The following is a 60,948-nucleotide window of genomic DNA, read 5'->3' as shown; positions in this document are numbered from 1 at the left end:
TCACCCTGAAACCAAAGCCTGGCCTGGCCTGTTCCACGTCATTCTGAGAAGGTCACCCTGAAAGCATTTCTCCCTTGAGTAGCCAGGGGCTCTGTGTTAGAGAAAACAACAGTCTGCTCTGTGACCTTCTTACCTTCCCGAGCAGCCAGGAACAGAGGCTGGGGAGCCCAGCCCATGGTCACCTCCTAAGACCACCCCCCTGTACAGGGGCAGAAGCAAAGAATCACCTCCAGCCTCTTCCCTCCTCCCCAGGTGGATACGGAGGGCCAGCGGGGGGTATGTGCACAACAGAGGCAGTAGACTGAAGCCAAGGTATGGTCTCATTTAATCATCTCTAATATTAATCTTCTTATAAAATCAACACATACATATATTCCAGAAAGCCTCCTTCCCTGCTTCCCTCCCCACTCCAGCATAGCTAAGTATGAGAGGGTAGAGACTGTACGGTAGTATGTGTTAAGGATTGGCAGAGGAGGAGCCGCTCCAGGTTAGGGATCCCCTGCAGTCACTCCCTCCAGCTCACTCTAGGGAGACCGAGTGGTTGGTCACCACAAGGGGGTAGAGCAGCTGGAAGAGAGGGAGAGAGGATTCCCCAGTCACTCACTCCTCAGCCTGAGGGTTGGGGGAATTCTCTCCTTCCTTGGCATCATTATGACATCAATAGCTTACCCCCTGAGGACAGTCAGGCACAGAAGGTAATCAGCCTTCCCATGGCCCAAATCGAACCTGGCCCAGCAGGAGAGATGGGCAATGGGGAGGCAAGAGGGGAGCATACTGAAGAAAAGGGGAGCTGAGGGCAGCCCTCCCTCCCTGACACCTTTATTTGGTTTTGTCATTAAAAAAATAAAGCAAAGGCCCCCAGGGAGCCAGGCCACATGATGTAGAGTGCTGTGGCACTGTTTTTCTATATAAAAACCGGGATGAGAGCAGCCTTCTCCCCCAGCCCCAGGGCCAGGGGAGATCTTGCACTCACAGCACGTCTGCGCGCTTATCCCGTACACGACTACGCGCTTTCGTCCGGGCTTTGAAGGCAGCTGAATTATAGAGGTGCTGGAAAAAAGAGAGGAAAGTCTGCTTTGGAGCAAGTTGGGGTGGTGCTTTCCATGTGACCCCAAAACAGAGACCAGCTAAGGATGAGGGAGAGCATGGCAGATCTCCCTAGGAAGGAGAAGCCCAGGCTCTAAAGGTCCTCCCAATCCTCCCACCCCAGCAGCCCTCCTGTCACACAGGCCAAACCGTGGGAAGATGGCACAGACGGGGCTCAAGACAGAATGGAAGGGAGCCGAGGGGGGAGATCAGGGCCAGCTACAAACCTTCTCAAAGCGGGAAATCTTGCTGGCCTTCATGGCAGCAGCATCTAGCACCAGCACCGGCCCAAGGTCAAAGATGTCTCGAAGCAGCTCATTGTTCTGGGAGAACCAAAGCGGCAATGTGAGCCAATGAAGTCCTGGGCCTTTGGGAAATGGGGGAGGGAGGATGGGGCAGGGGAGGGGCCCCTAGGACAGTACCTGGAGGTGGTGGAGGACCCCAGAGCCTAAGGTCTCCTTAAATGCTGCGTACGTCCGGCGGCGGACCCAGCTGTCCACATACATACATTCCAGTCCAAACTTGACTGTCTCTTCCTGGCACTCTCCAGTCTAGAGAACACGGACAAGGGGAAGGCTGTTAACCCCCAGGAATCAATTCTTAGCCCTTTCTCTGTGCTGGCAGAGGGGCTGAGGTCATTACTACTGTGCTCTTGGAATAATGTGTGTTAGAACTGTCTGGTTTGTTTCACTCCTCTACTAGGCCATGGGGGCAAAAACTATGTCTCACACTTTTTCTCTTCCCTAGAGATAAGCCCAGCGTGCCCAGGAGATGCTTAATCAATGTCTGTCCAAAGAATGCCCTTCCATGCCAAGAGTGAGGGTGGCTGGGCACACAAGATGGCCTGAGGAGCAACCCCACCGGACCAGAGGACAAGGCCCCGGCAGGGCCCTCAGAGACCATCCTGCTCGGGCTCCAATGGAGCGAGGAGGCACTTCCACATGGTTTTCTGCTTTTCTAGCACCCAGTACATGGTTGGTGCTTGGTGTACATTTGTCATTGTTGGGTTTAATAACTTGACTAGGATCACACGGAATTGTATTCAAGCCCCCACCAGCGGAGGCAAGACAACCCAAGGTAGATACCGTGTTTCCCCAATAATAAGACCTATCCCGAAAATAAGCCGTCCCCATTACTGTGTAAGATTCCTCTAAAATAAGCCCTCTCCCGAAAATAAGCCCTATTGAGATTGCTACTGTAGTGAAGGTGATCCCCTGCGCTACACGCTACATTTCGGTACCCTCTGTATGCACTGTCCCCCCCCCCCCCGATGAAACGCACACCGCGCTCCAAGCTGCATCCAATCAGAGCTGCAGCAGTGAGCGCATCATCCTGTTCTTCCCCAGTGATTTGCTTGCTGGCACCATTGAGAGCAGTGCCGCGGAGGAGAGCTGAGGCAGGACAACATAAAAACCCGGTATGTAAGCAGGAGTGAGGGGGCATAATGGAGGATAAAAAGGGCATGATGGAGGAAAAAAGAAGAACTCAGGGGGCATGATGAAGTGAAAAGAAGGACTGATGGTCATAATTTTATTATTCTGTCTGTTTTGACCCCCAGACATGAGTACAAAAAGGAAGAGCTATACTGTTGAGTATAAGAAAGCAATTGTAGAGGAGTCACATGGCAAGAATCTTGCAGTTTTCTGTAAAGAAAAACTTTTGGATCTTCGAATGGTCAGAAAATGGAGAGCAGATTATAATAACCTCAATCAACAGGTGGATGAGGGAAAAGGGAAAAAGCGCAGGTCTGGATCAGGTCGGCAGCCCTTATATCCTGACTTGGAGATCCTCATTGGTGAATGGATTGCTGACAGGAGAGCAAAGGCCTTGGTTGTGCGCAGGGCTGATATTCAAGCATTTGCCCTTTCAATGGCACCAGGGTTTGAAATGGTCTCAGAAGGATTCAAAGCATCACAACACTGGTTGGACGGTTTCCTTCAATGGTATGAACTGTCCCTAAGAAGATCAACAACACTGTTTAAGCTGGAAGATGCTGAAGTTATTAAACGTGCACTTGCATTCAAGTCCTTTATTGATAGGATCGACATTTCCAAGTACCAAACCTGCAATATGATTGCTATGGATGAAACTGCAGTGTTTATGGGACAAGGATCTCAAACAACAATTCATCACAGGGGTGCAACGTCAACCTACATTCCCACCACTGGCTATGAAAGTGCACGGGTCACCTGTGTTTTGGCAATTCGTTTGGATGGAAAGAAAGCCACACCTCTAATCATCAGTAAGGGCAAGAAAGATAAGATTGAACGTGTATCTGGCATTTACGTTCTTGAAACCGAAAAAGCCTGGTGTACACAAGCCGTTAGAAGAAAGTGGGTTGATTTAATGCTGCCACTTGTTATGCGAGGTAACCAAAGAGGTCTGATAGTCTGGGATTCAGCCAGCACTCACCACGCTAAAGAAATGAAGAACTTCCTTGCAGAGAGAAGAATAGATCAAGTAATGATTCCTGCAGGAATGACTGCCTATCTCCAGACCCTTGATATTGCAATAAACAAGCCATTCAAGAACCATTTGCACATGGAAGTCAATGACTACATTGAAAATAGAATGGAAAGAAATCAGCGTGGAAACTTTGTGAAGCCCTGTCTGCAAGAAGTCGTGACTTGGGTGAAGAAGTCATGGGATAAAATTACTGACAGCTGTGTCGCCAAGGCACTACGAGCAGGTTACCTGAACAAGATTCATTTAAAGAGAGCTATATTGCTGGACATGACAGATTGGGTCCACTTCTTCTGAAGGAAATGGAGGCGCAAGACATCCAGGACGGAATTCAGGGTATGGACACTTATGACGATGTTGTTGAAGATGACATGATCATTATTGAATAAAGGTACATTTTTTTGTTCACATTTACCTGTTTATTAAAATTGCTATCAATGTTCATTAAAATAAGCCCTCCCCTGAAAATAAGCCCTCTGGTGTTTTTCTGTCCAAAAAAATAATAAGACAGTGTCTTATTATCGGGGAAACACGGTAAGCACCACTCCCAGGACTCTGAGTCAGCCATGGTGTCACGTGTGTGTGTGTGTGTGTGTGTGTTTGTGTGTGTGTGAGGGCCCCACCTCAATAAAGTGCAGCACGTCCCGGAAGATGGAGCGCTGTTTCCGCCGATCGGCCTTGGCCCGGTACTTGCTGCTGTCCGTGGCCAGGGCTCGGAGGGTGCTGCACAGGGCATCGGTGTTCTCATACAAGAAGTCCTGCTGAAGGAAGATCGGGACTGGGAGGCTCGGGGTAGCTCAGCTTTCTCTGGTGCCCCCTCTCCATCCCACCTTATAGAAATGGGCCCCGAGACCCTACTAGTGGCCTCACCCCCCCCCCAGACACAGCAGGCCCCAGAATTCCCTCTTGGTCCCAGTTCAGATGGTCCCTCCCACCTGCCACTCTTGGTACCTCTAGGTCTCGGCCCAACTCAAAGAGCAAGGCAATGGTCTCTCCTGCTGCGATGCGAAGGTGCACGCTGTCACTGCAGAGGAGCTGGGGCAGCTGGGGCAGCTGGCTGTGCAGGGGCAGAGGGCACCAGGTGAGCAAACACTAACAGCTGGGGACAGGCAAAAGCTACTTACTAGTTAGAGGAATTCAGGAAGGAGGCCAGGGGATGGGTTCCAGTCAACCTTGTGGCTCCTCACTGCTTTGTCTGGAAATCTCCACCCCCTCAGGACTTCCCCCTTCCCTTCCCGTTAGGCAGCTGAAGAAAATGGGAGCCATAGCCTGTTCTATGTCCCTGCAGGAGGGCAAATCTAGGCAATATGGTCTAATGGAAAGAGCACTGCACGTGAGGTCAAAAACCCTAGCTTTAAATCTAAGATTTTCCACTCAAAAGCTACATCACCTTTGACATTTCAATTCTATTTACAATAGAAATTCAGCTCTTATTGGGCAGGACTACATCAAGGCCTAGCCCCTGAGGTAGGAGAGGATGAAATGAATATGACCAAGGATGGGGAGAAGGACCAGAGGAGTCTGTCCGCTAGCCCTCTCTCATCTCCCCATAGCCCTGCATACCTGTCCAGAACCCTGCTGATGTGGGAGCCAGGGCAGATTGTGAGGAGCAAGGCCCAGGCCTGGAGGGCACAGCAATGCAGGGCTTGAAGGGGTGCCAGGGCTGAGGATGACTCCTCCCTACAGGCCCCACTGAAGATGCTCTCGAGGCAGGCTAGACATGAGATGAGGTCCTGTGGGAAGACAGAAGCCCAGGGCAAGGGGGGTGTCAGAAAGGCTGCCTGCTGACTTCATCTGTTCGAGCCAAAGTCCGGCCTGGGAGGTCAGCTGTCCACACCTGCCAGCAGCACCAATGAGGTAGCTTAAGATGCTCTGGGCCAGGGGTGGGAAACCTGCTTCTGGGACCTTGAAGGGAAAAGGGAGCTGGGACATGGTGAACTCACCTCCACATCAGCGGCAGCAATGTAACAGCACATCCCAAGGGTTGTGGCGCACTGCAGGGGAGAGCAGGTCAGGGGGTCAGACTCTCTCAGGATTCCCTCAATAACCCAGGCCTCAGAAACACAGGGCTGACCCCAAGCCAGAGAGAAGTCACTTCACCTCTGGGCCTCAGTTTCCTCATCTGTAAAATGAGGGGGTTGTACTCATGACCGCTAAGATTCCTTCCAGCTCTAAACCTATGACCCCATGACCCCTATAATCCTATGATGCCGGGCCAGTGCCTAAGTCTGGCCCTGGCCCCCCAAGATCAGCCAACTCCTCCCAGTCTAGGCCAGAGAAGAACCAATGGGATAGACTGTATTCAATTTAATACTCAGAAGTCAAAGTATCACACAATCCTATTTTTCTATCTCACGTATAAAGCAGTGTTCACATCTGCTGACACTGGTCAAGTTCATCGTAATTAAAAAGAGTTTTTAAAATGAGCCAATGGAAAGGGAGGCTCTGGGGCACCCAAGGACGCTGAGCTCCAGACTCCGCCCTTTCTGTCTGCCCAGGAATATAAACCAGCCATGCCCTATTACCCAGGCCACTCTAAGAAAAGGGCCAGTGAGGGAAGAGAAGATGAAGAGGCATCCCCTCGGCCCTGATCCTGAGGTTTGGTGGAGGGTCAAAGGCCGTCTCTATGGAGCACCCATGGAGGATGTTTGTTGACAGCCTACTATGTGGAGAGTTCTATGCTGAGCACAGGGGAGAACCAAGGTGAAGTAGGCCCCAGGCTCTGCCCCCAAAGTTGAGGAGGGGAATAGACAGCAATCAGAATCACAGCATCTCAGCTGGAAAAGGCCTTGCAGGATCCTCACTCTAATCAGAAGCTGTGCAGGGCCAGGGAACCCTCCCTAACACCCCAGACAGCAGGGCACCCCTCCTGTCTTCAGCTGGCCTGCTCAGCCTTTGGATGGAGTTTTTCCTTTCACTGAGCCAAAACCTGGTCATGGGTAACTCCTCCCATGTCTACCCTGGAGAGAACAGACTGAATCCTTTCCATGAAAGAGCCCTTCAGACACGATGACGGTGACCATGGCCCAGCTGAAGCTCATAAATCTCTTACTTTATGCAGAAACACATTTTTCGCCCTTTTCATCATTAACTGCACAGAAGGGCTAGAGTGCTGTCCAACAGCCACCACAACCTATCCTCCCCTCTGCTGTCTGGCCCTCTCCAGGATCACATGGCCCAGTCCTGGGACTCTCAACAGCAAAAGGAGAGAACCGTAATGCACATGACCGGATAAGGACAAGTGAGAAGAGGGCTTGATTCCCCTTCTCCTTTTCCACAGGTGATTCTGAGTGAGCTGTGGGAGCCTGTGTTTCCTCTTCTGCAAAACATGGGGCCTGCCGGGCTGGTGTCTGATGATTATGGTCCCTAAGTTGCACAGGCCTAGAGGAAGGAGGGGAGCCCTGGGGAGGGCGGGGAGAGACGGGGGTGCTCACACTGTGCCGAGCTCCAAGGTTGGCGGAGGTATCAGTAAGGATGTTGATGAGCAGGGGCCGCAGGCTCCGGAAGAGCTCCTCTCCCTCAGGCCCTGAACCCATCTGAAGGCACAGGAGGGTCAGCACAGTTGCAGCAAGAGACTGTTCCTCTCCTTTCCCTGCAAAGGAGTGTGGGAAGGCCCTTGTCAACCACCTAAGTGAGAGCCCACGGACCCCAGGAGACGGCTATCTCCTGAAGCCCCACCTCCCACAGCCCCCATCCCCAGGCCCAGGCTGCCACAGGAGCCCCCAGGCCCAGCCTTACTCAGAGGCAAGGTAGGCTGGGGCAGTGTTAGGGTGGGAAGGGCCAGAAGACTATGTCGAACCTTTCTTGAGGCACTTTTCGAGGGAGTCGGTAAGGGTGAGGCGGCGCTCCAGTAGAAAGTCCAGGAGCACCCGGGAAGAGAATGCCAGGCGAAGGCTCTCCAAAGCACCGAGCCTGGTCTTGGCACTGGAGGAGAATGAAGACTGAAGGGTGAGCCCAGGTGGAACCACCCTCTGGGCTAATCCGGCGCTCTGCTCCCCCTGGGATCACCCAGACTGACACAGGACAGAAACTGAGCTGAGCACCAAGGGCTTGTACAAAGCCTGAGGAGCCTTGCTCTGGCGGTGACCCTCCCAGGGGGATAATGGGGCTGTCACAGGCCCATCAGCTTACTCCCAGAGAGAAGAGGGGCAGGACAGAAGGGCTGGGTCACGGCAGCCACCCCCCCACCCCCCACACAAGCAGGTACCTCTTGTCAGACACATCGTCGATGCGCTCCTTGAGCTTCTCTTCCAGCTCCTCTTGCTGGGCCTGCTCATCGACTACATCATTGCCTGCAGACCCCAGCCCACAAGAGCCAGTCAGTTCCCCTGTGGTCCCAGCCCCTGAGACAAAGGCTGCATGTCTCCCACCAGGTGCTGAGAGGAAGCCCCTGTGCCCCTCCTCCGCTCTCGCCTTACCTAGGCTCTCCTCAGCAATGCTAGCACCCTCACTTGTACTGCTGTAGTGACTTAACGCTTCACTGGCGGCTTCATCGTCGCTGGAGGGAGAGTCGGCTTGGGTGCTGTTCCGAGCTCCTGGGAAGCACCAAAATGGGGGAGGTTAGTCCAGGGCTGCGGGCACTAGGACTGAGAGCTGCAAGAAGACTCGAGATCTTATAGTCCAACCCCCTCACTGTACAGAGGAGCCAACCCACACCCCCAAAGGCACATAAGTCTGCACCCCCGATGGGCTTCAGATTCAAGTTCTGTTGATTTAGGACCCGACAAGAGCAAAGAGCCTATGACAGGAAGGGCTCTTGCTGGGCTCTGAATTTTACTCTCCCTGCCTTCCTCCAAGTAATGGGGCAATGCCAACCAAAATAGCCCCGGTCAGTTCTGGGTTGGGATAGAGGAAGGCCTCTTGAGCAAAACCTGTTTAAAGTCTCAAACACAAGTCCCCAGAGTCCAAGCAGAATTTCTTATCCGGGAATCCAATCCTATTTAAGGCCACTGTGCAATCTTAAAGAAACCATAGGGACACCCAAAGGCTATAGCTTAGGGACATGTGCCTTATGAATAGCATTTCTGCAATATAAGGCCTCTAATGGTTGGGAACTGGTGCCAAGCAGAAGCAATCAAGTCCCTTCCGAAGGAAGGCCATCTGACCTTTGTCTTGGTTTTAATCCCTATGCCTCTCAAATTGGCACAGGGCCTGCCCTAAGGCAGCTTGTGGTGAATTTATAAAACTGGTTACCCCAAGACGTGGCACAAGCTCAAAACAGACATGTGATAAGGAGGAACAGATATCGATTCAATGACAAGAGCTCCAGAGTAGGCTACTGGGGGCACCCAAGACGCTGGGAGGGAGGTCTCTGACACAAGACTGACATCATGTACTATGCCTTGTGGCCTCTCTCAGGGGGCATGTCCTTACGCTCTTAGAAGGCTCCTACTACACTGTTCACTATCACTTCTCCTTCCCCCTGAGCTCTCAGTGCTCAGCCCCTATCCCACCAGAGTATCAGAGAGGTCGATGCTTCCTGCTCCGGGACAGGCTCCAAAAGCTCCTTCATCAGAAGGTAGAGATTTCCTCCTGATCACTGTCTCCAAAGCAGGCCTCCTCTTAAGGCAGAGCGTCAAACCTATTCCACTCAAGACCCCTTCAGTGATTCTTAAACTCCATAGAGCCCCTTAAAGTCTAAGGGACTGTCTTTCACTCGGTACTTAGGAGTGATGGAGAAAAGGGGCTGGTTGTTTACAATGTCCAAAAACAGACACCTGTGCTAAGGGTGACTTCCTGACCTCCATAGCTAGTGGCCTGTATATGGATCTAGGTCTGCTCATACACCCAGCTCTCAGTGGAAACACCCTCCCTCTGGCACCTGAAAAAAAGGAAACTGAGGCCCTGAGCAGAAACAGAAACAGCAGGGTAGCAACGGGACTGCTTCTAAGGGCACCTGCCTCACTAGATTATTATATAGAACATATGAGATGATGTATGTAAAATGCTTTGAAACCTCCATGTGCTATATGAATGTCAGCTGAGGGATGTGATAGAACAAACCATTGCTGGAGGATACAGGAGCCCTCATCGGGGATGAAGAGCTCAGCTAGATTTAGCTGCCCCAAAGCCCTAATCTCTGGGCTCCAGGACCCAAGGCAATGTGATCACATCCACTTCCTTCCCTAGGAGGGGGAGCAAAGCGAAAAAGAAAGACCAAGAGAGGTGGAAGGCCCCAGCAAAGGGCTGGGTAGAAGGCCTGTCCCTCCAACTCAGGCCTGCTTCTCAGCTGCCCTTTACCAGCCTGACCCTAAAGAACTGTAGTTATAGGGGCATATTCAGGCCTAACCTAGTGAGGGTAAGGGCTCCTTCACCCTCCTGCAGCAGCTCCCAAGTCTCAGCCTTATCTGCCCAACTTTCATACACCCATGTTTTGGTTTTCAGGTGTTACCAAGAACTCAGATGCCTCTAAGGGTATCAGATTCTGCCCTGAAGCTGGAGGGGTAGGTATGGGGGGAGGGAATTGACAAAGTGACCAATCACACTGGATTCTCAAAGTCAGCCACCTGACATTCCCTAGAAATGGAGCTGGGTCATACTTGTTGCCATCTTCTGGAATACCACAGCTTCCTTAAGGCCCCAGAGGGACAAATGGCCTAATACCTGCCCTGTACATATTGCATGTCCTACATGTTCAGGGCTGAGCAAACACATTCTCTGATCATCTATGGTCAACAAAAGGAACAAAGCCTTTGAGGCCTCCCCTAGCCCGGGAGAGGAGACAGGACTCCCAAGTCCTGACAGTCTAGCTTGTCCACTTGTACCCTGAGAAGGCCAGAAGGTGGTATCAAGGTTTCAGCCTAGGGGCTCCCTCTTCTGCTGACATATCAACAGCCCTCTACTCCCAGGCGCCCCCAGCCTCTAGGACAATATGGGAGGCATCTTACTGGGCTTGGAGGTCCGCCCACTTAGAGCTTTCTCCTGGTACTCTGTTGGTAAGGATGGAATCCAGTCTCACTGCGCAGGCTATGAAGGCCCACTGGTAGAAGGTGAGAGAACTCCCAGGTTTGTCTGTGTGAGCTGAGAAGAAGCTTGGAAAGGAGGGGGCAAGCCTCACCCCTGAAGGACACCGGCTTCTCCTGGGATCTAGTCCAGGCTCTGAACCCTAAATGAGAATCCCACCTCTCTTTCCTCAAAGAGTTCTGTAGAACTCCTTGTAGAGCATATCTCTGGGGGCTTGGGAGCCAATATAAGGAATGGCCAAGTTGTGCATGCCTTGAGTAGCAAGGGAAAGCTGTGCACTGAGGGAGAGGGCCTCAGGAAACCAGCATCTTTTCCTCCCAGTATTCAGATCCTAAATTTACTTTTTCCTCTTGTCTGAAGGCAGAATAAGATAGTGAGAAGAATCTGGAGTCAGAAAAGCTGGGTTTGAAGCTGGACTGTTACTACCCATGTAACCTTGGACCAGTACCCTCCCAGTCCAGAGCCTCTGTTATCCCAAGTAAGGCTGGATTCTGGAATCCCTCAGGTTCATATGATTCACCATGGTCTGAAACCAGCCTTAGAGAAGCTAAGTGTTGAGGCAGTCACTGGATGCCCAAGGGCTCTAATTATCACATTTCACAGACTTTCCAGTAAATGCTGATAAGGTAGGCAGACACCTTTCTGCCTCTCTAAGATGGCCCTGGCCACAGGATCAACCAGTTCCCCAGGAGTACATGAGCAAAGCCTCTAGCACCTGTTTCAGAAACTCAGCCACAAATGACCCCACTTTCCTTTCCTATCAACCACTGATTTGTTTCCTGGGCCCCACCTCTAAAAGGATTAGGGACTGGCAAAGACCAGGAAGCCAGAACTGTACTCCACATGCAGACCTGGTCCAGCAAGTTTCCCAGCAAGCGGAAAGTGAGTTGAGTAAGAAAGAAAGCTTTGGATTCAGGAGATCGGGGTTCAAATCCCAGCCCTGCCACTTACCACCTGTATAATCATAGTGAAAAGTTGGGGTCAGGAGTCTCGGCATGTGACTTCCTGTCTCCTAAGCCTTTGTTCCCTCATTAGTAAAATGGGGATAATTCCTTCCTCCCCAAGATTGTGGTGGAGAAAGGTCTTTGTAAGCCTTAAGGCTGTTATTATTAAAAGGTCAAGTGCTGAAGGCAAACAGATGAAGGGTGGAAAAACAAAAGAAAGGCGGGGACCTTAGTGGTGGAGAAGACAGATGTCTAAGTTAGAAGCTTGGCCTTAAAGCCCAGTTCTGACAACTCCTAGCAATGTGAGGAAGCTCCCTCCTTAGACACCATGTGTTCCTGTCTCCTTCGTTTACAGAAAGCAGAGACATGGAATGAGAAGGAAACTTGTCCTCAGCCACGTGGGCTCTAAGTGTGCATAGGTAAAGCTAACACTATAACCCAGGTGTCCTGCTCCCAGGCCAGGTTTCTGAAGCTTCCTCTACACCAGGCCCATAAAAAAAGGCTGAAGTTCGGTATCCACGTGGCTCTATTTTCCATGGGCGCGTGCCTAGAAGCCTAGAACAGAGAAGCTACACGATCCCTCTGCAGGGGAGGAGGGGAAGAAAGGAGAGGGAAGGGACCACCTCCTCCCATGAGAAGCCCACTGACCACAGCTCCCCCAAGGCAGATCCAGGGCCATGCGTGGCTTCACAGGAACCCCTTGGGCTGCCTGCCCTACTCAGCACTCATTCGCTGGGCAAAGTCCTATCTAATTCCTACCTATTCACCCTGAGAGCCAGCGCCTCCTCGCCAAGACCCTCATTGATTCCCCAAGCCCTCTCCTGGTCCTACAGTCCTCAAGCCCCCCAAGTCCTCTTACATCTCTATCCTGATCATACCCAGGGAGCTCCAGCCACACAAGTCCCTCATGCTGCCCCTGTCCTGGTCCTACAGTCCTCAAGCCCCCCAAGCCCTCTTATACCATCTCTACCCTGTTCATACCCAGGGTGCTCCAGCCCCCCAGACTCTTACGCTGTCTCTATCCTGATCATACCCAGAGTGCTCCAGCCCCCCAACCCCCCCACGCCGCCCTTGCCCTGATCATACCCACGATCCTCAAGCCCCCCAAGCCCTCTTACACCATCTCTATCCTAATTATACCCAAGGTTCTCCAGCTCCCCCAAGCCCCTCACTCTGCCCCTGTCCTGATCATACTCACGGTCCTCCAGCCCCCCCCCAGCCCCTCATACCACCCTAGCTGATCATACTGCGCCCCTCCTCAGTCCTCCAGACCCCCCAAGTCCCTCAACCTCTGCTCAAGGTCCCAGATTCTCCGGCCCCCTCCTCAGCTTGCCCCCAGCCCCCTCTCAACTTGCCCCCAGCTCCCTTCACTCTCAGACCCGGGTCCCGACGCCCCTTACCAAGCCCCGCCCCCCCGTGCCCAGGCCCCGCCCCCGGACCCTCACACTCACCCCCACCTCGGCGCAGTCCTCCCCTCCGGGGCGCGTGCCCCTTGCGGGCGCGGGGCATGCCGGGCCGGCCGGGCGGCGCGCGGGAGCGCGGGAGCGCGGGGGCGCGGGGTCAGAGCCGGCGGGGACTCGCGTCAGGGTCGGCGCTCCTGGGCGCCAGCGCCAGCACGCGCCGCGAAAAGACAGGCAGAGGCCGGGGGCAGCACGCCACGCGCGCCACCATCTTCGCTCAGCTCCCCTAGCTGGTCCCACCCCTTTTAGCGTCCCGCCCGAATCGCGAGGGCCGCTGGGACATTGAGTCCTCTCTCATCCCTGCCCCGACGGCTCCCGCAGGCCTCCGGGGAGAGCCGAACCACAATCCCCAGGGGGATCCGCGCGACACCCTGCCTTCCCCCGCCCTCCCCAGCCCGCGAAGCAGCGGGGCATCTCGGGAAATGGAGTCCCGCCCTAGGGGAACTTAGAGACGTAAGGCGGTGTGTGCGAACTAAAAGGCCCACAATGCCCCGGTCCCAGCTCTAGGTTAACTCTTCAACTGCCTGGTGATGGGAGACACCACGCGTCTACGCTTTCATGGGCGCTCGCTTCTCTTGTTACTAAGAATAATCCTCAGTAATAGTAACTCTTACTATAGCGTTGTAAGGTTTGTAGAGCAGTTTCTCCACGACGATCCTATGAATTAGACGGTGCAAATATCGTTCATTCTCTTTATCACGCTAGTAAATCATGTTTGGGGTAGAGGGACAAAATCAGCCAGCACACGTGTAGAGCGGAGAGAAGTGATTTTATGGCCCCACCGAACTGTGGAATGAAAGCAGAGGTAAACAAAGACAAACCCTGTGACCCCCTCTCGAATCCGAGGTGGGCTAGCTCCCAGTGCATGGCCCTTGTGCCCACGTCCTTGAATCCAGGGCTGCAAGGTTCAAGGAATGTGACTCACGGCCATACGTTAAGATAACCAGGATGTAGCTGTTCTGTGGAAGTCAGCCAGAGCCAGAGACAAACCGAGAGCAAATATTACATTGGAACCACAAAGTTGAGTTTTTTAGGATTTACAGCTGTAAGGCACATTATAGCTCATTTGGTTCAATCCCCTCATTTTACAGTGTAACAGAAAAAAAAGGTTGGATTTGGAATCAGAGGACCTGTGTTCAAATTCTAACTGCAAAAATAGCTGTGGCTTTGGTCAAGTCCTTTCCCCTCTCTGGGCTTCAAGTCTCCTCATCTATAAAATTAAAGTTTTGATTTCTGAGGTACATACCAGCTCTAACTCCAATTCTCTTAAAAAAAAAAATCTGGAATATAAGGCACTGATAGAGGGGAATTTGTTCAGTTCCTAAATCCGGTGCTTTCGGGCACAGCAGAGGAATAGAGGGATACACTTCTAGGCCCTGTAACAGAAGAGGGAGTTTTAGGAAACAGGCAGGAAAAGGACCCCACAACCAGTCTCTTTGAAGTCAGGGAGAATGAAAGGCCAGTGGGAACCTTAGGGAAGCTCAGAAGACAAGGGCAGAGATATATAGATGGCGCATAGCTTTGTCCCCACAATCGGGAATCCTCAGGGGACAGGGCTCAAGGTTACACCCTTCATTCTGTGCCAGATTCTGGCACCTTGCAGGCAGCTCCTGCCCAGCCTGGGTAGCAGAGGCATCGGAAGTGGGTCCATTTGTCGGGGTCTTCCCTGCGGGTTCCCAGGGCACCTGCTGGTTCCAAGTGCAAGAAGACGTCATCATTGCTGGGCTCCCGTCGGGCACAGCGCCCATTGCCATGGCACAGCTGCTGGCTGCAGGCCTGGGCAGCCCTAGTCACATTGTTTAAGTAGGGGCCCAAGATAGCTGACAGGTAGCTCTGGAGAAGCCTGCACTGCTCCTGAGGATGGAAGATAAAGAGAAATCCTTCATCCTTCAGAGGAAAGGGAAAGAAGGAAACATCATCCCAAAGGGAACCGTATCTGGATGCCTGGGCCCAACTACCCCCCTCCTTCCCCTTGATCCATGGTCAGATATACTCCCTCCTAGAATCCTAGAATGGAAAGAAACAATGAAGCATCAAATATTGGAAGGGATCTTGGCGACCACTTAATTCAACTTTGGTGTTCTACAGAGGTGGAGAAAAGCAGGGAAAGGGAAACAAGCCAGCCAGTGTTACTGTTACAAGTATGAGGCTTAGAGTTCCTAGGTAGTGAGGCACAGAGGAAAGAGAATGTGATTTGGAGTCAAAGGACCTGAGTTCAAATTCCAGTTCCGCCACTCACAAGCTGGGTGACAGTCAGCAAGCCGCCATGTCTAGGCTTTTGTTTCCTCAGCTATAAACTGGAGGAATTATTGCTTCTAGCCCTAAATCCGGAGTTCTGTTGAGGCTGAGTGAAGTGAGCAGACCCAGGAGAACACTGTACACAGTAACAGCATTATGTGATGATCAGTGATGACAGACTTAGCTCTTCTCAGCAATATGATGATTCAAGACAATTCCAAGAGACTCGTGATGGAAAATACTAACCACATCCAGAGAAAGAACTATGGAGTCTGAATGCAGAACTTTTTTTTTCCTCATGGATTTTCCCTTTTGTCCTGATTCTTCTCTCACAACATGACTTAATGCGGAAATATGTTTAACATGATTGTACATGTATAACCTATGTCAGATTGCTTGCCATCTAGGGGAGGGGAGAGGGGAGGGAGGGAGAAAAATTTAGACCTCAAAATCTTATACAAATGAAATGTTGAAAACTACCTTTACATGTTATTGGAAAAAATAAAGTACTATTTACAAAATAAATAAATCTAGGGCTCTAGATCTAACCTCCAAGGCTAGGGCACTAAGAATATAAGTGGGAATTTTGAGTGGACACAGGGGCTGGAAGGAGAAGACTCACCTTACATGTTATTGGAAAAAATAAAGTACTATTTACAAAATAAATAAATCTAGGGCTCTAGATCTAACCTCCAAGGCTAGGGCACTAAGAATATAAGTGGGAATTTTGAGTGGACACAGGGGCTGGAAGGAGAAGACTCACCCCAGAACTGGAAAAAGAGAGGTCACCCCAGAGCACCACGCCTTCTACCCCTAGGGCCACGCTTACTCCAATGGTCTGAACCAGGTCATTCTGGGAAGGGAGAGAGGTTGTTCAGCCACCCTTGTCTCCCCCCATACCAGGGGCTGCAAAAGCTCCCTGAAGATCGGGACTGTGTCTTCCCCTCAGATCAAAGGCTCACCTGAGACAGAAACTGCCCAGAGCCCAGGTGAGTGAGGCGGGTGTAGGCCAGCACAGGCAGAGGATGTGGGTGCCCAAACTGTGCCACCCGAAAAGCCTCTTCCAGCCGGTGTCGTGTGTAGCTCTTTCGATAGATCTGGGGCAGACCAGGCGGGAGGTAGATGCTAGGGAAGAGGGCGCTAGAGGCCTCCCAGAGCCAGCGCAGTCGGTCATTGTAGGCCCTGTCTGCCATTTGGCACTTTCCGGTGTAATTGTGCCTGCCCCACCAGGGGCTTCGACAGAGAGGGAACCGATAGAAGCCCCACAGCCCCCTGGGACGAAGTGCTTGTGCCAGCTGCAGGGTGCCCTCCATCAGCGCCCGAGCTGCCCACTCAAAGGCAGCCCGAGCCTCTAAGCGCTGCTGCCTAGGAGGCAGATCCGGCCACTGCTGCTGGGCCCAGGCCCAAGATGCCTTTCGATAGATTCGGCGGGGTCCCCAGTTCCGGCTCCAGAGGGGGTGCCACTCTTCCCAGTCAAGCACAGCTAAGCCTCTAAAGCCCTTATGCATGAGGCCTGAGATCTGGCTGGTGACCAGGGCAAGGTGCCTGTGCAGGGGAACAGCCTGGGGGATACCTCCATGGTGGAGGACACCCCTGGGCCCCAGATAGGGGTAAAGGCCAAACTGGTTCTTGTAGAAGATGGTAATGTTCTGGCCACGGAAGTGCTGGGCCTGGTTGTGCACGATGCCAAAGGGCTCCAAGAGCAGGGACTGGCCAAAGTGAGTTTGGCATCGGGCTGTGGGCACATTCCACACTGCAGTGAAGGGGCGGCCCAGATGCCATGAGGTCGCCCACCCACCCACCAGGCATAGGGTGGTCCAGGCCACCAGATAGCAGCCCCCATTCATAGTTGGGCCCAGCAAGGAGAGACCTGTAGGGGAGAGAGGAAACTAGAGTGAGGGGCAGGAGTCTTGGTCATAAGGAAAGATTGGGTCCCTGACATCCTTCATTGAGTCACACAGGGCCTCCCCTGCCCGCATCCTCACTGATCTTCCCTTACATCCCTCTCATTGACCCTGTAGGCTCCTTTCAAGTCAGGAAGAGAGAAAAGTTAAACTTAGACTCCTGGGGAGGCGAGGGCCTAGTCTGAGGAAGAGGTGGGAAGGGAGAGTCCAGTGGGACTGAAGCCAGGAGAGATATTGTAAGAGGTTACACACCGCTGACCAAGGGGTGAAATAAACACAAAGGAGAGACCCTAGCCATGTGGTCCCCATGACGGGGCTGCTTTATTTAGTGCTGCTCACACAGAGCCCTGCTGCTTAAGAATTTAACAAATCCAGCCAACACTGTGTGCTATGAGCACCTACTATGTGCAGAGACCTTTGCCCATTGTTCAGATCCAACCCAGGCCCAGTCATTGAACTTAGGCTCTGTGAGGCAACTGACACAGTGTCTGAGTATGACAGAGTGCTGGATTTGGAAGAGAAGCCTGGGATGGAATCCCAGCTTTGCGGTTTTTCAGGTCTAATCTGCCACTCTAACATGAGGTTTCCTCTATTAGAAAATGGGAACAATAATACATATGTACAGCCCCTCCTTCAAGGAGACACTGTGAGAGAGGTGTCACAAAGTGCTACAGAACCCATGAGTATGCCATGATCATCTCCATGGCCTCTCATCCTCCTGTGCCTGTTGGGCATGTTTTTGGCACTCTGAGATTGGAACCCCCCCAACTCCTCCTTGCTCCTCCCAAAAGAAAGCTGGGACAAGACTAGGTGATGGTCCCATCTTCTGCCTTCACCAGCAGCCAGGCTGTCAGCACCCCCAAGGAAATGGGCTTCAGGCACTGCGAAGATTTCGGGGCAGCCTTCTCAATCATCTTTTCTGGCCATTTTTTGCAATCCTTCCCTGCACTCTCTCCTTCTTTCTGTCCTCAGTTGGAAGGCCAGGAGGCCAACTCTGTCAGATCTCCTTTGTCATCCAAAATATAGGACGGCCCCGGATGTCCCTGTATGGTGTCTCCACCAGGCTCTGCTGTGGGGAGCCTGTAGGAGAGAGAGCTGGAGGGCTGAGAAGGGGAGAAAGTAAAGGAGGAGGGGAGGGTGGTGCAGGGGGCAGATTGGGCCCAGGGCGGGAGTCAGAAGTAGAAGGTGTCCTAGCAGTCTTCCTGCAGGGCCTGGGGGCTTTAGGCTCCGGAGGGCTGGCAAGCTGGGAGAAGGCGTGGAAGATAGCTGCAGACCGAGGGCTACTGAAGGCCACACCCTGAACCGGCTTCCCAAGCTTGTAGCCCAGGTGGGCATAAAAATGCTGCTTGTCGTGTGTTGTCAGGTGGAGCTGATGAAAGCCCCGTGCCTTGGCAAAGGCCTCGGTGGCCTCCATGAGGCGTCGGCCAAACCCCTGACCCCGAAGAGCCCGAGCCACGACCACAGTTTCCACCAATAGGCTGTGCTCGTGGGCAGCGACTCTGGAGAGGCGGGAATGGCCCAGGACCGTGGGCAAGGCCCCAGGGGCAAGGGGTGGCCCCAGTAGGGCCAGGCATACGGGAAAGGAGTCTGAAGACTGGCCCAGAGAGTGCAGGCGTGATGCTCGACTCCGAGGCCACTCCTGGTTGATGAGGTCAGCACAGGCATCTAGGAGCTCTGGATGCAGGTGGGCTGGCTCCAGGGTCAGCCCATCGAAGCTGGGGCCTGAAGCCAAGGAAGACAAAGAGGCCATCATCCAGCTTCCAGTCAGGAGTTGCTGCTCGAAGTCTATGACCAACTCTCCATTCTCCTCCTGTGGAGTACCCAGAGCTGACATTTCACAAGAATCCCAGCAGGTCAGGGCTGGATGAGACCTCAATGAGAATGCCCTCTACAGCATACCAGACAAATGGTCACTCAGCTTCCACTAACTAGGAGAGACCAGTGATGACGGGGAGCTCACTACCTACCAGACAGCTCTCACTGTTAGGAAGTTACTAAATTATACCTAAGTCTGCATTTATGCCACTTAGTTCTGTTCTCTGGGGCTCTGAGAGCTTAATCCTTTTTCTGCTGGACAACCCTTCAGATACTTGAATATGGAGGTCATACTACCACTCCCTCCCTGATTCCCCAGTTCTCTGGTCCAGGCAAAACAATACCCCGCCCCCCCCCCCCAAACCTACCAATCCTTTTATGGCCTGGTCTCTATTGGGTCGCTGTCCTGGCTTTTTCTTTTTTTCTTTTTTCCAGTGTGAACTCAGTTCAGGGAGGAAAAATTCCTGTGAAATAAACACCAACCAGCCTCCTATAAACTCCTTAAAGATCCAAATCAAAGTTATTTTTGGATTATCTGTGGGTCTGGAATTATTTATGTTGCTCTGTCGGCTTTGTTAGAAGAGGAAACCCTTCTCCTAGAACAGCTGACAAAAGGTTACTGACAATAAGAACAGGTTCCCCAAGCCCTAAATAGAAATCCTCAAATCCCTCTTCCACCTCCACTTCGGCTCACAGGAAGGACTTGAGATCCAAGAATCTCAGGTCTCTGATGACCTCCACCAAGAGATCACCTGGGCCAGGGAAACTGAGGCTCCCAGAAAGGTGGAGGGTCAATATGAAGGGGAGAGAGATCAGGTAGTTAGGAAGGTCAGAGCCCCCAGGGCTGATGGGGGAGAGAAATAGAGGCCTGGGCCCTCTCCCTCCTGAGGGGCTCCAAATGGCTCATCTCTGGGCTGACTTCTGCTTTTCACCAGGGGATTGCAGAGCTGCACAGATAAGGACTCCCCGCTTCCTCCCCACACAGACTAGGTCCCAACGGCTAGCCTTCACCCCTTCTCCATCAGGGTCTCCCAAACCATGATCTCCCTCACTCTCAAAGTCTGGGAGACAGGTATCTGGACAGCAAAATGTTGTGTCTCTGTTTGGGGAGGGAAAGAGAATCAATCTCTCTGGCTTCTGCCCAGTCTAGAAATCTACATCCCAGGAGGGAGATGGCTGATATGGGAACTCCCATGGGTAAGGTCGGTCCAGACTCCTCATCAAACCACTATGGACCAGTGATGACTCCAGCCTCAGAACCACTGAACATTGGAGATGGAAGGGATTCTAAAAATTGGCCCAACCAACACTCCCATTTTATAGATGGGGAAAGGGAGACCCAGAGGATTCTAGAAAATCAGTCAGGCCAACTTTCCCATTTACAGATGGGGAAACTGAGGCCCAGAGAGGTGAAGGAACTTAACTGGGTTAACACATGAACCACCAGTTCATAGCAATGATAAGACCTCAAACCAGGCCCTCCAGACTCCTAGCTCAGGACTCTTTCCACAATGTACCACTACTGTGCCCTTCTCTGCTCCCCCATCATCCTTTTTAAATACTTATCCTCTTTCCAGAGATGGAGTCAAAGAAGCCAAGGGAGGGAGGGGACCCAGGATGAAGGAAAAGGACCCACCTTTCGTTGCTGCCTTCAGGGAACGGTGCCTGCTCCTCTGCTCAGTCTGAACCCCTTCTTGAAGAAGGAAGCTTCAGCTGTTTCCTGTCCCCACAGGGATGGGGGTAACCCAGGCACACTTAACCCCTGCTGTGCTGGGGGTGGAGGTGGGGGTTTTAAGAAGCTAGTATCCCTAGCCAGCTCCCACCTGATTCTCCCTGTTCTTCCCCCCTCCCTTAAATGTCCCTATCAAGACCAAGACAAGACCGGGGAGGGCGAAAGTGGTGTTGGTTTCCCCATTTTTCTATTCCTGGGGGTTGATGGAATGCTCCCAGGACTTTCTTCCCTGTGACTAGGGCTCAGTACCTCCTCAAATCCTTCTAAGCCTCAGTTTTCCCTTTCATAAAATTTCCCTGAAGGAAAGAAGGCGCATTGACCAGACGGTGCCTGCAAGGAAGCTCCCAGGACCCCTCTAACAAAGAGGGGGTGCCCTTGGGGGTCTAAGGCAAGACTCTGCAGACAGACATCGGGCGGGACGGCAGACAGACGGACACGCGGGGAGGGCGGGTGGAGGGACACAGGGGGAGGACTGCGGGAGAGAGGACACATGGACACAGGACGGGGAGGCCACCCAGCCGGACACATGGACACGGCGGGCAAATGGACACAGCGGTAGGGCCGCGAGGCCAGGTCGGGTGGGAGAGGAGAGGGGGCGGGGCGTGATACTGACATGCTGCCTCCGGGCTCCGGCTTTCCCTCGGCGAAGGTTGCTTCCCGGCCCAGGCTCCACGCTTTCCCCCTTCCTGCAGCCCCGCGCTCACCACCCAGCGGTGAGGAGGTCGCACAGCAGCAGCTGCCGGTCAGCGCACCATGGGGAGTCTGTCCCGGCCCCTCAGGCCCCCAGCCAATTGGGCACCGGGGCGGGGCAATTCACGCGGCAGTGCCCGGTCTGGAGTGTGCGCACGTGTGTGTGCGCGTGCCCTGCATCAGCGTGTGCGCCTGTGCATGTGTGTGCGTGCTCTGCATGAGTGTGCGTGTGACTGTGCATGCCTGTGTTTGGCACTCAGTGCAAAATGTTAGTGAACAGCGTTGTTCACTTTATCTGGTGAGAAAGCCCCCTGACCACCACCCTGTGTTTGTGTGTACCCGACCCTGGGTCTGCACGACAGCGTCAATGACAGTGCTAGCAGGTGCTTACCTGGGGCTGGGTCTAGGAAAACCCAAGGGGCTCAAAAAATATTCATACCCATTTAAAAAAATCCCTCCTTATGAATAAATTTATGTTTATTATAACTCATAGGTTGTGGCTGTGATTGTGGTTTGTCCTTCATTCTGAAAGAGGACCGTGACCTCAGGGAGATAATGACATGACCTGCAATTGACTTTGATTTGAGTGAGGGAGGGCTGTGCAGTCACCAGCCTCACTCTCTCCTCCAGAGCCATCTGGGACTAGTGGCCAGATATCCATCAGGACGATTGGAGATGGCCCAGGATGCAGAGAGAGACCTTGGTCTTTTTAAGCTAAGGTCTTTTCAAGTTCTCACTTTGAATGAGACAACACCCATTCAGTGAATAGGCTTCTTTGGTGGTGGTAGTCCTACATTCACCAAGAAGACCAAAATGACATTGCTATGCTAGTCAAGTTTCGGTGTCTCTGACTGTGGCTGATCAGACTAATTTGAGCTCAGAATGCTCTACCACAGGTTGGGGCACAAATAGTCCATGTGAACATTTGGGGTGAACACTCCTAATTTGTGCTTCCTGAGTTTCCTTTGAGCTGTTTCAATTCTGCTTTGCTGCCAGAGCATAGCACCTTCTCTGATGTGAGTACTCCATGGTGAGCAGTCCTGTGCCACTGTCTCCCATATCACACAATCAATTCCAAAGTTGAGAGACCTTGTGAATGTCCTAATATCACTTCTTTTGGCCACCATGTGAATTGCGTGAGTTCTTCATAAAATAGTCTCTTTAAGAAGTGAGTCAAGGCTGGACAGCTAGGTGGTGCAGTGAGTAAAGTACCAGCTCGGAGTTAGGAGGATCCGAGTTTGGTTCCCGCCCCAGACACTTCACACACACACACACACACACACACACACACACACACACACACACACACACACACACACACACACAAACACCCAGGGAAACTTTGGCCAGGTTACTTAACCCCAATGCCCTCCAAAAAGGCAAAAAAAAAAAAAAGAGTTAAGGGATGAACCCTTTAATTAAAAAAAAAAAAATCAAACTTGGAGGGAAAGACCATCAGGGTTACTGGCCAAAAGAAAGTTACTGTTTACATTTGCTGAGCCAAGAGTGTCCAAAAAAATAACCATTAAAAGTGTTGCTTGGAAAGGGACCTCTCCAAAAGATAGGATCCAATCCAAAAGATCCAGAGTGAATTGGGTTTAAGGCTTGGTCTTTGAGAAAGAAATCTAGCTAGTAAACCCCAAGTTAATAAGTAGCTTTTGACCATCAAAATTTACCCCCTCTGATGCTACCTGTGTGACCTTGAGAAAGTCACAATTCCTGTGAGCCTTGGTTTCCTCATCTATAAAATAAGGGGGTTGAACCAGATGACTTCTAAGGTCTCTTTCAACTTGTATACATATGATCTGTGACATATGCTCATCTATGGATATATGTTTTTAAATTTTTCAACTGAACCTGTGATCTCATTGGTGCCAGTAAGGAAATTCCCTCTACCAGTGTGGATGAACAACTACTCCCAATCAGGCTGAGAGAGTTCCCTGAGGCATTGAGATGTTTAGTGACTTTCCTAGGGTCACAATAATCAACAGATGTCAGAGGGGGATCTTGAAAGAGGGTTTCTTAACTCCAAGGCCAGCTTTCAATGCCACAAGTCTTCATGCCTTTCATTGTAAATTTATACACTAATCAGAATAATACTGCTTGGTCCTGAAGAAGAGATGAAAACAAAAACCAAAACCTCCCTTCCTTCTTTGCAGAAGAGGGGGACTGTGGTAGTATATGCTATTAGAATGGGTGAGGCAGTGTGGTATGGTGGAGAGTCATAAAACCTGGGGTTCAAATTTCACCCTAGATTTTATTACTCTTGTGAATTTGAGCAAATAACTTAATTTCTTTTTTTCTCACACATAAAATAAAATAGTCTGCAAATCTTCAAGTTATAGGAACATCAGCTATTATCAAGATACACATGTATACTGAGCAAGACCCAGGCAAGGAAGGGACCAGTATTGTAAAAATTAAGCTCTGAGCCCTTGCTGGAATTGGAGTCAGGCTGTATATTGACTGACTGCCTGTCTTCTCTGGATTTGCAGTCAGAGACACCCCCCCCCAACACACACACACCTGGAGCTCTGAATTTGCTGACAATTAAAGAAAGCCACGTGGAAGGGAAAGGGAGCTTAGTTTCTAAAGGTCAATATCTTCACTTAACATTTCTTTACTACTATCCTCATCATTATTATTGAAAAAATCATTCTCATCTTGTTCAATGAAGTTCAGACAGAAATGGTCCTTGGACAGGTTGCTAAGCTTCAACTGATCATTTCTTTTTAATATTCACCAAAGCATTGCACAGCTGTATAAAATTATTGGTTTTTGTCATTGAAGGCAAGTATTTGGATACGAGTACAGTGGCCCCTGACGATGGTCAGCTCTCCCTTCTTGCCTCTTATCCCAGTGGGAAAGACTGACCCAGGGACCAACCATCATGAAGTATGAGAAACAAACTTTCCCCTCAATGTGATTTGTAAGAATTGTGTTCCTTGGAATAACACTGTTCTGATTTCTATAGTGGTATATAAAGCACTTTCCTTCTAACAACCCAATAAGGTTCTCTTATCTCCCTTTGACCGAGGAGGACCCCAGGATTCAGACAGATGGATTAAGTTGTCCAAGGTCACACAGCTAATATATTGCAGAGTGATGATCATTGAAGGGTGGGAGGCGGTGACAGGGTAGTTTTAGGGAGGAAGCTGTCTCCCAACAGACCAGGCCTGCAGAGAATAAGAGGATCAGAGACCCCTTCAGCTGTTCCCTTGCTCCTACCCAAGGCTGTGTTTCTTCAGAGGAGTCAGGGGCTGCCCTGGTGCTCACAGTGTTTCCCAGCCCAGCCTGTATAGCAGCGACACCTAAATTCTGTTTTCATCTTGGCCAGTGATTCCTGTGCCAAGTAACCTTGAAGTTTCAAATGCCCACTGTCTGGCTGGTGATGAATAGAGAAGCTGGCTGGGTTGAGGAAAAGGAAGGCTTGGGGGTGCTGTTGGTGGCGGGCACATTTGCCATGGCCTGAGCACAGCACCTCACTGCAGAGGTAGGCGATGCTGGTTACATTCAGGATGAAGGGGCCCAGGGTGGTGTCCACATAGTCCTTAAGGGCCTGGCAGGATTCCTGGGGGAACAAAGCAGGCAGCCTTAGTACCAGACTTACCCAGACACCCCCAGGATCATCTTCCATGCTAGCTTTGCCTGGGCACACCCAGAATATCAGGAAGGATCAGGACAGCCTCATCTGGACATCCCTAGGAACAGGCCAAGTTGGCTCTGCCTGACTTAAGGAAGGCTCAGGGACAGCCTCACCCCTTCAGGGTAATCTTAGGGGTAGGGAAATCTCAGGAAGAGGGAGGCAGAGATGCCTGAGTCTGTGGACCTTCTGCCATCCCCCACCCCTACCCCACTGGTCTCCAGGTGCTAGTTGTGCCCTGCACATAAAGGTGTCTTCTTCTTTCCACTAGGATTGTAAGAACTCATTCAGAGGAACCTGACCTTTCAGCCTGGGTTCTCTTATTCTAAGGAGGGCTTCATAATGGGCATCTCTGTAGTTTTCTTTCTCTATTTTGACTCCCTGGTTTAGATATAAATATTACATTTGTATCATAAAAGAAACGTTAGCAGGACCCCTTCTTTTCATTTCTTTTCCCTTTTTTTGGAGGCAGTCAGGGTGAATTGACTTGCCCAGGGATACATAGCTAGGAAATGACCTCTTCTTTTCCTATTTATTTTTCCATACAGCTTTTGTAGTATTGGAATTAACTGTTTTTTAAATGTTTGATAGCATTTGCTTGTAAATCGATCTAGTGCTGGGTTTTTTTCCTGTGGGAGTTAATTTTTGACTTGTTCAATTTCTTTTTCTGATACTGAGCTATTTAAGTCTTCCATTTTTTGTTCTGTTAATCTGGGCATTTGATATTTTTGTAAATATTCATCTATTTAATTTAGATCATCAGTTTTATAACCATATAATTGGACATAATTTCTAATTATCTCTTTTATTTCTTCTTCATTGGTTATGAATTTATCTTTCTTCATTTTTGACACCGGTAATTTGGTTTTCTACTTTTTAAAAATCAAATTAGCTTAATAGTTTATCTATTTTTATTTGGGTTTTTTAAGCCGCTAGTTATATTTATTAATTTAATGGGTTCTTTGGCTTTTGATTTTGTTCATCTCTTCCTTGAGTTCTAGGATTTCTGTTTTGATATTTAATTGGGATTTTTTACTTTGTTGGTTTTCCAGGGATTTTTTTAGTTGTGTGCCCAACTTGGTCATGTTCTCTTTCTCTCTTTTATAACGTGCATCTCTGCTATCACATTGTCCACATCTGACACTGAGCCCTTGGGCCTCTCCCAGGCCCACTTACCTTGGTGTGTTCATGGTCTTCACTCATCCATACCACAATTCCATCTGTACCCTGGGCCAAACTCTCCCCAATGGTATTCTCCAGCTCCTCCTGGGGGATGAAGGAATGTAGAAAAGTGAAGAAATGCCTTTGTGATTGTATTAACATCTGCCCCTCCCCCAATTCATGAAGGGACAAAGGGACATGCCATTCTCCTCATACCTGGAGAGACTACACCTAACAGCAGAGCAAGGGTTTATAATATTTTGAATTACCTCTGTTTTTAAGGTTTACAAAGTGCTTTCTTTTGAATCTCCCCTGTATATACTGCAAGGACTATCATGCTCATTTAGCAGGTGAGTAAACTATGAAGTTCTGACCAGTCAAATGATCTGTCCAAGGTCACAGTTAGCAAGTGTCAGAGGCAGGATTCAAAAGCAGGGCTCCTGACTCCTAATCAAGCACTTTCGACTATACCATGATGCTTCACTGGAACAGTGACCTGCCCACCAATGAGTATGTCAGGTGTCAGGAGAGTGATCTCCCACAGATTGGGAAAGGGGAGCCCAATTCCTTGAAATTTGGTCTGACGGCAAAAGCAAAGTTCATTCCCAGAAGCCTCAAGGTAGGAATGGGCTGCTCTGAGGAGGTCCTGGGACTAGCTTGGGGCTCAGGGTATGGGCTCTGGGCTTGTTAACAGGAAACTGAAACTTAGGAGGGGAGGGGAACAGAGGAAAGTGCTCACCAAGGGCAGAAAATGATCTGTATTATCATAAAAGATCTGTACGTAGGGCAAGATGGGCCGGCCAGGATTCCGGGTACTCCCTTCCACTCTGAAGGCTTCTTGCAGCCTCCCATGGACAAACAGCAGGGACTTCCCTGTTTCAGCCAGCTGCAGGTGAAGGTAGATGCTGGGGTAGAGGGCTCGGCTCTGCTCCCACATCCACAACAACTGGTCATTCAGGAGTTGGATCTCCTTAGAGCATGCTCCTGTGTAGTTGGGGTTCTGAAAGTTGTAATTGTAACAGTCTGGGAAACCATAGTAGCCCCAGAGTCCCCTGGGCCGCAGGAACTTTCCCAGCTGTAAGGTGCCAACCATCCATTCCCTGGCTGCCTCCTCAAATTGTTTCTTAGCCACCTCCTCTATCTGGGATGGGTGCCAGTCTGGGTGCTTGTCTCTCACCAGGTCTAGAGAATGCTCCTGGTATATTTTCTTTGAGTCCCAGTTAGTGGCCCAAATAGGGCGCCATTCTTCCCAGTCGATGACCACAACTCCCTTGAAGTCAGGCTCAGGCAAAGTGGCCAGGATGTCTTTATAGGACTTGATCAGATGGGCCCAGAAACTGGCATTCTGAGGCAGGCCCCCATTGATGGGCTGCCCAGCAGGTGTGTACCATGGGTAAATACCCAGCTTAGTGCTATAGAAGATGGTCACATTTGGTCCCTTGAAGACCTGATCTGGATTGGTTATCACATGGAAGGCATCCAGGCTGATGTTCACCTGAAATTTCTGTTGGCACAAATAGGTGTTGGCATTCCAGATGGCAACAAAGGGGGTGTTGGGAAGCACAGGTCCTCCTAAGCTCTGGCTCAGGTCTAGAAGGATCAGCAAAAGGGCACAGATGAAAACCATGAAGTCTCCTGGAGCCATGATGCATGGTGGAAGCAGCAGATCACATTCTGTTGTGGCAGGAGAGTGGCTGGTGAGTTGGTTTCAACATCTGCTTTCAGACTCTGCTGACAAGCTTACACATACACACACAAACACACACAACCAGACGACTCTCAGGTTAAACATTCCCTAGTTTAGAGGCTGGATTCCCTGGCATCAGACACCATGGCAAGGTCAGCAGGTTACTCAGGGAGCCCCCAGATTGAACAGTTACTAGAACACAATTTATGAAGGGAACTCTGAGATTAGGCAGTAACTAGAATGGGCAACCCACTAATACCATATCTGCCTACCAACCCCTCAGTGAGATGTTCCTATGCCTAGAAAAGGAGAAGGGGCAAACAAAATGTCACAGAGTCAGGCCATTTGGAGAGTAGAGAAAGATGGGATCTGCCCTGACCTTGGTCCTGACCTTGTTTTGACTGGTAAAAGAGCATAGGGACAGAGAGAGGGGAAGGAGGAGAACAAGAGGAAAGAGTATAGTCAGGGAGACAGAACAATGAGGTCAGGATAATGGGGACTGGGGAACAGGGGGATAGAAGAATGGGGTCAAAGAACAAGAAGATAAGGAGACATGAATAAAGGAATGAGGGGACAGTAGGAAAAAAGACCTGAATTCAAATACAGCTTCAGATTCTTAATAGCTGTGTGACCCTGGGCAAGTCATATAATCCTGTTTGCCTCAGTTTCCTTATCTGTAAAATAAGCTGGAGAAGAAAATGGCAAATCACTCTAGTATCTTTGCCAAGAGAACCCCAAATGGGATCATAAAGAGTTGGACAAGATTGAACAATAATTTTAAAAAGCCCTAGTATAGGGGCGGTCAGGTGGCTCAGTGAGTAAGAGCACTGGCCCCCGAGTCGGGATGACCTGGGATCGAATCCGGGCTCAGATACCACCACACCCAGAAATAACTGGCCTTGTAACCTTGAGTAAGTTACTTAACCCCAATTGCTTTAAAAAAAAAAAAAAAGTATGTGCCAGGCATTGTGCTAAGGGTTTAGGACACAAAGAAAGACAAAAACTAGGTCACTGCCCTTGAGTTCATATTCTGATGTGGGAGATAACATATCAACAACCAGGAAGGTTCAGGATATTGACAGAAAATGGAAGGTAATCAATGATGGAAGGCATTAGCAAGTGGGGTGGGAAGTGTGGGTGAGACCAGCAGGGACCTGAGCTGAATTTAAAGGAAGCCAGGAGTCAAGTAAGAGAAGGAATGGCATTCCAGACATGGGGGATGGCCATTACAAAGGCACAGAGATGGGAGATGGAGTATGTGAGGAACAGTAATCAGCTGAACTGCAGAATTCGTGGAGGGGAATAAAATGTAAGAAGACTGGAAAAGGGGTCAGGTTATGAAGGGACCAGCAAAGGGCTGACTATTTGATCCTGGGAATCATTACTGAGTGGGGGTGGGGGTGAGATGGTTAGACCTGTGCTGTAGGAAAAAAAAGAATGGGGATCAGAGAATAAGAAAGTGATGGTCAGGCAGGCCTGAGGAGAGGGAAGGGGGACAGAAAGATAAGGGAGAATACAGGAAGATGCTGGGATAGGGCATTGAAGCGGCAGGCTAAAATGATGGGACTGGGAGATAGGGGAATAGGGCAGAGACTTTGGGGCTGGGGAAATAGAAGAATAAGGCTGGAGAGAGGAGGTAGGACAGGACAACGAACTGTGACCTGAAAACTTACCGCCCGGACCAGGATGCCCCAATCGTCATCTCTGTAGGGGCTGCAGCCTCCGGGTGGAAGAAGTTACTGAATCCTGCACTTCTGGAAAGAGAGCTTTGGCGGTTAGTCCCTGCAGGGAGCTGCTCTTTCTCGGGCCCTGACTCTAAAGCGTTATACCTCCCACTTCCACACCAGTGCCACCACCCACGCAAATGGCCAATACTCCCTGCCCCGAGGCCGAACTGGAAGCCCAGACAGCCGGGTGACGCTGATATGGGAGCAGAGGACTTCAGGCCCCTCCCCCTGGCCTGAGGAGGGAGGCCCAGAGCTGCCCTCCTCCCCGTTGGGGCGGCCAGCACACAGCCCTGTTTCCAACGCGGGAGAGGGGTGCTCAGGGCTGCCCTCCTCCCCCCTGGGGAGGCCACAACACAGCCCTGCTTCCAATGGGGAGGAGAGGGGTGCTCAGGGCTGCCCTCCCCCCCCCTGGGGAGGCCACAACACAGCCCTGCTTCCAATGGGGAGGAGAGGGGTCCGGAGCTGCCTTCCTCCCTCTGGGGCGGCCAGCACACAGCACTGCTTCCAGTGTGGGGGAGGGGTGCTTAGAGCTGCCCTTAGCCCCACCTGGGGCGGCCAGCACACCGCACGCAGGGAGATAGAATCTCCTTGTCCTGGTGGGAAAGGTGAGGAGGAGAGGCAGACTGGGTCTGATTCCTCCTCTGATTTATCCATCTGTTCCACCCAGGACTCTAGAGCTTGAGGCAGCAGCTACCACTCCAAGGCAAAGAAAGTCCTTGTCCTTCGAATCATTAGCTTTATTATGACTGGGAGCACAAAGCGGTGGAGAGAAAAACCGGAAGGAGTAAGGGGGGGGGGTAGATGTAGTAGATGGGGGACACCCCCTACTCCCAGGTTGGATCTGTGAGTATGACTGTACCGTGTGTCACTGACTCAGTGGGTGACTGTCCCTGTCCGACAAAGGAGGTGTGGGGGAAGCTCCAGGGTTTTCCAACTGAAAAGAATTCTGGATGGAGAGGCCTAGTATCTAGCACTGATTCTCCAGGAGCTTACCGTATGACCTTGAACAAGTCCCCTGCCTCTGCTGGTACAGTACTCCTCTAAGGACCACCCGGCCCCCAGTTCTGCCTTCTTTGCCTCCTTGTGGCTGTTGGCATGCATGTGCATACGTGAGTATGTTACAAGTAATGTGAGTATTTCTGGATGCTTTTACACAGCAGTGACCAGATAGATTATTTGGTTGGGTTCTGATTAACATTATATGTGGATTCATTCATTCAGCAAATGCAGTATTTACTGAACTTCCTACTGTGTCCAGTTCTGAAATAAACGCTAGGGGAGAGACTTGGAAGGCTTCTTGGCTTTACCTCTGGGAAAGTCCTGGTCCATGTTTATCTACATTTCTGGATGAGAATGATTGCAAGCTCTGAGAGGGCAGGGACTCTTGCCTTTGTCTAGCATCCCTGCCATATATAAATACTTGATTGATTGACTATTAATGTTTGCATTTCTGACTGGGTAGGTGGGATCTCCTATGTCTATATGATTGTAACTCCATGTGTCAGTGACTTGAGCTAACCTGGCTGATGCCAGTTTCTACACTAGGGGAAGGGAGTGGTCACTCAGTGACCATCCTGGTGCTCACATTGCTCTCCATCCCAGCCTGAGTAGCACTGGCACTCAAACTGGGTTGCCATCTTGACTCTGGCTTCCTTTGTCAAGAAGCCCTCTACCCCCAGGTGCCCACTGACTGCCTGACGCCGGATGGAGAAGTTGGATGGGCTGAGGAAGAGGAAGGCGTTGGGGTGGTCTGGGCGGCGGGCACAGCGCCCATGCCCTGAGCACAGAGCCTGGCTACAGAGGCGGGTACTGCTGGTCACATTCAGGATGAAGGGGCCCAGAGTGGTGTCCATGTAGTTCTTGATAGCCTGGCAGGATTTCTGTGGACAAAAAGAGGGCTGCCTCAATACCAAGCTTGACTGGGTAGGCCTAGAGGCATTAGGAGCCACAGTGCCAGCCTTGGCTACTTGCCCCCAGGGCTGTCAGGAAGTCTCAGAAGATACCTTTAGGGACTTTGGGGAATCTTTGTAGAACTGGAACTTATTTTAGGCCCCTTCTTAAAGGGAAGTGAGAAAGTTGATTCATTGAGGACCCCTACTCTATTCCAATAAGTATCAATCACTTTCATATGATTCTGTAGAGGTAGTTGTGTATGTCTGGCCCCAGAGCTGTGAGCTGCAGACTGTAAGTTCACATGCTTAATCATAGGAAGTTAAATAGAGGACCTCCACCCTTGTTTTTCCTTATCACAGTGACCAAGTCCAGTGTGGCAGAAGTGACACGGAAAGTCCCCCCATTTATTTTTGTACCTCTGAACCATTCTGTCTTGTCAAACATGAGCAGGTGACCATCTTAAGACCCTCAGTCAGTGAAGATGCTCCATGCTTCACCCAATCTGTGACCCCTCTGCTAATACGTCATTTTGGGCCCTCAAGAGCCATAAGATTCTGTCATGCTTCTTTGCATATTTGGGCAAGAATAAGCAATGTATTAATCCATACTTTGTGTACATCACATAGGAATATAGTTTCTCCTAGAAGGGCCTTCCTTATAATAGGCCTCAGACTTTAATGTTCATCCCTTGTCTATCAGCTGCTCAGCTCACTTGCATAACCATAAGAATGCTGACAAAGATATCTCCATCCATCAAATGCCATGACCAAACCAAGCATGGGTGGTAGCTGGCATGGTATGGAAAGTCTCCCAATATATTCTTGGAACATATGTGTAGCTCCTGCCTGACCTAAGGAGAAGCCTATCCATCCTGTGACCACCTAGTCAGTGGAGACATTTCCTGCTTTGCCCAGCCTGTGACCCTACTGAGATATTGTTTTGTTTATTTTAGCCCAATCATCATAGGTCAACCAATGGAATTATTCTGTATTTGGTATAGCTGTTCTTGAATGTTTAGTTATCTAGCCTTTTATATAAAAATAGAGCTCTGGAAGGAGGGGGCATCTCAGATCGTGAGAAAGATCTGAGGTCCACTTCATCAGAGGGGACCATGGACCTTTAATAAAGTGCCATTGACTCAGAGCTCTGCCTCAGTCTCTCTTATTGTAGGTTGAATAATTTTTAACTCCACAGAAGGGAACAGCCAGGGCCTGAGTCTGTAGTCAGGCTTACCCTCCCCAGATCTCTTTCCCTCTTTTTCTTCCTTTAATACTCCTTTTAACCCCCCAAGTCACCAGTGCCCTCCTGAAACTTGAGAAAAGTATTCAGCCTGAATTATTGGGGGTTGAGTATCAACCATGAATCTCGAAGACTGGAGCTCTTATGGAGGAACATCAGCCATCTGTGACAGGCTGATGGAGGGCACGCTCACAAACACAAACACACAGTCTCCCTGGCTGCCCAGTCCTCACAGTGACCCAGTGATTTGGGGAAGAGTCAGAGGTGCCATCTTGCTTTCTCAGATGCTTCCACTGACCCTCCCTGTAGATACCAGCCCCCCAGGCCTTGCCCACTCCCCCAAGGGGTCTCTCAAACCTCAGGCCTTCCTTACTTTGCTGTTGGTGTTCCCCCAGCTGACCCACAGCACAATTCCATCTGCTCCCTGGGCTGCACTCTCTCCAATGCTCTGCTCCAGGTCCTCCTGCAGAGAACAAACCCATTGCTGGGGGATTATAGAGTCAATGGGGGGGGGGGGGGGGAGGGGGGAAGCAGAGCTTCCATGACTGCTCCTTGAGTCCTGGGTGAAATTAGCAGATCACACCAGCATTACTTACTGGGCTTCATGGGGATGAGAGGGTAATGAACCGAAGCTAGCATTCCCTAGCATCTCAGCCCAATGCTGGGGTTCCCTCTCAATGAAGGTGGGGCTCAGAGGCCCCTATACCAGGCCCCAGGTTCTAGCCTTATATGGATGGATTGGCTGGCTAGGGGGGAGTTGTAGAAATTCTTACCAAAGGAAGAAAGTGATCTGTGGTCTCGTAAAATATCTGAGCATATGGCAGGATGTGTCGACCAGGACTGTGGGTGTTGTCCGCCACCCGGAAGGCCTCTCGAAGCCTTGAGCGGACATAAAGCAGGCTACGCCCCTTGCCTGCCAGCTCTGGGGACAGGTAGATGCTGGGGTAGAGGGCACGGCTCTCCTCCCACAGCCATTGCAGTAGGTCATTCTGGTACTCAATCCCTGGGGGACATTGGCCCGTGTAGTTGGGGCTCTGGAAGTCATAGTTGTAGCAGTCAGGGAAACCGTAGTAGCCCCAGAGTCCCTCAGGCTGCAAGGACTCCCCCAACTTCAAGGTATCCAGCATCCAGGCCTTGGCTGCCCCCTCAAACTGCTCTATAGCCTGACTTTCCACCCACCAAGAATACCAGTCTGGGTGCTTCTCTCTTATCATTTCCCGAGAGCATTCTCGATAAATGTTCTTGGAGCCCCCATTTCGAGCCCACAGTGGGCTCCACGACTCCCAATCGATGACCGCCAGGCCTTGGAAGTCTGGTTTGGGCGAAGAAGCCAAGATGTCCTGATGAGCTTTGGCCAGATGGGCAGAGAGACTGGCATTCTGTGGCAGGCCTCCATTAACAGGCTGCCCTTCAGATGTATATGAGGGGTAAAGGCCCAGCTGGGTGCTGTAGAAGATGGTCATGTTTGGCCCCTTGAAGACCTGGCCTGGGTTGGCCACGATATGGAAGGTGTTCAGGTCAATGCTGACTTGAAATTGTGTCTGGCAGATATCAGTGGCAGCATTCCAAATGGCAGCAAAGGGGACATCAGGGACCACAGGATCCACCACGCTCTGGCCTCGAGTGGGTAGATACAGCAGGAGAGCACATACAGATGGTAGCCCCACCGAGCTCAGGGCCATGGTGCCCAGTGGGAGCAATACCCCTGGCTAGCTGGGAGGACAGGTTTAGCAGGCACTCAGCTTGGTTCTCCAGTCTCTGCTTTGTTTCAAAAGACAACTGGTTTTATGCAGCACCTTCAAGGGACAGCCCATTCTTACTCACTTCCCTCCCATTCCACACCCACCCCATCAAGGCCAACACTGCCCTGAAAAATGCATATCCCAGATTGCTATTCTTGTCATGTGACCTGATATCTCCCCCAACCTCAGTCTTTACTTCCTCCCTGCTAGCTTTCAAGTTCAGCAAAAGAGAACCAGCTGGTACAGAGTGGGCTTTCTGGGCACAGGGGAGCCCCTGAAGTCCTGCCTGGCCTTTCATCAATCAGAGCATGAGATTTATAGTAGGGAGAGAAAGGGACCATAGAAACCATTTATCCAAAAATTTTAAACTTTTTTTATTTAATGGATCTCTTGGGCAGTATCTAGTGAGGATCATAGACCACTCTCAGAATCATGTTTTTAAATTCATAATATATAAAATACACATGATTACAAAGAAAATCAGGGCAGAGCTAGGTGGTTAAGTGGCTACAGTCCCAGCCCTGAAGTCAGAAGGATCTGAATTCAAATGTGACCTTAGACACTTACCAGCTGTGTGACCCTGGGCAAGTCCCTTAACCCCATTGCCTCCAACAAAACAACAACAACAAAACGGAAACCAGAAGTTAACAAAAATAATGATGTTACAAGTTCACAGATGTTACAAGTTACATCCAAGTTCACAGACCACCCCTACCCCCACCCCCAAAATCTACCTTTGGATCCCTGGTATCCTGGGTGTGGAGCTGTTAAAAATACCTGATTTAGTCCAATCCTAATATTTTACAAATGAGGAAATGGATGCCTAGGGAGAAAGAGAGGAACTTGTACAATATAAGGAAGCATATTAAAAACCTCCTCTTTAACTGGAAATATTAAGAAATAAATGTTTTTCTAGTCAACAAGCCTTTCTAGATTTTTCCCTTTAAGAAGGTGGGGAAAGAGTTCAAGACCATAAGCGAGGACTAGGAATATGGGCTGAAGGTGTTAACACTTTGAACACAAAATGCCTCTTTCCTAGTGTGGGGTGGGGAGACATTATGATTGGGAGGGCAGCCCCCAATAGGTTGAGAGTGCTTGGGAGTGTCTGGTTGCTCAGAGGGAGCCAGGATAGACATCTCTACCCTCTTCTTCCCCCAGCCTTTTTTAAGTGAGATTTTAATTCCTGTAAGAGGGGAGATAAGAGGTTGAGGCTAGAGGTTACTCTGCCCTCCTTAGAGAGAATGGTACTGGGCTAGAATTTTATCTATCTGCTCCCTTCCATATTGTTAGTCTAGGGGATGTGATCAGAGTCAATCTACTTTCTGACTGCTGTTTCATTATTGGGGGGAAGGAGGACTGCAAGTTTTATATCCAAGGCTTAAACCCTTTCCCACCAAATACCAGCTCCACAATGAACACATGTAGCAGGTAGCAAAAAAACTCATTTATCAAAATCGGTAGCAAAGCAGAAATCAGAGAACATTTACATAGGAAAATATTTGCCAGACAGTACAGAGTGAAGGAACTCTCCCATTGGAAGTGAGATAGCTCAGTTCAACCAAGAGATAGAGTCCTGGATCTCCCCCAAGGGGCAACTCCTCAAAACTTCCCAGAATGCCAAGCTGATGATAGAGACTGACAACTTCTCTCATGTCGGCTCCTTCCCAACTTTTTTCTTCAGCAAATGGAAATATGGTTGGCCTCATCCCTCTTTTCTCTAGAAGCTGGAAACCACAAGCACCCAAAGTCCATAGCGGCTGTTGAGAATGAGAGTTCCAAAATAATGGCTTTTGGGACTAGGGTTAGATCAGTTAAGATTCATGCACTACTCCCCTCAAATGAGGAAGTAAGACATTGATTATGGAGAGGCGCCCCTTGGGCAGTATCTATTAAAGTATATCAACCCCTTTTCAGAAGAAGGTTTCTATAGATAGGCATGAAAGAAAAGACATTAAACTCTAAAGGAAACCAATTATGTTGAAACATAGTTGTCCAAATATTAAAACAAAACAAAACCCAGATCATGGAGCCCATGTTAGGAACCCTTGCTACAAATGTTACCTCAAACTGTCTTGTAGTAAAGAGATGTTTATGGGCATGAGAGGTAGGGCAGGGAACAAGGTCAGTTTGGATATTTCTCTAAGCTAGAGATGTTTGGATTTAGGATAATATTAAATTAACAAAATTGTTTCTGGTAGGCTTATGCCTAAAACACAGAGGACAGAAAAATAACTCCCCCCCCATGTGAAAGCACCTACACTTTTAAAAAAATTAATTAATTTATTTTTAGTTTTCAACATTCATTTCCACAAAATTTTGAGTTACAGTTCTTTCTCTGGCTTTCCCTTACTCCCGCCCCCAAATAGCAAGCCTACTGAATACCCCTTCCCCCAATCTGTCCTCTCTTATATCCTCCCACATCATCCCCCTAACTTTCTAATAGGGCAAGATGGATTTCTATACCCCAGTGCCTGTATGTCTTATTTCCCAGTTGCATGTAAAAAAACAATTTTTTTAAACATTTGTTTTTAAAACTTTGAGTTCCAGACTTTTCCCCCTCCTCCTTCCTCACCTGCCTCCACTGGGAAGATAAGCAATTCAATATAGGTTGCACATGTGTAGTCACCCAAATAGTTTCCATAATTGTTATATTGTGAAAGACTAACTATATTTCCCTCCATCCTGTCCCCCCTCCACTTATTCTATTTTCTCCTTTGACCCTGTCCCTTTTCAAAAATGTTTTCTTCTAACTACCCTCTACCCCAAGCTGCCCTCCCTTCTAACATCCCCCCTTTTATCCCCTCCTCCCTATTTTCCTGTAGGGTAAGATACAGTTGAGCAGCACCTACACTTTTTATCCTTATCATGATAAAGACCTATATGCCAGGTACTTTACAAATATTTCATTTGATGCTCACAACAAACATAGAAGAAGAAACAAAGGTTAAGTGACCTGCCCAAGGTCATACACCTAGTAAGTGTTGGATTTCATAAATTCTGATAAATTCTGATCTTCCTGATTTCAAGCTCACAGCTCTATTTACAATGTCATCCCTTCTCTTTCTTCCAAAGTGATAAAGTCATGGGTATTGGGGGTGGGGGTGGGGAAGGAGCTCTTCCTCAGTTAGAGGACTGGCTTTTTGGAATCTCCATCCTCTGCCCTGATGGAACTCTCTCTCTCTCTCTCTCTCTCTCTCTCTCTCTCTCCTTGTCTCTCTCTCTCTCTGTTTCTCTGTGTCTCTGTCTCTGTCTCTCCAGGGGTAGGGGTAGTGGTGGTGTACTAATTGCAAGAAGGGCAATGGATAAATCATTTCACCTTACAGGACTTGATCAGAAGGCAGCTGTGGGCCCAGAGAAAGAACTCAGAGATACAGAGGCAGGAGACTCCACAGTTGTATTGTCTGGAAGACATGAAAGAAGAACTAGTCTGGCAAACCTAGGCAGGACTTTCCCAGGTCAGCTGGTTCATCCCCCCATTTGATTGAGAGGGGAAGGGACAGAAAAAATTTATAGCCAAATTCTAGTTCTCCTGTTGACATACTACTTGTGAGATCTTGACCAGACTGTGTCTCAGTTTCCCCATATATTAAATGAAGGGATTGGATGAGTGTAGATAGACAATTCTATGATGTGGCAAGGGTCACAGGGTAAATTAGTGGCAGAGACTTGGGGAAGAATAATTAATAAGAATAATAGTTTTGTGTACCTTTGGCACTTTTTGAGTTTTACAAAGTGCTTTGGAAATTATGACACCCATACCAGGTGGCTAGCCCAAGGCATATTTTTCCCATCCTCTCCCCTCCACCCCCACCCCAATTACAGTTCAAGACTTTTTCCATCACATTACCCTGCTGTGGATGGTTTTCAAAATACCCAGGAAGACTTGAAGTGAGCAGAACCAGGAGAATATCATATACAGTAATAGCAACAGCAACATTGTAATCATGAACAACCACGAATGACTTCACTATCCTCAGCAATATAATGATCCAAGACAGTTCCAAACGACTCATGCTGAAAAATGTTATCCATCTCCAGAGAACGAACTGATGAAATCTGAATGCAGATCGCAGTATACTTTTTAAAACTTTCTTTATTTTTCTTGAGGATTTTTTTTTTTGGTCTATGTTTTCTTTCACAACATGGCTAATATGGAAATGTTCTGCATGACTGCACATGAATAATCTATATCAAATTGCTTGCCTTCTCAGGGACAGGAGAGGAGAGGGAAGGAGAGAAAGAAATTGGAACTCAAAATAAAAAAAAAATGAATGTTAAAGGGGCGGCTAGGTGGCTCAGAGAATGGAGAGCTGGCCCTGGAGTCAGGAGGAACTGAGTTCAAATGTGACCTCAGACACTTAATACAAAAACTAGCCGTGTGACCTTAACACCAATTGCCCTAAGATCACCCCCCCCCCCGAAAAAAAAAAAAAAAAAAAAGTTAAAAATTGGTCTTACATGTAATTGCAAAAAAAAAAAATTAATTCCTGCTGCTTTAGGGGCTTACAATTTTATTGGAAGTATAAAATATGTCCAGAAAAGAAAATAGAAAAATCCCAAACCAAATAAGTGACAAGTTTTACTGTGGAAGATTAAAAAAAGCATAAAAAGATGATGGATATAAAGATGGATGGGACCCAAGAGCCCATCTAGGTTAATCCCCCTATTTTAAAGATTTGGAGACTGAGACCCAGAGAAATTAAGTGGTGTATCAGCAAGCACCCCAAGCGTCCCTAGGGTGGCTGCCAACACAGGTTCTTGGATCTGCTTTGATAAAGGAAAGCAACTCAAAATGGGTTAACAAGCCTACTTTAGTCAGTCAAACATATATCGTTTACCTAGTTCAGGGAAAAAGGTCAGCACCCCGAACTTCAGAGTATACAGACAGAATTATCAAGACAGAGAAACAGATCAAGTAGACAGATTTCCAAACTGTCCAACCATTACATCCAAACCAAATCAACATCTGGGTTTTTCAAAGCTGAGGCGGGGCTCTCAACAACAGCTTCCCAGAATCCAGATCAAATCACAGAACACTTCTCAAAGTGAGCCCCAAAACAAAGCTACACATCAGGGCTTATATAGCCTTCTCCTGGCTCAGAGAATTTAACAACCTTATTGACCCACTGGCCAATCAAAAAGTATCTACTGAAAAACAAGCCTCCCACCCCAGGCTCCAGGTGCACTTTAGCCTAGGGGCAGGGAAGATCTTCAAATTTACATTCCCATTACAAAGTGGATCTTATCCAATTCAGTTTGGGAATTTGCTTCCTTCTTGATCTCTGCGCCTTTCAAAATCTTTACTGACCAAGACCCTTCTGTCTTTCTCTACTGCTGCCCCAGTTCATGCCCAGCCTACCTGGCCCTGGATTCTTCTATTCTTTTTAGTAGCTCATCAGACTGCAGGATCACAAAGATGGTCCAAGGTCACACAGGTAGTAAGTGGCAGAGACAGGATTTGAACCCAGGTTCCATGACTTCAAATACAGTATTCATTCATATAAGCTGAAGTGGTCAGGAAGGATTTCCTGGGAAAGGTAGGTTTGAACCTGGGTCTTGAAGAATGGAGAAAAAAGAGTTTGGGGCTCACTGGGCACCAGTAAAGAATAATTACAAGGAAGGGCAACTGAGGCAGTGGGCAAGGACTCAGGATTCTTCTGGGGCAAATTCCCAATAGTAGTTAGCCAAGCAAAAGGGATGGGTAGTTTGGAATATGAGATGGGGTAGGTGTGTGTATGGGGGGGGGGGGGGGGGGGTGGAGGGAGGAGAAAACAAGGTACTTGCTTCTTCCGAGGGATACCATAGGGGACCACAGAGATAGCCCAGGCAAGGCCAGTCTTGGGGGAGTTCTGGGACTGATGACAGGTGATAAGGCCAAGTCCGGATCTATGTGATGTCCTTGCACCAGGGACACAAGCATCCATGTCTGCCAGAAGGGAAGGAACCAGCAAAGGGCATCATTATCTTTAGTCATTCTGGGAAAACAGAGGACTAGGATCGGGATTAAGGGACTAATAGGCAGAACCAGGAAACTAAAATTCCTTCCTGTCACTCTCTCCCTGTCAGACCCTAACCTTAATTTCCTGTTCAAAAACCTTCCTCAGCTTCCTAAAGCCTCCTGCATTTAGTATTCTAAGTTCCTTTGCCTAGCATTTGAAGCCTCTGTAATCTGGACCCTATGAGAAAATAGACCCCTAGGGCTCCAGCCTTCTCTACCTGGGGAATTTTCTTCCTTCCTTGACCTCCGTGCCTCTCAGAGTCTTTCCTGACCAGACCCCTTCTGTCCTTCTCCAATGCTGCCCCAGCTCCTGCCCAGCCCAACTGGCCTCGATGCTTCCATCCTTCTCAATAGTTTATAAGGAGACTGAGGTCAGATTACTCAAAAGCAGTCAAACAAATCTATGAAAGACAAAAGGGTTAAGTTGACAAACCATGGCATCCCAACATCTCAGAGCTGGGAGGAATCTCAGAGGGAATCTTGCCCAACCCTATCTAAGCAAACACTCTTCCCCACCATCTCTAACAAGTAGTTATCCAATCTCTAAGTGAAGATTGGTAGCATTAGGGCTCCTTGTTCCCCTCCCAGCTGTACTTCCGACTCTTGGGACTTTGTAGCATGATTCAGCTGCCTTCCAACCCTGGAATATCCCTCAGTGTCCAGGACCTTTATCTCCCTGGAAAATCCCTCCATCATGCTGGCCACCTTCTCCCACTGGTGTAAGGCTTCCAGGGCCTCCATTTGGGGAAAAGCCCAGGCTGGCCATGCTTTTATGCCCCCCCCCCCAGCTGTGCTACTAACTCCTTGGACTTATCTACACTGTTTATGTGTTACCTTCCCTTTTTCGAATGGAAGTCGTTTGAGGGCAGAGACTATCTTTCTTTTTGCTTACATTTGTAACCCCAACACTTAGCACAGTGTCAGTCATATAGGGAGACCCTAATAAATACTTGTTAACTGCCTTGTTGCCTTCTAGCCTGGGCCCAGAAAGCAGAACTAAAAATAATGGATGGAAGTTACAGAGAGACAGACTTTGTTTTGATATAATTTTAACTCCTTGGCTCTGAGGGCTGCTATGGAGACAAGAGACTGAAGCAGATGCTGTCTCCCAAATTCATCAACTCCTTCCTTTCTCCCTCCCTCCCTCCCTTTCTTCCTTCTTTCCTTCCCTCTTTTCCCTCCTTCCTTCCTCCTTCCCTTTCTCCCTCTCTTTCTTCCTCTTTCTTTCTCTCCCTTCTTTCCTCTTCTTGTTACTTTTTTTCAATTAGCAAGTATCTATTTTCTCTTTCTACTCTTTAAACCTTAAAAAGAAAAAGACAAATATGCATAACACATATGCATAGTCAAGTAAAACAAGTTCCCTCATCAGCTATGTCCAAATATAAGCCAGACACTTCCTTTCTTTCATCTCTATTCCCAGAGAGCAAATTGTCCCCCCCCCCACCTCATCTCCCTTAACTGCTCAAACTCATCTGAGTTCCATCTGTCCACTTCCATGGAAGGGGAGGAGTTAACTTGAATTGAGCCTAGAAGGAATGCAGGAATTCTAAGAGGCTAGGAAAGGTAAGAAAGGGATTCTAGGAATGTGTAACAGCCAGTACACCAAGAAGGAAAGAGGACTTAGGAGGTGGAATGTCAATTCATGGAACAGAAAACTGGCCAACTTGGTTGAAAAATACAGTTCATTAAGGCAAATTATATAAAGTAAATCTGAAAATCTAGGTTGAAGCTAGATCATGGTGGGTTGTAAGTGATAGGGTGTGAGATTTTCATTTTATTCTAGAGGTAATAGAGAACCACTGAAGATTCTTGAGCAGGAGAGTGACATGGTCAGATCTGAATTTTGGGAATATAAGTGTGACTCTACTGGTTAGAGAAATGCAAATTAAGACCACTCTGAGGTATCAACTGACATCTATCAGATTGACTAATATGATAGAAAAGGAAAATGACAAAGGTTGGAGGGGCTGTTGGTGGAGTTGTGAACTGATCCAACCATTTTGGAGAACAATTTGGAACATTGCCCAAAGGGCTATAAATCTGTACATACCATTTGACCCAGCAATACTTTAGGCCTGGATTCCAAAGAAATAAAAAAGGAAAAAGGACCTATATGTACAAAAATATTTATAGCAGCTCTTTTTGTGGTGTCAAAGAATTGGAAATTGAAGGGATACCCATCAAATGGAGAATGACTGAACAAGCTATAGTATATGATTGTAATGGAATATTACTGTGCTATAAGAAATGAAAAGGAGGATAGATTCAGAAAAACCCAGGAAGACTTATGTCAACTCATGCAAAGTGAAGTGAACAGAACCAAGAGAACATTGTACACAGTAAGAGCAATGTTGTATGATGATCAACTGTGAATGACAGCTATTCTCAGCAAGACAGGGATCCAAGATAGTTCTAAAGGACTTATGAAGGAAAATGATGTCCACCTTTAAGAAAACCTGATGGAATCTTGAATAAAGATCAAAGCATTTTTCTTTTACTTTGCTTGACTTTTTTTTGGGGGGGGGCTGTCTTTTTTTTTTTTCTAAGCAATCGGGGTTAAGTAACTTGCTCAAGGTTACACGGCCAGGTGTTTCTGGGTGGGTGCTAAGTGTCTGAGCCCGGGATTCGATCTCCAGGTCTTCTCAACACTGGAGCCGGTGCTCTTACTTGCTATGCTACCTGGCCACCCCTGGGGGGGCTGTCTTTTCTTTCACAACATGACCCTTATAGAAATATGTTTTACATGATTGCATATGTATAATCTATATTAAATTGCTTGCAATTTCAAGAAGGGAGGGGAAGAGGGGGCGGCCAGGTAGCACAGTGAGTAAGAGCACCGGCTCCAGTGTCAGAATGACCTGGGGATCAAATCTGGACTCAGACACTCAGCACCACACCCAGAAATAACTGGCAGTGTAACCTTGAGCAAGTTACTTAACCCCGATTGCTTAAAAAAAAAAAAAGGGAGGGGAAGAGAGGGAGGAAGAGAATTTGGAACTCAGAATTTTAAAAAATCTAAAATGTTTTACATATAATTGAAAAAATATATAAAAACATTTAAAACAAAATGAAATTGAAAAGGAATATGAGTGTAGTAGCTGTGTGGAGGATAGACCAGAGAGGGAAAAAAGCAGGGAAGACCAGTGAGGAGGCTACTGGGAGAACAGAGCAGCAAAGAGGAGTTGAGGGACTGAATGAGGGTAGCAGCTGTGGCTTTCTGGGTCATTGGTAGGAGAGCTGTGCCCTCAACAGAAATAGAGAACTGTGTGGGAAGGGTGGCTTTAGGTGGAGGATAAAGCAAATTCTATTTTGGACATCTTGAGGCTGAGATAGCACTTCCAGATGTGTAGCAGGCAATTGATCTTGCAGTAGAGAAATTGGGTGATAGATTAGGGCTAGAAACATATAGAGTCTCAATTACAGGTTTTTCTTAAAAGCTACCCTGAAGTTGAATGCATGATTGTGAGTCAGAATCCATTCAAAACCACAAACTCCCATCAATATTCCTTTTACTACACCAAGCAGAAGACCCATTAATTCAAAGCAAAAGACACTTAATTAAAAGCAAAATAGATGACAAGCAAAATTTGCCTTATACATAGGGGGCTACACTCTCCCACAGGTTATATACCTGTAGTGGGAGAGGGGAAACTAAGGGCTTACGTGTGGCCAGGGAACACAGGAAGCCACGATAACTCATGCTCCTAAGGCAGTGCTTCTTCTGAAACACTTTCCCCCGGTGTTGCTTGCTGGTACGACTCTGCCTCAGATACTCCTAATCACTTGCATGAGTTACTACAGACATCATCTTTCTTGGCTGGTGGTGTTACTGGGCTCCATGCTGCTTTTTCCATTTCAGCCCTTTGCTAGTCTTGCTAGTCTAGTATCTCCACTTCAGTGTTGTCTTTTGGTGTCTGGGATGAGCTATTCTCTGCTGAGTTACAGCTATATGGTACCCCCCTCTCCAACTGGGAGTGGTGGTGGTGTCTACTAGCTCTTTTAGAGCATAGCCTCAGGAGTCACATCAGTGCTTTTGTAAGTCCAACCTGTAACTTTAGCAAGAGGCTTTAAGTTGGTCATTGTAACTATTTTCTGCCTCAGCTGTTAGTTTTTGAATTTGTTTTGTTCTTTACATTCAGGTGAGAAAATTCTTTTTACCTCTCGTTGTGCTTCTTGATATTTCTTTTCTTTATTTTTTATTTTATTTTATTTTTTTGCTTTTTGGAGGAGGGAAAGGTAGGGCAATTGGGGTTAAGTGACTTGCCCAATGTCACACGGCTAGTAAGTGTTAAGTGTTTGAGGCTGGATTTGAACTCAGGTCCTCCTGACTCCAGGGCTGGTGCTCTATTCACTGTGCCACCTAGCTGCCCCACTCCTTGATATTTAATAAAAATGATTCCTGGGATGTCACACTTGGAGAGGCCAGGTAGAGCTAGAAATATTTTTGTCCTCCTTTTCTGCCAACACTAACCCTACTTCCTACTAGTAGATTTCACAGTCATCTGTATAACCATGCTAATTGAACCTATGGAAATAGATGAAATCACTAAAAGACTGTCAAGATGAGGAAAAGGACCCAGGATAGAGCCTTGGGAAACATCCATAAGTAGCGGGTGGGAGATGGAGGATTATCCAACTACATTAATTGGAAGAGAATCGAGAGAGGTCAGTGAGGAGAGAGGATCCAGGAAGGGAGCAAATTTTTCCTAGTTTTTTATCTTACAATTCTCAGTTATCAAATGACTTTTACTGATCACTTCATATGACAAATATAGTTTGAATTGAGAGAGAATAAACCTGATGAAGGGCCAAGCCAGAGATTTTTGATAGACACTGACCCAAAGGAATGTTAAATATGAATGTAGCTTTCAGGGGACCACTTTGAGGGGACCTGGGAGTGACCAAAGTTTTAGACCTTATCCAGTCAACCCCGCATCTTGCCATCTGCCTACTAATGCTGCTGCTAAGTTGTTTCTCCTACCTGGACTGGCACCCTCCACATAGGGGCACCCTCCAGAAAGGGCCTGGGCCCTGGATCCTTCTGCCTAGATTTCCCAACATCCTCACGGCTTGTCCTGTGGTATGTTAGTCCTCTCATCTTTGGAGGTCCCACCCCTAGGCACCAACCCAGTCTATTGGTGATTGAGGGTGTGCAGACTAGTCCACTATAAATCTTTTGTTTGGGCATAGAAACCAGCCCATCAGACATGTTTCAGCTTTACATCCTATGTGGTCGTCCACCCAGGTGTTCTCAACATCTGCCTACTAACCTCCCTCCCCAGTTCCCTACAGGTGTTTTCACTTCCTTGGAACAAAACTCGCTTTCATGTTCCCAATCCCCGCTGTAAGTGTTGTCTTACTTTACTAGGATGCAAACTCCTTCTGGGTAGAGATTATCTTTTAAAAAATATTTGTAAACTCAGCACTTAGCACAGTGTTGGGCACACTGTGAGCATTTACTGAGTGGTTTGCACTGATTTATGACTGAGAAGCTAAGCTCCTGAAGGAGGCTAGAAGACATAAGTATAGTGAAAGGCCTTAGCAAGATTAACCTTTTTCTCAGATACTGGGTTAAAAGGAAGAGAGAACAGTCTTTGGTCTCTGTGTAAACTCCTGGTGAATGGTCCCTGTTTTCTGAATAAGGAGGAAGGCCAAGTCCTCTGCTGAGAGGAAGAGACAGGCCCTAGAGAGCCTGATCATTGAATCTTCAATGTGAGCATTATACTCCTTGTAATTGGCAAATGCTGTAAATTGGAGCTTGATGTATTGTTTTGTTGATTGTCAAAACTTAAAAGTGACGTAGATTGAACTGAGAAATGTATCAGGCATGTTCAGAGAGCTGGTTGTTAAACATTTCCTAGTATATCCCTGGTATGAGAGGGCAGGGTATTCAAGGTATTTTCAGAAAGTCAGTTATTAAACATTTACCAGCTTGGTGTGAGGGGGTGGGGCATTTTCAGGTTGTTAAACATTTACCAGCACACTTTTGGTGTGAGAGGGTGGGGTATTTCAGGGAATCTGAGAAGATTAGAGTTTGGACTAGGGCAGAGAGGTTAGAGCAGGACTGGGGAACCTGCAGCCTCCAGGTCATATGTGACCTTTTAGGTCCTTGGGTGTGGCTTTTTGACTGAGTCCAAGTTTTACAGAACAAATCCTTTCATTAAGGGGATTTGTTCTATGAAGTTTAGATTCAGTCAAAGGGCCAAATCTGAGAAGCTAGAGGGCCACATGTGGCCTTGAGGCCAAAGATTCCCCACTCCTGGGTTAGATGATTTGCCTAAGGTTGTTACAGTTCTGGGCCTCTAGCTAGTCTCCTGATTCAAGGTTCACCATCCTCTCTACTCCATGGTCAAGAGTTTTGCCCTCCAGGAGGCTTGGAGAATTGGTAGAAGAGATGGGTAATAAGTGCAGCTAGGAGGTACAATGGATAGAACAGAGTTCAAATCTGGCCTCAGGTACTTACTAGCTGTGTGACCCTGAACTAGTTGCTTAACTCCAAGGTGGGGAAGGCCAGGTAAGGACCGGTGGCAGTGAAAACAGGGTCCTTCAGGTCTTTACACTGTAGAATGGGGATCACAATAGCACCTCTCTCACAGGGTTGTTGTTGAGGATCAGATGAGATATTTGTAAAAGGCTTAGCACAGCGCCTGGTAGAAAGGCTTATTCCCTTCCCTTCCCTACCAGTGACACTTAGGGTCAGACTGATGACCTCAGGAACAGGGTTCTGAGTCTCAGCTGCCAGCACTGACCTCCTTCTTACCTGAGGAAGACAAGGCATCTCTACTTCACTGTGCATGTGGTCTCTCTCTAGGTCTGTTCAGAGGAAGCACATGGTCTGAGGTACTGTGAAGTTGGCCTGTTGTCCCTTGATTTTCCCAGGATCTGATCTTTGCCTTTGCATCAGTCACGTTGAAGTGTAAGTACCACGAGGGCAGGCGCCATGAGCCATGTTCCAATCTGTCTCTATACCTCGAGCCCTGCAGAGGGCTTTGCAAAGTTCCAACTTAATATAGTTGTTATTTAAATAAAGCAAGGATTTGTCTTGTTCTGAGGCAGTGTTCAGGGCTTTCAAGGCCTTTCTGGTTCTGCTCCTCTGAGTGTTTCTGAAGGCTCAGAGGAAATGCCAGGTTGTGATGAGGACTCTGGCCCAAAGGAGAACTGAAGCCAGGGCGGGCTGGTGGGTGAGGGGGTTGGGGTGGCTAATGCCAGTTTCCCCAGCCAAGTCTGGGTCAACAATGGGGCAGCTCTTCCCTCATTGCCTTGAGACAACACTTGGCTTTGTTGGCCCATCCTCCCTCCTGTCGGCATAGACACTCCTGTCCCTGGCATAAAAATGTTTCCTGGGCCCCTACCCCACTTGGCAGCTTTGCTGGCACAGGACTCAGACGGATCCTGCCTGTTACCCAGGCCTCTTGGTTGGCACCTGGCCATCCTAGCTGCTGCAAGGCCTATTATTCCTAGAAGGATGGCCAAAGTAGGGGCTTTTCCTATCTGACACTCCGAACATCAGGAGATTCTCAGGATATGAAACCAGAAATGTCAGAGCTGACAGCCTGCTTAGAGATCTTCCAGTTCCCCTCCCCCACTGCAGAAGAGCAAACTGAGGCCCGGAAGTAATGGTTCCATAGAATCCCTTTAAGCCTTAGAAAGTACTTTCTCAGATGAAGAAACCAAGATTTAGAGAGCTTAAGGCATTTCAGGGTCACACAGCTAGTGTCTGAGACAGGATTCAAACCCAGCTCCAGGGATTTGCTCAGGGTCACAGTGCTTATGTTGTGAAGAGGACTAGAAGCTGGGGTTCCTGACTCCTCCTGGAGCCAGATCTGAGGGGGGTGGGGGACACCTCCCCCCCACACAATGCCTTGTACATAGCAGAGATCCGTAGACCTTCATGTACCTGGAGCAACCATCTCATTGGGGAGATGGGTAAGGAGGAGGATTAGGAGAGTTCATCTTATGTGCCCAGCAGGGGGGACAGCTGGGCTCAGGCTCATACAACCAGTCAGGGCTTAGCGGTCTGGGACCAGTTGGATTGGCTGGAGGCGAGTTGAGCTCTGTCCACTGCCCATTTGTCTGATCTCAGGAACCCAGTGCAGCTGCTATATTAGGAATGAGGCTGGATTTTGGAGGGGTTCACATTACAGCGCTCCCATTGACCACTTCTGTAGCCTGGGGTTAAGTCCCCTCCCCTCCCCTCCCCAGGCCAGTTTATTTGTTAAATGAAATAGGTGAAAATAACCACTGCCTGGAAGTGCTTCCAACTCGAAATCCCAAGATTCCACTTTGTGGGGGCAGGGGAGAGATCCCCAGGAGGGGGCGGCACAGTTCACATGGCCGGACACTTGACGTGGAGGGACGTCCTCCCTTCTAGCACTCCCTGTGCCCCTGAACAACACTTTCTGGACCCCCATGCCCCTTCCCCAGAGGATTCCTAGCTGAGCAGCTGAGGACTTCCTGGAGAGATAGGGGTGGAGGCTCCCAGGAGAGGGAGACCAGGACTGTAGCCTGGTGGCTGACTGCTCTCTGAAGCAGCATCAGGAAGCCAACCAAGGCTTCACTCTGGGCCAGCAGCAGGTCATGGGGGCCTGGATTCAAATTCTGCCTATCCAGCAGTGCCCCTGTGACAGTTGGCAAGGCCCTTACCCTCTCTGCCGCTGTTCCTCCATTGCAAAACAGGGGGAGGAGATGGAAAATTGGGGTTTGGAAGAGGCCAGGGGTTCTCAGACTTCTTGGTTTCAGGAACCCTTTACATTTTTTAAAAAGCATTAAGGGCCTCCCTTTCCCCATCCAAAGGCTTTTATGTGCATTCTAGATTTTGGATAGGTATTGCTTTAGAAATTAAAACATCTTAATATCATTAAAATAGCTTTGAACCTGGGGACCCCGATTACTCTGGGAACCACTGTAATAGACAATCTCTGTAAAATCCTATGCTATGTAGGGCAGATTGCCCGCTAGAGGGCTCTGCGGATAGTGTAGACTGAAGGTGAATTTAGTAGCAAAGGAGATGGCTCAAGGCTGTGATCGGGAACTAGTTGGGTGTGTGCTGGGGGAGGGTGAAGAGAAGACCTTGGCCCACGAATCCAGAAATCCTCATTCTGGTCCTGTCTCTGTCACAGTTGGCTGCATCTGCCCCACCTGGGCCTCTTTACCCCAGCTATGAAACAAGGAGTTTTCATGAAATGACCTCTAAGGGCCATTACCACTACTGATCAGTTTATAACTCAGGATATAGTGTGTGAGATCAGAGGTGCAAAGGTCAGAATGAACTTGGTAGCATAGTATTTTCCCTCTGCTGTGGGCTAGGAGCAGGGTAGTGAGATGCTAGGCAGGGGAAGACAGATTCAGCCCCTGTTGCCACCCCTTGAAGGCTGGGGGGTTGGGGGGAGTACCCCAGTGAAGAATGTAAACAGAGGGTTGAGAACTGCAAAGCTGGGCAAGGTGCCCATGGGAAAAACAGCACTGTGGAAGGCTGGCCCCCAGCCCAGAACCATGCTGAGCCCCCTCCCCAGAGACCCCCCCCCCACAGTTGCATTCCATTCCCTCTACCCCCAATCCACCAACTCTGCCCATACCACAATCCCCCTCTTTGGCACCACACAGATGTGGGGGGGTGGGTGGGCTGAGCTCATAGAGGGCAGAAATCTAATGGGGGGAAGGGGGACTAAGTCTCTGAAGAAGCAGTTCATTAAAAGGTGGGGAGAATGGATGACTCCCTTCTTTGAAGTCTGACTCTGTTTTAATGGTGCCTATCCCTGATGGGGGGAGGATGGGTGGCACGTTTAGCCAGAAAGTGAAGGAGGGTCTTCTGGGTGGGTATCTCATTGAGTGGAGCCCACACTATCTTCGGGTTACAATCCTGCTCCCCCATCCTCTACCCTCCCAAAAGTGGAGTCTCAGATGTCAGATCTTCCCTTCTGGTGGGAAGAGTTCAACACCAAGACTAGCTCTCACCCTAGAGAGCACTGAGGGCTCGCCCTTCCCCAGCGCACTCCTTTCATATTTGTAGATAAAGAGCTGTTTGTTTTTCTGTTTAATTTACAAAACACCCCAATAATAATAATAATAAAATATAGAGAGGAGAGGGGCAGGGGGCTCCCTACGGCCCTGCCGTGCCCCCCATCCCTATTCCCCACTAACAGCCCCTCCCCTAGCACGGGGAGACACCCAGCAGCAATGCATACAAACTCTCTCCTTAACATCCCCCCCTTAAAACAGGGGAAAATATCGGCCAAGGGTTGAAGGCTACTCTGCTTCCAACACACAGCCCTGCTCGTGGCCCTGCCCCTGCAATGCAGGACAGAGCCTAGCTGGGGATGAGTCTGTTGCCAAGTGGGGGCTCATTACTCTCCCCTAACCCCAACTACATCAGCTACAGGCTCTAGGGCTCCCCTCTGCATGGAGCAGTGCACAGGATACTACTGCTCTGGGCTACCCAATGAGCCCCACACCACCCTAGAATCTGGCTCAAAGCCCCAGCCATAACCATCTACTGGACTCTGGGGAGGAGCAAGAGGCCCAGGGCCAGCAGGGCTGCAAGGCCTGACGGGCCACTGGGGGAGCCCCTGTTTGGGGCTTTTCTGCTGTGCTGGCAGCTCTCCCCGTGCCAGCCCTGATAGCACTGGCATCGGAAGTTGTCCCGGAGCTGGGCCAGATCAGTTTGGGTGAACTCGCCCTCAGCCCGGAAGAGGGGCTCCTCAGGGCTTTGGCCAGGACGCAGGCGAAAGCTTCTGGGGTTCAGGTGCAGGAAGGCATTGGAGCCAGGCTGCCGGCGCTGGCATCGTCCGTGCCCATGGCACAGGTCCTCACTGCATCGGAAAGCAGCCTCGGAGACGTTCACAAGGTAAGGGGCCAGGTGTCTTTCCATGTACTCCTTGATTTTCTGGCAGGTTTCCTGGAGGGAATGTAGAGCAGGTCAGGGCAAGGCAATCATTTCTTACAGTTCCCATACTTCAGAGAAGGAATTGACTGGTTCAGGTCATATACCTAAGTCAGGATTTGAATTTAGGTGCCTTGACTTCTACTTGAGGGCTCTTTCCATCACAACACATGGTCTCTCTCTAAAGAAGTGAATTGGGGTGGGGCATAGGGGGTGGGAGAGGATAGGACTGTCCTTTCCACAATCATTTCCAGCCAACTGATTCTCTCTGACCATCATCATGATCACCATGCCATCTCCCAGCTCCTGATCTGTGCCCTGGCTAAGCATGGTTCTTTAGGCCTGGAATGAATATACCACACTCCATGCTGAAGCCCATCCCTTCCTTCTGTCCCAAAGTGGACCCCATCACCTTCTCCTTCCTAGGCCAGCTTTCCAGGGCCAGGGGGAGCTGAGCCTTCCCTCCCCAAATCTCATCTATTTCATTCTCCCTTGTAGCCTTCTCCGTCCTGCATCAGACAAAAGCACCGTAAAGGCAGGGCCTGTGTCCTACCCTGGAACCCCAGAGTTCCAAACAGGGAGGGTCTGACATAGTGGGTGCCTGAGCTACTGAACAAGGGGTTTGGGCCTCTGCTGCTCCTTCCCCCCCGCTGTGGGATCCTTTTTGTGTGAGGCCTTGGAGAAAATATCAACTAGGGCAAGGAATCGGCATGGATAACTGGAGCCAGGGGTGGGTACAGGAGGCTACAGCCAACCCTCCCCCCAATCTCCATGAAAGTGGGGAAAGAAACCCATTTGTCTTAAAGCTGACTGGAGGATTAGGGGAAGGTAGGGGTGGGGGAGTCATTTCTTTTAGGACCCCTTCCCTTGTGTCCTTTGTTTCTAGGCGGCTTCTCTAAGAGTCTGCATTGTGCTCTGCTGTGTACGCACTCAGTCGCCCCCAGAAAGGGGGACAATGGTGAGGGGGGCGTAGGGATTCCGAGGCCAGATCCAATCCCTCCAGGCTCCCTCTCCACCCCTTTCCTGGCTGGGGAGGCACTCAGGACAGGGGGAGGGGCAGGGGAACAGAGGAGCTAGGAGCAGCTGCTGAAACAAAGAGACATTTCCCCTTTCCTTTGAATGCTAGTTCAGGGAAAAGTGGGGGAGAGCAAGGAGTGAAGGGCAAGAAGAGGGGTGTGTTTGTGGGGAGTGTGGAATTAACTACTAAGCCAGGGATGGGACAGGGAACTTATATGAACTTCTAAGCCTCAGGTTTCCCTCTGTAAAATGAGTACTTTGGGATTTAGGGCCCCACTGGGCCCTACTCATAATTCTGAAGTCCTGCCCAGTTCTGACAGTCTGTGTTCTAAGCTCCCTCCCAGTGAGAACATTCTGCCTTCACATTCTAAGAGCCCTTCTGGCTTGGACATTTTATTTTCCAGGGCTCTGATTTGCTCGGTTTGGCCCTAGAAAGAGAGCCAAATTTAGGCTTGATGTTAGAAAACAACAACAAAAATGACCTCTCAATTCCACCTCTCCCTTAGTGGAATGATGTCTTGGGAAGAAGTGGGTCACCATCCCTGGGGGGCTTTGAGGGGCTGTCTTGTGTGGTGTGAGTGGGGGAGGGTCACTTTCTGAGCATGGACCCCTTTGGCTGGACATCCCTTCCACCTTCAAAATTCGGTGAGGCCAGGCCCCTCCCAGTTCTGACACTCTCACTCTATGTTAATTTCAACATCCCTAAGATGACGGGAACAAAGTTCCTCTCCTTCCTGCTTTCTGGTAATGTAGGACTGCAACTTAACTTCTCCAGAGAAGCCTTTCTTGACTGGGTGGGCAACTATGTTTCCTGTGCATCTCAGAAGAGGCTTGTTTGTTTTGGGGATGTGGGTTTTGGGGTTTTTTTTGGAGGGGGTATATGGTTTTTCTCCTTCAGACCATGGAAAGAGCCTTAGGTTGAGAGTCAGAAAACCTAGATTTTAGTCCTGTTTGTCATGTAGTGACTGAATGAACTTTTACAAGTCCTTTCCCCTCTCTGAGCCTCAGTTTCCCCATCTGTAAAGTAGCCTCTCTCATTTTTGGGGAAGGGTGAGTCACTGGTTAGGTCAGTCCATAGGCAACATCTGGCCCCTTCTGGCCCATGGCTCCACCTACCGGACTCCTGGTATAATCCGCATCTCCCCAGAAGATGATCCCGGCTGCCCCCAGAGCTGCACTCTCCCCAATGGTGGAGATGAGGTCCATCTAGGAGGAGTGAGAGGATGGGTCAGAGCTGTAGGGAGAGGTAGGGTAACAAGCAGGTTCCTCCCTTTTTCCTCCCACCTTCTTCAGCCCCTGCCTGTCTCCCCAGGCTGGTCTGGGCATGGTTCCAAGCCTCAGATCAGAGGCAGAGAGTGGCCCGTGTCAGACAAGTCCACACCTGCCCTCTATCCCCTACAGATGTTTTGGGGGAGATGGAGAAGGGAGAAAAGGGAAATTTATGCCAGGTACCCCTCCTGCAAAGGGTCTAACCAACTTCCCTCCCACTCTAGAAACTCTAGGACAGGGACATAAGCCAGACTATCCAAACTCAGCAGAACTCCCCAAGTTTTTTTCCCATCTCACCCTCCTCCCTTGGGCAACAGTGCCTGAAGACAGTGGAACTAGTACTGGGGAGGTTTCTGCCCTGAGAGAAGCCAGACTCCTAGGGAGTAGGCTCACTTTGGCCTCCCGGAGACAGCCCAGAACTCATCACTGAATCCCCTCCCTTTCATTTGTAAAGGATGGGAGTTGGCCTTTATGGTTTCTAAGGCCCCTTAATAGCTACAAGTCTTAGGATCCCCATACATCCGCAAATCCCATCTCCCCATCTGTAAAATGAGGGGTTTAGTCCGGAAAGTCTCTAAGATCCTTTTTCTTTCTGACTTCTCTGTTCCAAGGTCCCCAGCAGCACCAACATGTTACTTCCTTCATGGGTGTGCTGTGTCTCCTCCCACCACGAGCTCTCTCAGGTGGCACTTGGGTTACCTCGCTAAGCCCTGTGAAGCTCTGGGTGTAGGTAGGACGTGTGTAGACAAAGACTGGGAGGGAGTAGCCAGCGTGGTGCTCCCGGGCCACCCTCAGGGCTTCCTCCACACGGGAGCGTACAAACTTTCGACAGTTGGAGGAGGATTTTAGCATGGGATCCAGGTAGATGGAAGGGTAGAGGGCACTGCTCTCGGCCCAGAGCCAGGCCAGCTGGTCGTTCCTAGAGACTTCAACGTCTGGGCAGCGGCCTGTGTAGCTGGACCAATTCTGCACGTAGTCATGGTTGTAACAGTCAGGGAAGAGGTAGAAACCCCATAGTTGTCGGGGCCGAGTTTCCTTTGCCCACCGTAGGGTCTCTAGCATGAACTGCCGGGCAGCAAACTCAAACTCGTACTGGGCCTGCTTGCCCACCTGCTCCGGTGACCAAGTGGGGTGTCGGGAACTGACGAGCTGGCGTGAGACCTTGCGGTATACATCCTTGCTCTGCCAGTTTCGGATCCAGACTGGGCGCCAGTCCTCCCAGTCAATAACCGCCAGGCCTTCCCGATCTGGAGATCTGATATAGTGCCGCACAACGTCGGGCAATCGCTCTAGGTGGTCTATCAGGCTACTGTTCTGGGGCACGCCACCATGGACTGGTCCGAGGTGGGAGTCATGGTATGGGTAGTAGCCCAGGCGATCTCGATAGAAGATGGTGAGACTCTGATTCACGAAGCCTTCATTGGGTGAAGCCTCAACATCAAAGATACGCAAGTTCAGAGGGACCTTGAATCGAGGCTCGCAGTCCTGGGTTGGGGCGTTCCAAGCCACCAGAAAGGGGCGACGGGTGAAGATGGGTGGGGCAGTGGGCTTTGGCTCCTCACTTCTGGGCCCTGCTGATGCCAGGGACACCAAGACGGTCAGGGCCAGGACCGTCCAGGCCGCTGCCCACATCCTTGGTGGCTCCTGCTGAAAGCTGAAGGGCTGGCTCAGGACCTGCGAGGTGGGAGAGAAAGGGATTAGTGGTGGTGGTCTCTGGGGCAGCTCTGGGATTTCCCGAGGCCAGTTCCTATTCTTTCTTCCTCCCCTACCCTGAGTTAGCTCTACCGGACTTTTAAGGATCATCCTAATTATATCTATTACGAAGTCCCTCAACTCTGTGGTCCTAATTATATCTATTACGAAGTCCCTCATCTCTGTGGTTAAAGGACCTCGCTTCACTTTCCTTACGTGTAAAATAGACGCGTTTGACTAGACCACCGGCCTCCCTGTTGGAGGAGGCTGGGGTCCCCCGCAGACCCAATCTATCAACTCTTCTTTTGCTGCTCAGACCCAGCTCTTCCAGGAAAGAACAAAGGAAGCCCCGAGAGCCGCCAGGAGGGAGTTCAGGCCGGACCTCCCACGGTGGGGAGCGGCTGCCGGCTGGGCTGGGGCAGGGCAGGGCAGGGCTCCCTTCCAGCCTGCGCTTTCGGAATGCTGACTCGGCCACCGCCAAGGCCACGGCCACGGCAGCCCCAGCTCCCCGCTCCGGCCCGTGCGTTCGAGCTCCCCCTTCCCTGCCCGGGGCCCCACGCGGCAGAACAAGCCCCCTTTGTTGGCCGATCGGCCCCTGGTCCCCCGCCCCCAGCCGCACGTGGGTCCCACTCCCGCCTGGCCCGGGCTGGGCGCCGGGAGCGGGCCGGGCTCTCGGGGCAGTCGCGGGGGGCCGCCGGCACGGGTGCCAAGGCTGAGGGCGCAGGTACCCCAGGAGAGTCTGGGGGGCGCAGAGCCACTCGCGCTTACTCACCTCGCACAGACGGCCCGAGCCACCCCCATGGCCACCGGCACCCAAAGCTCCGGACCCCGAACCCCGCAGCCCGAACTCGGTTCTTCGCAACCGTCCCAACTTTCCCTCCCACAGCCCCACCCCCTCGGCCCCGCGCGGCCCCTTTAAAAGATCAGAGGGCGGGCGGGACCAGGGCAGGCTGCAGGGCGCCAGGTGGGGGAGGATACTCCGGGCTGCCAGGTTGGACAGGGCCGTTCTCGAGCAGCCCCCCTAGCACCCTGGAAGGAAAGGCGCTTCTTCTCACTCGGGAACGAGAAAATGCCTCGTGCTGCAGGGTCTCCTCCGGCCCCGCCCCTCCGCGGAATGGGGAGTCCTAACTCGGTCTCCCTCTCCTCCGTGACGCGAATGGTACAGCCCGGCTCCTGCCCAGGCGCTTAGCCCTTTAAAGAGACAGGCAGAAAATAACCCCTGAAAGGGTTAGGGTAGGGGGTGGAGGAGAGGGCGGGGGTGGGAGCGCAGATGGAGGAGATAACCCAGTCCGACCCGGACCTCCTGGAGTCTTCTCTCCCCTTCTCCTCGGGGACGCTGTGCCCTGTGGCTCATCTCCCCCTGTCCTTTAGAAGGGGGCAGTTTTCAGCTCCTGGGCACTGGTCTGGCCTGCCGGGGGCCCCAGGGTTACAGATCCACCAACAATAACCCTGTCACTGCAGCTGGTCAGAGCCCCTCCTCCCCCAGCCCCTGACTCATCCCAGAACCCCAGGCCCCTTCAGATGGTGCCAGGTGGGATCCTTGCCCAGATGCCCCCAGGCCCTCATCTCATCTGAAAGCGCTGTGGGGGATGGGGAGGAGCCAGGGTGGGCAACAGCTTGGTCCCTTCCTCTCAGTGGGCCCCAGACTCCCCTGGGGGCTGGGGCTTGGACTGAATGCCTTCGTAGCTAAGACAACAGGCCTCTGTCCAGGGAATGCCAGACTGGGCTGGGGGAGGAGGCTGATGGCCACCTGGTCCTGGAGCTGGGGGAGGGTGGGATTGGGAAGGGAGGAGGGAGAGAAGCTGCTGGGTTAGAGGGTCTTGCCCCCCCATTCCTTGTTTAACTGAGGAGGAAACTGAGGCCCAGAGGGCTGAGACCTCCCTCTTCCCATTTCCTCTTAGCAACAACCTGTCCCTTCCCCCATGGCTGCTGTTGGGGGTGGGGGCATGTGGACCAGGCTGAACTTTAGGCTTGGGGAGGGGGCCTCCTGGCTTCAAACAAAAGGGAGGCCAGTAGACCTTCCTGAGCTCCTGCAGTAGAGCAGGAAACTGGTGAGGAACCCTGCAGGAAGTTCCAGTCCTCCCAATCTCCTGATGGCTTAACTCTTCAGATACCTGCTTCACCAGCCGCAGGGCCCCAGACTCCCACTGCCCTTCCTAGTTCTTGTCTCAGCTTCACCCACCTCCCCCTTGCTAGAGACATTACACACATTCTAGCTGGGCAGCCATCCACAGGCAGGGAGAAGAGGCTAGGTCTCAGTCCAAAATCCAAATGTTGCTTTTTCCCTGGACAAAGTAAGGTAAGGGAGCATCTCTCTCCATCAAATACAGGTCCCTCTTCAGTGGCCTCCTCACCATAAGCCCGTGGACAGATATGTTCATCAGTACTCCCTCATCCCACCCCCAGCAGCAGAGCTGGCCGTGCTCACCTGTATCAGGAGCCTGGTTTCCGTTAATGCTTGTGGCTTGGGTAAACCAGGGCCAGAAAAAGGGGAAGAATGTTCTCTTCCAGCTGAACCTACTTCCGATCCTTTCGCTGTTCTCAGGGCCCCAGGAGCAATTTCTTTGTGCTTTTCCACATCATTCAGAACTCCTCTGCTCTGTGTCTACTCTCTGTTATACTTCACTCTTCCTGATGCCTAGGATGTACTGGCTCTGGCTGCCTCCTGCCTCTCTTGTGCTTGATCCCTAGTGCCTGGTGTTCCTACTAAAGTGCTATCCCCTCCCTTTCCTCATTTCCTGCTGCCCCTCCAAGAGGAAAAGACCTATGACCAGAGGCGGGTGGGTGGGCAGGAAGAGGCCAGAATCTCTCCCAGCTTCCCTTCGGCATCCCCAGTCTATGCTTTTCCTTAGGGGCCTATCTTGGGTTGGGTCACCTCCTCCCCTTCCATAAATACCCTTGGACTCTGGGAGCCTTAAAAGTCCCAAGCAGGGATCAGGGAGTCAGAGAAGTTGGGGGTAGTTTCCCCACAGGGACTTCAGCTGTGAAGGGGGGATAATCTGGGCAGAGAGTAGTGGGGCAGAAAGTAGACAGGAGTGGGAAGAGGGGGGAGAAGCTGCTTCAGACATCTCCATCTTACCCTTGGCCTCTTGACCCACGAGAAGGACCTAAGTCAAAAGGGAAAATGAGTAAGCTTGTTCAGGCATTGAGCTCAATCACCAAACTAAGGGCAGTGCCAGGCTAGTGGTTCAGGCCACTGAAGGAGCTGGTGGGAGGGAGGGAGAAGAGCTAGAGAGAGTGGGACTAGGCTGGGCACTGAGGAAGCAAGCTTTATCTGTGTATGGAGTGTGAGTTGGGAATAGGGGGTGTGGAGGGAAGAGGCAGGAAGGTGGGGGGGAGGGGGAGGGGGAGAGAAGGAACTTCCCGGAGCTGGGTCAGGTTTTTTCCACTGAGAGCAGAGAAATTCCACCCAAAGCCTTCGGAGCCAAAAATATGTATATACATATTCTCATATATGCACATGTGTTTGTGTGTGAATTCCTTTGTGCATGTGTGTAGTGGCAAAACCACAACATTTGAAGCCAATTTGGGATTGAATCCTGGCACTGCCACCTATTCGTGTGAATTTTGACAAGTCTCAACATCTTTGGGTCTCCAGAATCCTCATGTGTAAAAGGGAATGGGGCTAGATGATTCCTTACAATTCTAAATTCCTTGGAGTTTGTGGATATATGTTAGCAGGATACTGGAAGACTGTGAATATTATCTACATCTATGAGTGTCTGGGCTCCCTCATCCAGCCCCCTTCCTCTCCTCCCCACTCCATAAACTACTGCTACCCTCTCCTCTTGGAGGGGTGTGTAGCAGCAGGGGGCCACTGAAAGGCCAGCTCTGTTTGAAGATTTATTCAAGGAATGCCTGGTCAATTAGGTCTCCACTTCACCTTTTTAGTTCCCCTAGGAAAATGGAGACAAAGCCTAGCTAGGTAGCTAGACTGCAAATGCTAAAAGCTGGAAAAAGGGCTTTTGCCTTGAGGCCACTCGTGTTCATCTAGGAATAAGGTGTTTGTTGGTGGCTAATGATACTTGATTTGACAAAAGGATTTCTTCTCCCATACTATATAATCCAGGAAGCTCATCCTCTTCCTTGGACTCAGGATACCTATGGAAACATAATTCTTGGCTCCCTTGACATTCTTCCCATAAAAGAGAGGTCTTGTTTTTGTTTTTTCATCTGTCCAATGAAGGATTTGGCTACTCAATCTCTAAGGCCCTTAGATCCTGTGAGGTTATGTACCTGAAACTCCTTTCCTGTGCTATGCACAGGATGTGAGGGCATGGGTAGGAGGGAGAGAACTGAAACAGTCAAAGATAGACCAGGGGTTTCTAAAATCCTCAACTACCTGGTCAAAAAGAGCCCCTAGGGAATGGGAGGGAGAAAGAGAGAAAAGCAGAGCAGAGCCCTGGCCCCTGGTCAGGGTAGGGAGGCTCCCTCTGAGGGTTGAAGGAGGAAGGAAGTGAGCTCAGGCCACTGGGAACGAGGGAAGTGTCGGCTTCTACCCTCATTGTTCCCAGCTCCGGGGATCAGATGAACCAAACCCATCCCAGGGCAGGGAGTTCCTGCTCAACCCTGGGGAGGGGTAGAGGCTGGCATAATGACTCTGGCGGTAACCTGGGTGAGGGCTTGGTGGGAGGGGCAAGAGTCAAGGTTGGAAAAGGTATCTGCCCCCCTAAATCTTTTATCACCTATAATTTCCCTCTTAGCCTGGCATGTATGAGGTGTCCTCCCCGGAATCCAGAGAACTCTCAGCTTGAAGGCAGGTTGTTTGGATTCCCAAGAACCCTGAGATAACACTGCTCCAATCAGGGACACACAGAAGGAGAGAGAAGCTACTTGGACATTTAGAGTCTCTAAAACCAGAATCATACATGGACTCCACCACACACAAGACTTCCCCAACCTGAGACCATCAGAACACTTTCCCTGCCCCTGCCAAATTCATTGACATGACACCTTCCTGCTCCGACCAAATCTGCAGATATAGCTGTGCCCAATACCACCTGGAGACAGGCAGATTGCATAATGGTTTTCCTCTCAGATAAAGGGAAAGAACAGCTTGTGGACAGCTCTCCATCCTAGGATGAAGCGAAGTGTGGTGAGAATGGCGGGGGGAGTCAGAGTTGGGAAGACTGAATTACTAGACAGTCTTGGAAAAGAAAAGAACTTCCATTCCCAGCTGAAGGAGTGAAAATTGGAAGACGGTGATCTATCTGGCCAAGCTCCCCTTTCTAAAACCTACCCAGTTTCTAAAACAAATTCGGGGTGGCAGTGGGCAGTAAAGTGGTGCTGCCCCCAGCTTCCTCAGCTGTTGAGAAGGTAAGTGGCCTCTCTGGTGGGAGCTCTCCCAGCTATTGTGTTCTGTTCTGCCCAGGCTGGCCCCGTGATTGGTTCTGTGTAATGTGCCAAACATGTGGGATATGGAACACATCAGACGAGTCAATCTCAGATAAAATCAGCCAGTAAAATCCTGTTTTCATTCATATATCATTCTGGTAAAAAACAAATTAAAGTTTTAAATTTATAAATGCCCATTTCTGAGAGGAGATAGAAACATCCACCAAGCCTACTTTTCATGAATTACAAGATTCAAAGGTTAATGTCTGCCAACCTGTCTGGGGCTCAGAGAAGGGAATATGCTTATGGCTCCACAGCTTATTTATGAGGCAGGATGTGAACCTAGGTCTTTCTTCTGAATTCCAAGTCTAG

General features: G+C 49.9%; 6 protein-coding genes across 13 annotated transcripts; all 6 read right to left on the bottom strand.

Annotated features, from left to right (window-relative positions):
- Positions 1–307: 307 nt before the first annotated feature.
- Positions 308–13,154, bottom strand: IFRD2 (interferon related developmental regulator 2). 4 transcript variants are annotated; one of them, XM_069095662.1, is made up of 13 exons: positions 12,908–13,154; positions 7,968–8,084; positions 7,757–7,841; positions 7,349–7,473; positions 6,984–7,141; positions 5,493–5,543; positions 5,113–5,282; positions 4,501–4,606; positions 4,173–4,307; positions 1,509–1,637; positions 1,314–1,409; positions 974–1,050; positions 308–567 (listed from the first exon to the last, which is right to left on the bottom strand). In XM_069095662.1, the coding sequence occupies exons 1-13, from the start codon at positions 12,963–12,965 to the stop codon at positions 546–548; spliced, it is 1,329 nt and encodes a 442-aa protein (XP_068951763.1). In that variant the 5' UTR covers positions 12,966–13,154; the 3' UTR covers positions 308–545. The 4 variants fall into 4 exon arrangements, with proteins under 4 accessions (XP_068951763.1, XP_068951762.1, XP_068951764.1 ...); XM_069095661.1 differs by having other exon boundaries at positions 4,173–4,310; positions 12,908–13,153; XM_069095663.1 differs by having other exon boundaries at positions 4,173–4,310; positions 12,914–12,980.
- A 288-nt stretch (positions 13,155–13,442) lies between these two features.
- On the bottom strand, positions 13,443–21,304 carry HYAL3 (hyaluronidase 3). Its single transcript, XM_069095658.1, has 4 exons — positions 21,219–21,304; positions 16,117–17,024; positions 15,918–16,007; positions 13,443–14,770 (listed from the first exon to the last, which is right to left on the bottom strand). Exons 2-4 carry the CDS (start codon positions 16,999–17,001, stop codon positions 14,489–14,491), a joined length of 1,257 nt encoding a protein of 418 aa, XP_068951759.1. The 5' UTR covers positions 17,002–17,024; positions 21,219–21,304; the 3' UTR covers positions 13,443–14,488.
- On the bottom strand, positions 17,353–21,347 carry NAA80 (N-alpha-acetyltransferase 80, NatH catalytic subunit). Of its 2 annotated transcripts, XM_069095660.1 has the most exons (2): positions 21,219–21,347; positions 17,353–18,868 (listed from the first exon to the last, which is right to left on the bottom strand). In XM_069095660.1, exon 2 carries the CDS (start codon positions 18,809–18,811, stop codon positions 18,056–18,058), a length of 756 nt encoding a protein of 251 aa, XP_068951761.1. In that variant the 5' UTR covers positions 18,812–18,868; positions 21,219–21,347; the 3' UTR covers positions 17,353–18,055. The 2 variants fall into 2 exon arrangements, with proteins under 2 accessions (XP_068951761.1, XP_068951760.1); XM_069095659.1 differs by lacking the exon at positions 21,219–21,347 and having other exon boundaries at positions 17,353–19,204.
- Positions 21,348–24,003: 2,656 nt separating this feature from the next.
- LOC138167061 (hyaluronidase-1-like) lies at positions 24,004–29,761 on the bottom strand. 2 transcript variants are annotated; one of them, XM_069095657.1, is made up of 4 exons: positions 29,460–29,761; positions 26,839–27,838; positions 26,115–26,204; positions 24,004–24,866 (listed from the first exon to the last, which is right to left on the bottom strand). In XM_069095657.1, the coding sequence occupies exons 2-4, from the start codon at positions 27,742–27,744 to the stop codon at positions 24,549–24,551; spliced, it is 1,314 nt and encodes a 437-aa protein (XP_068951758.1). In that variant the 5' UTR covers positions 27,745–27,838; positions 29,460–29,761; the 3' UTR covers positions 24,004–24,548. The 2 variants fall into 2 exon arrangements, with proteins under 2 accessions (XP_068951758.1, XP_068951757.1); XM_069095656.1 differs by having other exon boundaries at positions 26,839–27,773; positions 29,460–29,758.
- A 479-nt stretch (positions 29,762–30,240) lies between these two features.
- On the bottom strand, positions 30,241–34,440 carry HYAL1 (hyaluronidase 1). The gene is made up of 3 exons (XM_069095655.1): positions 33,419–34,440; positions 33,019–33,108; positions 30,241–31,393 (listed from the first exon to the last, which is right to left on the bottom strand). The coding sequence occupies exons 1-3, from the start codon at positions 34,325–34,327 to the stop codon at positions 31,076–31,078; spliced, it is 1,317 nt and encodes a 438-aa protein (XP_068951756.1). The 5' UTR covers positions 34,328–34,440; the 3' UTR covers positions 30,241–31,075.
- Positions 34,441–50,403: 15,963 nt separating this feature from the next.
- Positions 50,404–57,949, bottom strand: HYAL2 (hyaluronidase 2). 3 transcript variants are annotated; one of them, XM_069095653.1, is made up of 4 exons: positions 57,671–57,949; positions 54,250–55,224; positions 53,398–53,487; positions 50,404–51,279 (listed from the first exon to the last, which is right to left on the bottom strand). In XM_069095653.1, the coding sequence occupies exons 2-4, from the start codon at positions 55,180–55,182 to the stop codon at positions 50,875–50,877; spliced, it is 1,428 nt and encodes a 475-aa protein (XP_068951754.1). In that variant the 5' UTR covers positions 55,183–55,224; positions 57,671–57,949; the 3' UTR covers positions 50,404–50,874. The 3 variants fall into 3 exon arrangements, with proteins under 3 accessions (XP_068951754.1, XP_068951753.1, XP_068951755.1); XM_069095652.1 differs by lacking the exon at positions 57,671–57,949 and adding an exon at positions 56,015–56,164; XM_069095654.1 differs by lacking the exon at positions 57,671–57,949 and adding an exon at positions 55,459–55,646.
- Positions 57,950–60,948: the final 2,999 nt, after the last annotated feature.

This window comes from Petaurus breviceps, unplaced genomic scaffold (assembly GCF_028583685.1).
Source record: "Petaurus breviceps papuanus isolate PSGF00001 unplaced genomic scaffold, PetGlider_PUasm1.0 227, whole genome shotgun sequence".
NCBI classification, from domain to species: domain Eukaryota; kingdom Metazoa; phylum Chordata; class Mammalia; order Diprotodontia; family Petauridae; genus Petaurus; species Petaurus breviceps.
This window is presented reverse-complemented; position numbering and strand designations above follow the sequence as displayed.

What these genes read in the sequence shown, in the direction of transcription:
- IFRD2 (XM_069095661.1), bottom strand. Translation starts at nt 12,965, where the DNA reads ATGCCCCGCGCCCGCAAGGGGCACGCGCCCCGGAGGGGAGGACTGCGC. An exon ending in GACGATGTGTCTGACAAGAG is followed by an intron (nt 7,474 to 7,756) that starts GTACCTGCTTGT and finishes ATTCTCCTCCAG; the next exon opens with TGCCAAGACCAGGCTCGGTG. An exon ending in AGATTTCCCGCTTTGAGAAG is followed by an intron (nt 1,051 to 1,313) that starts GTTTGTAGCTGG and finishes TCTTTTTTCCAG; the next exon opens with CACCTCTATAATTCAGCTGC.
- HYAL3 (XM_069095658.1), bottom strand. Translation starts at nt 17,001, where the DNA reads ATGAATGGGGGCTGCTATCTGGTGGCCTGGACCACCCTATGCCTGGTG. An exon ending in CTGGGCAGTTTCTGTCTCAG is followed by an intron (nt 16,008 to 16,116) that starts GTGAGCCTTTGA and finishes CTCCCTTCCCAG; the next exon opens with AATGACCTGGTTCAGACCAT. An exon ending in TCTCTTTTTCCAGTTCTGGG is followed by an intron (nt 14,771 to 15,917) that starts GTGAGTCTTCTC and finishes TTCCATCCTCAG; the next exon opens with GAGCAGTGCAGGCTTCTCCA.
- NAA80 (XM_069095659.1), bottom strand. Translation starts at nt 18,892, where the DNA reads ATGTCAGCTCTGGGTACTCCACAGGAGGAGAATGGAGAGTTGGTCATA.
- LOC138167061 (XM_069095657.1), bottom strand. Translation starts at nt 27,744, where the DNA reads ATGGCTCCAGGAGACTTCATGGTTTTCATCTGTGCCCTTTTGCTGATC. An exon ending in CAGATCATTTTCTGCCCTTG is followed by an intron (nt 26,205 to 26,838) that starts GTGAGCACTTTC and finishes TTCATCCCCCAG; the next exon opens with GAGGAGCTGGAGAATACCAT. An exon ending in AAGACCATGAACACACCAAG is followed by an intron (nt 24,867 to 26,114) that starts GTAAGTGGGCCT and finishes TTGTTCCCCCAG; the next exon opens with GAATCCTGCCAGGCCCTTAA.
- HYAL1 (XM_069095655.1), bottom strand. Translation starts at nt 34,327, where the DNA reads ATGGCCCTGAGCTCGGTGGGGCTACCATCTGTATGTGCTCTCCTGCTG. An exon ending in CAGATCACTTTCTTCCTTTG is followed by an intron (nt 33,109 to 33,418) that starts GTAAGAATTTCT and finishes TGTTCTCTGCAG; the next exon opens with GAGGACCTGGAGCAGAGCAT. An exon ending in GGGGGAACACCAACAGCAAA is followed by an intron (nt 31,394 to 33,018) that starts GTAAGGAAGGCC and finishes TTTTGTCCACAG; the next exon opens with AAATCCTGCCAGGCTATCAA.
- HYAL2 (XM_069095653.1), bottom strand. Translation starts at nt 55,182, where the DNA reads ATGTGGGCAGCGGCCTGGACGGTCCTGGCCCTGACCGTCTTGGTGTCC. An exon ending in GCTTCACAGGGCTTAGCGAG is followed by an intron (nt 53,488 to 54,249) that starts GTAACCCAAGTG and finishes CACTCCTCCTAG; the next exon opens with ATGGACCTCATCTCCACCAT. An exon ending in CGGATTATACCAGGAGTCCG is followed by an intron (nt 51,280 to 53,397) that starts GTAGGTGGAGCC and finishes CATTCCCTCCAG; the next exon opens with GAAACCTGCCAGAAAATCAA.